General features: G+C 44.5%; 2 long non-coding RNA genes across 2 annotated transcripts in view; one reads left to right on the top strand and one right to left on the bottom strand.

Moving 5' to 3' along the window:
* Positions 1 to 3,656, bottom strand: part of LOC128086559 (uncharacterized) — an 11,143-nt gene extending 7,487 nt beyond the window's left edge. Inside the window, exon 1 of the long non-coding RNA XR_008209418.1 lies at positions 3,546 to 3,656. This is a non-coding gene — a long non-coding RNA (uncharacterized LOC128086559). The remainder of the gene's footprint in view (positions 1 to 3,545) is intronic.
* A 31,307-nt stretch (positions 3,657 to 34,963) lies between these two features.
* On the top strand, positions 34,964 to 46,761 carry LOC128086156 (uncharacterized). Its single transcript, XR_008209265.1, has 4 exons — positions 34,964 to 35,049; positions 43,594 to 43,744; positions 45,565 to 46,294; positions 46,326 to 46,761. It is a non-coding gene; the product is annotated as an uncharacterized LOC128086156 (long non-coding RNA).
* The last annotated feature ends 25,328 nt before the right edge of the window (positions 46,762 to 72,089 follow it).

Raw genomic sequence — 72,089 nt, 5'->3', positions numbered from 1 at the left:
AGTGACATTTCTGGAGTGCAGATATCACTAAAGCTGCCCTGCAGTGTTAACATCAGTGGGACTTGCTTTTCAGTGATCTACCAGTACTATCACTGGAAGAACGTTCTGATCAGTGATTCACCCCTTTCTCTCAGAACTGAAAAGAAATGTTTCCTGCTAGGAGGAAGACAAGTTTGTTTCCATAAGTGGTTGAGCTGGTTTTCTGAAGCTGCCAACAAAACTACCAGGCAAACAGTGGACATGTTTACATGGTGCTGACACTCGCCTACTGGGACCACTGCTGTCTCCACCACCTCACTTCACAGAGGCCATAGACAGCTGTCAGATGATAACAGCTTTGGATAATTAGTGTCCTGAAGGGCTTGAACTGAGGGCTCAAGAATCAAAAGCTGTATTAGAGAATAGCTATTCCCTCCTCACCCCTCGAGACAAGTTGTGTTTGTCAAGCTCAACAATATTATAAAAAGTAGGACTGAGAAAACCAGTATTACAAACTAAATTGCACTTACTATGTCTTGAGCTTACATTTCATTAGAAATCCCTCCTTACACAGGATACAGTCTTTTTAAGTCGTTAACGTCAATCCTGAAGTCCTTTCTCAGTTTTTACTCATACCTTGGATGCTTTCTCATTAACTTCAGTGGATGCCTCTTTGTCTGATTGAAAACTAAAAGGAGGCCTTGAGATTTGAACTAGTGGGAATTTTGCTTGAGTAAGCAGCAAGACATGTGGCCATGATAATAACCTTTTCTTTTTTTCTTTCCCCCCCCCTTTTTCCCTATTGCTTTTCAGACAGCTCTGAAAGAGTAGGAGGAAAGCAGTCAGGACTCCCTGCCTTTTTGGTTTGTTTTTGAGGATTTGCAAAGTGTTTTTCTTTCAAATTTCTAAGCAGAAGGTCATTTCAACTGAAAAGCCATCATTTTTCACTTACTAAATGTCAATTAAAAATGTTAGAGGTTTCTTTTTCCTACTAAAACAACACGAAGAAATCAAGATAATTACCAAAATGCCTAGGTCAGCAAAAATCCAGCCATTTATTGGATTGAAAAGGCCCCAAAGTTTGAACTGAATTTTGTCCTTTTTAATGTAAAAGTCTGGCTGTATCATCCCTCTGGAGACAGTGTGCAAACAGGACACATTGACAAATCTGTCTCTGATCATACAAGATAGTGCTGGATTAGGGGCTACTCTGGCTTGCCAGTCCCAGAGATCAGCATATGTAAAGGATGCTGTCTCTCACCACAAACATGGACTACTTAGATAACAGCAACTTCACTCCTTTCCTGACCTCCTAAAAAGGCTCTTCTTTTCAAGGCAAAAATGAGACCAAAGGCAAAATTGTATTTCAGAACTTTTGGACAGAGCAGAGCAGTTACCCCACCTTCATTAGTGGACAGTGATGGGTTGTACGGGGAAACCTCATTCTCAGAGGAAGCTTTACTTTAATCTATTTTGGAATTGGCTTAGAAATTATTTTAAAAACTAATCATAGAATCATCATAAAATCATTAAGGTTTGAAGCCAAAACTACTGAGATGATCTCGTCCTGTCAAATGTTGCTAAAGGTGACTTGGTCCTAGGCAATCTGCTCTAGGTGTCCTTGCTTGATCATGGAAATTGGGCCAGGTGACCTCCAAGAGGTCCAATTTCAGCCATTCTGTGATTCTGTGACTAAAACCGTGAGCAGATTTCTCTAAAACAAAATCAAGAACACATTGGAGGATGCAGCCTTCAGCTGGAGGGTGACAAAAAGCAGCTGCAGGACAGTAACAGCTTGAACTGCCGTAGACACTTTTGCAATTAGCATCTGAATGCACTTAGCATTTCCTGTCTTCACCTGTGGTTTTAACCTCAAACCTCCTTTGCTCTATTTAGTGCAGCTGTGCTGCTGTTTTATGGCTCCCTGCTCTGCCAGAGAAGTTCAGAAGAAGCCATGGCAGAAATGACTGAGGATGCTGAGTATGCCCATGCCAATCTCTACAAAAATGAGTCTTTTTTTTCATACACCACAATGTAATAATGGACACTGGCCCTTGCTCAGCCTCGTTTAATGACCCATAACTGAGTGAATAATTCATTCAGTGCCTGGAGATCTTGTGCGGAGACTTGTTTTACCACAGGGCCCTGGGGAATGAAAACAGCAATAAAGTTTCAGCTCTTAACCCATCCATTTACAAAGCCCAGTGATATTATTGCTTCCATGATCAATTTAAATGAACGTGTTGGAGTTTTACTAGCAGCCTCCTGTATTTCATGCCCCACTATGTATTTTTTCTTTCAGAGCATTTTTAGCTTATACTCCTTGTGGGTTTGAAGGGAATAGGAAATTCCCAACTGCAAAGTCACACTTTTATTTAAAGCTTTAATTGTTTTAAAGAGGAGCCTTTCTGAAATTTAGCCCCTTTGGATTACTGGCGCTGTTTGTTATCCTGTAAACTCTTTTTAAGCTTTGGGACAGGTTAATGCTATTCAGCATTGGTGTAATTTTTCTTAGGCTGTGCTACCATGTTTATACGAGGATCTTCATTTTGCTTTGGCAGCACAGTTTCTTTTCTGCTTCTGCAAATTACAAAAAAAAAAAAGATAAAAAAAAAAAACCTTCCTAAGCTGGATTGCTTTGCAGCTGTGAAAACCTTTAATAACTTCAGTCGGATTACAACTACATCAAAGGTATTATATATCCCTGAGTAACATATTTACTGGGCTTTTCAACAGCTGTATAATTAGCTCTGAATGACTACTTTTTTCCTCCACATCTTTAAATATCCATCTTTAAAAATTCACAGAAATTCAGAGGATGGTTTTCCCTTTCACAGAAGATGCAGCCTACCAGCTTTTTTTTTTTTCTTTTTCTTTTTTTTTTTTTTCTGAACATTCTATTTTCCCTTTTACAAAAGAAAAAATAAGAAAAATACGTTATCCCTCCATGTCCCTTGGTAACCAGAGGCAAAGTGTCAGCAACCCCCCGGCTCGCCGTGCCCCTCTGATTGATGGGAGTGACTCAGGCAGGGGACATGGGGACAGGGCCCTTTGTGGCATCCTCCAAGGAGGCAGCTTTGAGGCAGCAGCTGTCCCCGGAGCCTCTCACAGCCCCTTGCACAATGGGAGGATGGCAGAAGGTGGGGAAAGCGCTCGTGCCTCCACAAGGAGGAATAAAAGCTCCATATGTCCAAGGCTTCAACAGATGCTCTTGTGGGGCCAGCTCCTTGATCGTTGCTCCCTAAAAAAGCACCTCCATCACCGGTGCTGACAGCCCCTATAGATGGGGATGTGCCCCCACCAGGGTCCCACCATGGCCGTCAATGCTTTTTGAGAGGAGCAGAGCTTGGGGCCAATGGGACAGCACGTGGCCAAAGCCCCTCTTCCACAGTGACCCTACAGACATCCGCTGGGTCCCTCTTTGGAGCTTTTGTCATGTAATTACTTTTATTCTGGGAGCAGGAGGGCAAATAGGCTTTAAAATCCTCCTTAGCTCTGCCTGAGTTTTCTTTTCCTTTTTTTTTTTCCCTATGCTGAATGGCAGAAGGGAGTGCTGCAGTGCCTACCTGACTGGGAGGCTTGTTGGTTTATGCCTGCTGGTTTATGCTGTGCTGGTTCATCCCATGGCAGGATGGCAGAGGAAGGTGAAGGGAAGCTGCTACACAGCCTCTGTGTGATTTCTTCTTTTCATTTATTCTGAAGACCATAGGACTTTGAACTCAGTTTTTTCTTTGAAACAGCCTCCCAAGATGAACTCTGAACCTAGATTTGATGCTCCACACACGGTTTTGGCACAGCCCTGCACTGTGCTGCCTGCGTGGCACCGATGTGCAGTAAAGACCCAGCTGGCTGAGCACTTTCAGGACAAACAGAGAAGACAATTTACTATCTGATTTTATGAGAGCCATTTGCACTTTGCAGGATTTTTTAAGCAGCAAAACCCTTAAGAAGCACGTTCTGAGCCTGGTACCTCGGAGAATTGCGCACACATTTCCTGTCAGCAGCCGGAGAATGGTGTCTCACACCTGCTATGAAGAGATTGAAATATATCCTTAATGGCTTGATTGCTTTGCATTTCCCTGGAGATGGGATGACACACTGTGGCATGGTTTCTTTTCCACAAGGAGCATCCCGAACAGCAGAGCTGATGCTTGCTCGTACTGATGCTCCCTGGGATTTAACCTGTGCTTAAGATCTAGCTATGCTCATAGGGATGCTCCGGGCCTGAGAGGCAGCAGACATGGATCATAGGCAGTTGCAGGCAGGATCCTGAATTAGGGCTGGTTTAAAGGTCAGCTGATGGCTGGGATAAACACCCAGAGGAAAATGTTCCTAAAACAGATGCTTTGTTGCATGTATCATCCTGGGCAGCACTCTGAAAACCTGCAGTGAGAGAAGTTAAAACACATTCCTCAGTTTCCTAGCTCCATGTGGTTTGTCAGAGCATCCCACCACTGCCATATGAGTGCTGCAGTGATGCCAGGAAGATACCTTCCCACCTTGGCCAGGTAGAGCCAGCACATACCAGGGAATGGCGGAACAGGTCTTCCCCTGCATCCGTCCTGCTGTGATGCTCCACCCAAAGGCTGTCCCTGTCAGTGATGAAACTGTCATCACACAGCAAATATTCAGCACCCAAACACCATCCATTTCCAAGAAGATGAGCCCCAGCCTCTTTGATGCATGGGAAGGAGGTGCACTAAGGATGACTAAAGCACTTCTGTAGAGTACCCTTCTATTTCAGCATCTTGAACAGCTGCATGTCACCAGCCATTATCCTGCAGACCTCCGTACCAGCCCACCCCACCATGCACCCAACCTATGGAATGATTTTTAATTTCAGCAGAACACTCTGTGTCTTCTGTTGAATGTGATGGAAGCTGGGAGCTCCCACCCCATGGGAACACAGTGCAGTCCCATATCAGACTGATATGAAAAGGAAACAGCGGTGCTTTTCTGCCTCAGAATGTTTCTGTTTTTCAGGCACCTGAATATAAACTCTGTAAAAAGGGATTATATTAGATATGTAAATATTAATATTTATGAAATAAATCCCAAAGTTTCAACTCTTCTTTGGTTGTGGATATGTTGAAGCTTATTCCATGGAGGATGTTCTTTTGCTAACAGGTAAAAACGGTGGAAAAATCAGGACAGGTGATACCTGTTTTGCATTCCAATTAATGGAGGGAAAGCCCTGGAATTTGAGTAGCAGGTTTTTTTGTAACTTTCAATGAATATTTTCAAAGCTTTCTCAAATAATGTAATTTTCTTTGAACTTCAGTTGCTGGAATATGCCCAGAAATTTCTCACAAAGATAACCAGCTTTTCTTCTCATTGCCACTCCTTCACCTGCAAGATTCTTCAGTTGTGATTCCTCTTTCAGGTTGGGTAAAAAAAGGCTCTTCATCAGAGGGTGGTGGAACATTGAACAGGTTTCCCACCGCAGTGGTCACTGTGCCAAGGTTGCAAGAGTTCAAGAAGCATGTGGGCAACATTCTTAGTCATATGGTGGTCCTGTGTGCAGCCGGGAGTTGCACTCAGTAATCCTCAATGGGTCCCTTCCAACTCAGGATATACTATGACTGTGATTCTCTGTTCACATTCCCTGTGCTTCTGTGTGGATCCTTCACTCCTTGCAAAGGCAGCAGGACCTGGCCATTGCAGTCAGGCTGCTTGCAGAGGTGGCTGGATGTGGTGCAAGACCAACTAACTCAGGCCTTAGTGGACCAAGTGTAAAGATGTATTCTTGTATTCTTGGGTCAGCTTTGGAGGTTTCTTGTATTTTTTGGTGTGAGGAAGAGTAAAGAATGATCCTTGAAAATATCTTTGCAAAATGGAATTGAGATGAAGTGTCCATTTTTAATTTATTTTTTTTTAACCTAGGTCTCTGTGTAGCAGCAGGAGGAAAATCCATCCCACTTCTGTCAAAATCTTCAGGAGAAGATCCTGTCAAACATATGGGGATAAAATAGCACATGCCAATTTTACCCACCCTCCCTGGTCAAATCTAGTTCATTTTGTTGTCCCTGTGGCAAATTTCCAAGTGTCGAAGAACAGAATAACCTCCTCTATGAAGTCAAATGGAAAAAGCCAGCCTGAAAACCAGCTCAGGTTGACCATGGAGAATCATGCCTGCTGTCAGATTTGCCTGACCACACCGCTCTGTGCTCATGCCCATCATTCCTCTGCATCAGAGCTGGGCAGGAAGGAGGCAGCCAATGTAATTCAGGGCCCCATAATGTTTTATTTACAGCCGTAAGTAACTGCATACACACCCTCAGTTTTCCTAAGCTATCCTGTTAGCTGCTGAAGAATGGGATGTTTCCAGGGTGGTTCAAAGCCAGCTGTGTCCCAGCCGAGCACAGCACTTAGCCCCAGGAAAACAGCCCTCCCTCCCTGTATCAAGAGCATTGTGAACTTCAAACACTTCACAGCCCTGAGCTGCCTGTAGCTAATTCTGAGACTGGGAAGCCACATCTGTTTTGAAGAAAGGGTCTGATTTTAAGTGTTTAAACTAATGGTCAGCTACTCTGTTGTGGTTTGGCAGGCAGGGGATAGGAATGAGGCTGTCCCTTCCTGTGCATGAAATCCTACCCCCAGGAAGAGATCCCCTAAATCAAAAGGGCTTTCTTACACAGAAAGCTGCTGGGATGCAATGGCACATCTCTGGAGGGAGGGCTGGCTGCGGTCTCACTGCCACTGCTGCTCATGCTCCTCTGGACCATGCACAGCATGTACATGCAGCATCTGCTGTGCATCTCCCATAGCACATGCACCATAGCCCATCACACTGCTCTGAAGCAATAAAACAGGAGATTCAGTGTTAAGAGAGGCTCCACGATCACAGCCTATGTTAGAATCACTGAGTTACCTGAAGTCTCTTGATTTGTTAGCCCAGAGAAAAGAAGGCTGAAGAGAGGTTGAGTATTAGGGAAAGGTTTATCACCAGAGGGCAGTGGGAATTGAACAGGCTCCCCAGAGCTGTGGGCATGCCCCTGAGCTGCTGGTATTCAAAGAACATTTGGACAGTGCTCTCAGATACAGGGTTTGGATTTTGGGTGGTCCTCTGTGGAGCCAGAAGTTGGAGTCGATCCTTATGAGTCCCTCCCAGCTTGGGGTATTCTGTGATTCCATGATTTCCATCAACCAGTATGTCTGGAGTGAAATGCTCTGGCTTTTGTCTTCTGTGTCAGTTACACTTCAAGCTGTGAGCTTGTGTAGGGTGAGGCAGTGTGGTGGATGCCCCATCTCTGGAGACACCCAAGGTCAGGCTGGACAGGGCTCTGAGCACCTGATGGAGCTGTGGGTGTCCTTGTTCACTGCAGGGAAGGTGGATCAGATGGCCTTTAAGGGTCCCCTCCAACTCAACTTTATGATGATTCTGTGATCATGGAGGTTTCAGTTACTCACAGACTATGGAGTCATACTGTATCTCTCAGTAAGAGATTTGACCTCGTTGTCGTGAAAATACAGTTGCCCATATTCAAAGGGCAGCAATGTGAATCGCATTTCTGCAAGATGTTTGAGAGGAAAGGCATTGAGCTTTGGGTAAAAATAAAAATAAATGATAATGTCATACAGTCGATAAAGAAAAAAAAGAAAGGAAAAGGAGGAAATGGAAACAAATAAAATACTCTACATGGTGGTTTGTAATGGATCTGACAAGTCTTGAGGCTACCTCAGTAGCATAAGCACACATTCCAGGATGCATTATGTTTTATATTGTACATGTTAAAATATTTAGTAACTACATTGCTATAAACATTGTTTTGATCTCAAAGTGCGCTGTGTTTTAAAGCCTGTTGTACTCCAGGAAGAATTACATTCTCCAGCCTCCTTAATAAAAGCCACAATCTATGATGCTCTTGATGTGCACAGGCCCAGACTACACAGTATGATGACATTCTTCAAGAGGCCTTTAATGAATTAATGCCTCTCGAAATGGTTTTAAGCTTACAAAAAGAAGATGTGTGCATGATCCTAAATCATTTGGAGCCATTTTATTCAGTGCCTATTGATTTTAGTGCCAGTAAACCTCACTGCTGCCTGCCTCTGATGACTATTACATTATATCCTCCATAGCACACAGTGGGATTTAACGGCGCCAAAAATGTAATTTCAGCACAAAATTCAGAAGTCATTATGACATCAACTCTTCTTTTCTTCCAAACTGAAGGTACCTGAGGATCAAGCCTCCGAAGGAATTGGAACTGTTTCTCCAAAATGAGTTCAGAGAACTTGCTGCTCTATCTTTGTACTGGCCATTGGAGCTGGAAGGGATTTAAAAATAAGAAATGCCAAAGTTGGTGGTTGTTTTTTTTTTCCTCATGATGTATGCTTTTGTTTTTGTACGGCCAAATTATTTTAATACCAGTAATGACAGATGATGATCGCTGTTCCTGTGCTTGGTACCCATCTGCAGAAAGAAGCCCTCTCTCTTCTCGTCAGTGCTGCCATCTGAAGGGAGGTCACAGGGAAGGTGCTTCAGACAGTGTAAGGGCTGAAATAGCCATGCAGCCTGTGCAGAAGTGCTGATGTTCACTTGTAGTCCTCACACAGAACAATCTATGGGGGGATGTGAACTATTTCTGCCCCAGGTTGTGTGTGTTTCATAGTTTTTCCTTTCTCCTTCCCTTTTTCCCTTTTCCCTTTTCTTGTAGTTTCATTCTTTTCTTCCTTTGCTCAGAGCTCCCAGCAGTAATGTTCCCAACCCACATAGGTATTTAAGCTTTTCTAGAGTCTCACTGATGTATGCCAGCAGGAGAAACCCTGTTCTCTTTGCAGTTCTCAGGGAGCTGCTGCTGAAGATGAGGTATATTCTCATTTCCCTATTTAAGGATGCATCTTTTTCAGCTGTGCCCTTCAGCCTAGCTCTGCAAGCCCAATGCAGCTGGTTAAGCAGGGCACAGATCTGATCCACCTGATCCTGGTCTGATCCACCAAAGAGTACTGCCATGGGACTGGGAGTTCTCCAGCTCTTAAGAACTATGAGACTTCAGTTGTGTCAGTTCTCATGGAAACAATTTTGATCATTTCCAGCAAGTGAAGAGACAGCAAAAAAGAGGAATGCTGGGAAGGAAAACCATGAGCAAAGAAATTCTGCACCTTGGGAACAGTTATGGATACAATATTGTGGAGGTAATGGGTCTACAGCAAAATGGGATGGACTATCATCAAGTCGACCTGGTCCCCTTCTGTAGTGCCCAACCAGGGAGGAGAGCTGGCTGTTTTCACCAGCAGAAGGTCTCTGAAGGGACAGATTGGTCTCTTGGGAAGGGTCTCATCCACACTAGGCATCCCAGGATGGTGTGCAGGGGGGGAGGTTGCCCACCGCCTGCCTCACTGGGCTTCTGCCTTCCGGTTAAGTACTCCTGCAGAGCTGAGACAGAGTGCAAGAGCCTTTCAGCAGGCAATTAAAAGCAGAATGTTTTCTGTAATATATAAACAAGCCCATTAAGCCTGACTTTAATGGGCTTAGATTCTGCGATAAATAATTGAAAAGAAAGCTGAAAGTGAATTTCAAAGATTTCTCCCCTCCCCCCTCCCTCCCCCTCCTTTAAAATGTATTTACAATACTTCAGTACTTTATATAGCTTGAATGTTTAATCAATTGTCATTATAAAGAGTTTGGTTCCTGGAGCTCTGTGATGCTTATGTGCTAAACAAGACACTTGACTGTCAAAGACACAGGGAGAAGCAGATCATGGTTTGAGGCACATTTGAGAGAGATTGTAGTGGATGGGAAGAGCTCACTGTTGAAGTGTGGCTTCTCTCTATAGACAAGTAGGTGAACAGCCAGCTTGAATATCTGCTGTAGCACAGATAGGGCAATGTGATGTTAGAGAGGGCATGGGGGGGGACCTGCAGATTGCTTGCTGGGTCCTGATGTTTTCTTTGTCACTTCCAAGGCAAAATCCTAGCCTCAAACAGGACAGAGGGATGGGATTGCAATTTGAAAGTAACAGTAGGTGGAACAGGTTGTCCAGAGAGGTGGTGGATGCCTCACCCCTGCAGACACCCAAGGTCAGGCTGGATGGGGCTCTGAGCACCTGTCACTGCTTGTTGCAGGGGCATTGGATCAGATGGCCTTTAAGAGTTCCTTCCAACTCCAACAATTCCATGACTCTGTTTTCTGTACAGTACATGTACATGTGATGTGCCTTGCTGCCAGTATTTTTGCTGGGTTGTGTCTGATTAAGGACATCAGCGTGATGCTCTATTCCCTTCTTGATGAGTGCGCATTTATCGAGCTTCCATTAACACGAGGTTTGATGAGCTGAGAATGTCCCTCAGTGCCTTTCAACACACACATTTGTAATATCTGGTACATTAGCTAAGGCTTACCTTGCTTTAGCTTCCCCATCAACTGCAGATTCATGTGCTATGGCTGAATGCAGGACATCTCTGGAGTTTCACAGCATCTGCCCCCAGACCCCTCTTGGTCTCCCTTGCTCCTCCCTAGTGTAGGTTTAGGCCAAGAATGATGCTGACATTTCTTTGCAGAGGAAGCGCAGGAGATCTCTAAACTTCAGAAGCTGAGCATGGATATATGCTTTTTTAATAGAAGATGGTATATGAAAGCTCTCATACATGTTTTAAGGCACTGAAGTGCTCTGGGACCTACAGAAACAGGACTCAGTGGGGAACTTTTCTTTCTTTAAGAATTTTCCCCTTGCATTGCTCTAAATGACTCAGTTTCTGTGCCTCGGTGTTTCCATGGGCTGAGAGGCTGCTTGCTCGCTGCCTTTGCTGGGATGTCAGCAGCAGTGACTGCCCCACAGCTCTGTGGGGATCGAGCTGGCACCAAAAGAGCTAATTGGAAAGAGAAGCTCTGCAGTGCGAGCAGACTGGCACAGTAATATCCCTGCTAAGCAACCCAGAAATAATTGTCCAGATGGCTTTAAAAATAATAACTATATATATATTTAAATGATAAAAACAAAGCAAAGGAGTATGCAAATGATTAGAAACTCACAGCAGAAGGAACAAATCCTGCTCAGAGCAGCTGTGCTGGAAGCAATACAGTGTCATACCGGCTTTGCACCAGCATGCCTGAAATCACAGCTCATTCCAGCAGAATCCCCTAATCACCGTTCCATTAACTCATATAACTGTGTGGGACTAGAGGAGATTTCTCAATAAAAATGATGGATAAGTAAATTGGGAGAAGCACTCTACCACTTAGCAGGTGTGAAATGATTGACAGCCCCTGTGCTGTCGAGGGAGGGCTGTGTGCGCTGACTCCAGCATTGCTGTGTGTCGTGTGTGTCTCCAAGGGTGCATGAGATGGTGATGTCAGAGCAGGGTTAGGGCCTTATTAATAAAGCATTCCCATAAAAGCCACAGTTCCAAGATGCGGTGTCCCACACCGCCCGATGATGATGTCAGGATGCTTCTGGCCAAGAATGGTGTGACCTCCTGCTGCTTTGGGAGCTGAAATGTGTCCAGGAATGCCAGAAGCACCCCATGGAGCTATGTCCAGGATGGGAACAGGAAGGCTGGGGTGAAGGCAGTGCAGCAGAATGAAAAATGGTGTCTTTGAGGATACACTTGTTTGGGAACTTTGGAGAACCATCAGCAATTATGCAGCAGTAGGCTAGATGGAATGGAAAATGCAGTCATTTAATGGGAAAACATTGTGGAACTGCACCTCCATGCTGATTAAAACTCAGCCTGAGTTCATGTCTTCTCCTCAAAGTGGGAGTCAGGGATAAGGCAGAGGTTGTTGCTGTCCCCTTTCCCTCCAGGAGTTGACAAGATGATGTAATGAAGGAGGTTCCTGAGTCCCGTGGGCACAGAGGCACTTGGCTCTGCCCTGACATGCTGCTCCTAACTCCTGCCAGGAGCCTGGTCTGCCAGAAATATCCCAGTGGCCAGCAGGAGCACCTCACCCTGCTATCACATCTTACAACGTCTTTTCAGGCTCCTCTGAGACCAGCCAGGAATTTCTCCTTGTGCTGAAATTCCCACCACAGCTGCCATATCCAGCCAGAAGGCATTTCTGAGCTATTAGAACACGTTCAGCAGCTAATTAGCAAAGAGCCATCAATGACACCACTTGGAGATGAAAGCAGCCTCCCCATTGTCTTGCTGCACCCAGGGAGACAGAAACAGTGGGGAGTCCTGGGTCTCTGCTGAGATGTGACTGGGTACACTGGAGGGGCACGGTTCCTGTCCCCATCCCAGTCCCCTTCTGATTTCCACCTGCCCACCTTAGAACATCACTATTATGTCTGGGGGGATCAATGCAGGGAAACGTCCTAGCCTGAGAACAAAGAAGGAAGGGATCAGGATTAATTTTTCTACGCAGTGCCTGGAGAATTAGGTGTTTGTTGCAGAGATTTATTGAGGGAGAAACAATGCTTTGCCTAATCCTTTGGCAGGAGGTGCTACTCTGGCTAAAGACTGTGTGATAATTAGCATTGGGAAACCCCCTGCCCCTCCTCTGCTCTGCCTCACAGGCATCTCAAGAACTATGGAATCCAGTGCTAAATTGCATCCTGGTGTGGTAAGCAGGTCCAGAGGTAGGATGGGATGGTTGGCTTCTGTTGGCCACCCCTGCAGCATGAGCTGCCCCAGAACACCCTGAGGCCCTCCATGGTGCTGCAGTGCCAGAAGGCTTCCCCGAGCACTTTTTTTCTTGCTGGGATGCTTTTGTTGTGCTTTGCTGCCCAGTGATGCTTGTTTGATTGCTTGAAGCCCAAAGATTGGGTTTGGCACAGGCATCCCCATGGAAATTTTTCTCCTAAAGAGTAGTAGAAGAAAAAGTTTTTCCTGAGTCCATGCACTGAAAAAATGACAAATAACTGCTTGCTTGTGAAACAGGGAGGATCCCAGAGCGGGTGTCCACAGCATCATTGCAGTCGCCTCTGTTGGCAGGGAGGTGATGCTTCAGTCCCAAGCCCATGCTGAGCATCCTGACATATGAGGAAAGTCTGAAAATGGACAGGCAGAAGAACTGAAAGCTCCAGGCAAAGCAGGCTACTGGAAATCACCGCAATCACATCCTATCAACTGCCTGGTCTCCTTGCTCATCTTTTACAGAGAGCAGTTCCCTTACAGATCTGGAGGCAAGTGGCAGCAGTGAAACCCAAGATGTGCTCTGAGGTTGTGAAAGAAGCAATCAGAGTCCTGCTGGAAAAAGCCCCGAGGCTGGCTTCATTGCACAGCTGATGTGCAGCAGCGCACAGCAGCCGTGGCCATATGGTGTGCCACTGCTTCCCCTCTGCAGGTGGCTGGGAACTGGCAGGCAGAAAGGTAGGGAAAGGAAAATGATGTTTACAGAATAATTGTCCAGTGTTGGTGATGAGTGAGATGTACCAATTAGTTACAGGAGCGGAGGTTATACTTGACCTATTCTCCACCACCAGTTGTTTTTTTTCTTTTTTTTTTTTTCCTCTCAGCACTGTGCTTAATGCTTCTTCAGGCTGGATATTAGGAACAGGTTCTTCACCAAGGGGTGGTGGGCATGGAACTGGCTGCCCAGAGCACTGAGTATGGCCCTGAGCTCAAGGTGTGCTGGGATACTGCTTTCAGACATAGAGTTTGGGTTTCGGTGGTGCTACAGAGCCAGGGCTTGTATTCAGCGATACTTGTAGGTCCCTTCCAATACAAAACTCTGACAAAGCTATCTATGCAAGCCAAGTTTTTCACATGTGACTAATGGTTTTGGATGGCACCATTTGGGTCATCTCATGAGACTGAGCCGTGTCACACTTTGCTCACCTGAAAGGCCTTGCCATGATCTCAAGTTTACATTGTTTTACAGACCACACAGCTTGCTTAGGTACAGAACCCTGCACTCTTTATAAGATGTGAGAATCAGCTTGGGAGGATCCAGGAGAAGAGAGGCTTCAGACAAACTCCTTGAGCTCCTAGAATCTACCATCCAAACTTGGCAATATAAGAATGCTGGATCGAAACGTTTTCAGTGCATTTCCCAGTGTTGCTGGCGAAGTTTTCAGATCACTTGATATATTGTTAACAGTAGCTACGAAACTAATTAACTAAGGAAAATGGTATTTAACTGTCAATACACTTTTGGAACTCTGCCCTCTTTGCTGTAAATTTAGACATCCATTCTGCAAAACCTCCTCCTTCCCAGTTGCACAGCTCTTTGACAGCTCCTGTTTGCTTCCTCAGGCCCAAGCTGTGAGAACTGTGTTAAAGCAAAGGCTGGTGCATCTCTGCTCCTGGTCCCAGTTTGGCAGGATACCACATCCCACTGCTGCTGGGCCTGCTCTACCCCGTTGTCATGGTTCTTACAGGGCTTTCTCCCAGGTTGGAGCTTGTCCCTGCTGCATCCTTTGGAGCTTTGTCCCTACTGTGTTTGTGGAGGAGCCCTGAGAGCTGCACGGCTTCCTTGCACGGTGCAGTGCAGGCTCCTGGTACCAAAACAAGGCCTGCTGCTCCACACAATGGCCCCATGCATGCAGTGGTCTTGCAGGGAACAACAGATGACTGTGGCTTAAGAGCAGATGTGCATGATGCTCATGCTGGTTTTCTGAAGGAAATCTTTGGGGGTTGGTGGGGGAGGGGGAGTGGGGTAGGTCTTTTGCAAGAAAATATGATGGATGAGATTAAAAAAAACACAGCACAGGAGAAAACCAGCTGTAGCACCTTCACATGTGGTGGGCTTGGAGGACCTTGCTGATTTGGGGTGGTCTGACGTGTATAATCTCATCCCATGTTTTTGAAATAAGGATGCAGGGCTAAATTGAGGTTACAAATTTGCTCCTGGATTTACAATTTGTCCCTTTACAAGCTCAGCATAAGGAATGGTCTCTACTGTCAACTGGAGAAGGCAGCAAGGTCTTTGATCCCTTCACAGATCGTCAGGGTTGGACAGTGAGGTAGTGCCCTGAACTCCACATAGCTCCTTTGGTTTAGTTATGTGGAAACCACATTATATTATAGAATCATAGAATCATTTGAGTTGGAAGTTAGCCTTAAAGACCCTCTGATCCAACCCCCCTGCAATGCACAGGGACATCCATAACTTCATCATGTGCTCAGAGACCCATCCAGACTGACTTTGGGTGTCTCCAGGGACAGATCATCCACTACCTGTCTGGGCAACAACAATAACAACAACAAAAAGACTCTGCAGATCTAGTTTGTCCTGAATAACACCAACCAAAGTGGGATCTCTGGCCATATAATTTTTTACCACTTAAATGATGTTCTGGCATCTCCCTGCTAGGTCTTTGCTTGAGTTTGGTACAGCTGAGTTTAGGATCAATAGCCCAGCTTTCCTGAACATGCTGCAGAAGACAATATGGAAAAAGCAGCAGCCAAAAAAGCAACAACAGAAGTTGCAGCAGGCAGATTAGTGGCAGCAGCAGGCTCTGATCAAGCTGCTCTCCTTCTGTCACCATTCTGAGTGCTTATTGTGTAATGCTACAAACTGCTGCTGGGTACAGGGCTTTACTAGCAAGAGGGGATAAAGGGCAGTACAAAGTCTCCATAGGAATGTATGAATCCACCTGGCTGCTCTTGCTGGATGCCCTCCCTCTCATTTGCTCACAGTGTGATCAGGCCCACCTGACTCCAGTCCAAGTCACACATCCTGGGGAAATGGTTGAGTTTTCTCTTTGGTGATTTGGTTCTAAGCCTGAGGACAGAAGACAATGAAGCTTTGGTCACCTGCCTGCACCTCCTGCCCGTCTCCACTGTTTCTCAGCGTGTTGGCCAGTATCAACAACATTTATCAGAAGGCTAAAGGTTTTCAAGTTATGAAATTCCTGCAAGTTCTGTAAAAATAGGAGACTGTGTTGAAGGGAGAGGGTTGAGTCCATGCCCAGGCAGCTCCTTCACAAAGCTCCTGGTGCTACCTGTCCTGTGCTCTGCTGCAAAAGTAGAGATAGAGAACATGGCACAGGCCGGTAGTACCACCATGGCATGCCCCAGGTGAAAGTGCATGGAGGAGATGGAGATGGTCAGAAGAGACCCTGGGGAAGGAGTGGGTTCTACACTGAAGATTGCTGTAGAAGGGGATCTGTTGGCATTGTGAGGGAGACTTGCACAAAACTTCGGAGGCGAACCTGTAGAAATCTAGTTCTAATTGCTTTTCTCTGCTGATAGAACCTCTTAATAATGCACCAAGGGTCTCATTTTGCTTGGTCTCCCCATGCAAGCCTGATAAAGAGGAGTGCAGCTGAATGCCCTTTAGCTCCTTGGTTATCTCCAGGCTGATTTCACTCTGATCTGCTGATATAGGATTTTGGGGAGGAGCTGCCATTCCTGTTCAGGGACTATTGTAACCCAAAGCAGCCTTAAGGAAGCTAGAGGGTGCACAGCAAATCCAGGCTATGTCAGCTATGCCAAAGCACTGTGTGCTCTTCCAAGTGCAGAGGAAGAGGAAGGAGACACCTACTGTCCACTCACCATTGGAGCAACCATGGCCAAGAGTGCTGTTTTGTCATTTTAAACAAAAATCTGCATTATGAGAGCTTATGTAGTCTAGCCAGGGTCTAGATCAGGGCTGTGAATACACTGTGAAGCCCTAATTTCAGTATGGATGAGAGCCATGCTGGGCTTGGCCCATGTGCCCACTGCTGCCATTAAGGAATAGTCCTGCAGGTTTTGCAGCGATTCAGATGAGCTGGAAATGGAGAGCAGGTCTGAAAAGGATGAGTTTTTTCTTTCCTTCAACTTTGGAAAACAAAATAGGAGAATAAAATGCTGCAAAACATCAAGTCTGCCACCAAATTGCTTTTTAAAATGTCTCCAACTTCACTAAAGTTGCACATGTTATCATTAGACGTTGCTTTTTCTGTTGCCTGCTTACACCTCTTCAAAGCTGAATGCAAAAATTAATGCTGAACCTCCTTCCCCTCATAATCAAACCTTGTAACGCTGAGAAATTCAGAGCGAAGATTACATGGAACAGTCATTTCATAACAATACAATTATGATGAAATCATTTTAGCATCTGTGGTCTGAGATGAGATTAAATCTATTTTAACGAGACGTTAGATGGGCATTTTTCTCCCATATTTTTTCCTCATGGCGCCATTATATGCAGAGTTAGCTTTTTTTTTTTTTTAGTTGCTTCACATTCTGATTTTTCCTTTACAATAAATCCAAATTCTATGTGGGGAATTAAACTGAGAGCTTCTTCCATTTTTACCATTTGTTTTTGTTCTTAAATTGCTGATGTACTCCCTCAATTTTAGTTTCACTTCCTCAGAATTACCATATTGTTTTTCTTCCACCCCCAATTCCCTCACATTTCCCACACCATTTCAAGACAGGCTCACCAGGCAGCACCATGATGATGTGGCACTGAGAAACGCAGTTTAGTGGGATGGTGGTGATGGGTTGAGGGTTGGACTTGATGATCTGAGTGGTCTTTTCCAGCCCTCATGGTTCCATGATTGTATGATTTTCAGGTTTACTCCATAGCACCACCCATCTGTAGGCTGTCTGTTCTGCAGGACCTGGATGTAATATTCACAAATTATTGACTCTCATGTACATTAGAAGCTTTGATTACTTTTCTATATATATATGTGTGTGTATATACATATTTCCTTTGGAGCCTAATTTTGATGGTAAAATCTGGGCTGATCTCAGATTTCAAAGCAAACCCAAAGCCCTTTGGGGACTGATATAATTTGAAAAGGCATGGGCTGTTTCCATCTCGGCTGGGGAGTTTTTTCTTCTCTGCTTCAGTTACCACAGCTTCTTCCCAAAGGCACCTTCTTCCTTTGAAGGGAAATTGTCCACTTGTGGATCACCTTCCATGGTGTTGGTGAGTTATCCAGCCAGCTTCACCCGCAGCCAGACAGCTGCTTGCTCATCTCTCTTTTGCTTTGAAGAATCAGGTGGACAGATGGTTGTGATCTTCTCAGAGAGCAAATCAGTTCCTTTGTCAGTGCAATCGGCTGTGAGGGCAGCCAGAGGCTTTAATTTGGGTACCTCTGCAAGAGATGGCTTCAGAGACACCCATCATCTGTTAGACCTACCAAGATGAGAGTGTTACTAAGGCACCACATTTGTTGAAACCTTCCTCCCCATAGAAAAACAAAACAAACAAACAAAAAAAAAAGTGGAGAAAAAAAAGAACTTCATCCATTAATCCAAGGGGAGGAGCAGGAGATGGAACTGGTGTTACAGATCACAGAAGGCAGAGTGAACATGGTGGAAAAATAGATGTCATATTTTTTGTCTTCAGAGCTGGAAGGTCTAATCAAGCACGTATTGAGGAAAGGGAAAATCCTGAACTCCATCTGGTGCAGAAAAGAGTTATGCTGCATCTCTTGGAGCCCTTGAATTAAATACATGTTAAGAGGAACTGATAAAGATAAAACAGTAATGGAAACTCATCTTAGAAAGAGCAGGTAGGTCCCAACTGTCAACAATAATCTGAACCTATAACAAGTGCTCTTGTTTGAAAATGAATCCAACTGAAAATGAAAGATTAAACAAGTACAACAACGTAAGAATAAATTACACATAAATCTCTCTGGTATTCAGGATCAAAGGGAGATTAAAGAACAAGTTATGGAAATGCAAGAGAGGCAAAGAGAACCTATTAAGTGATATCATTTAGTAAGTCTCTGAGTAATAGAGAGTTCACATCTAAGTTTAGAGGAAAAGGAATAAACCTGTAGCTGCTAAGAAGGACGACAAATTATATGTGGCATTAATGAAAACATGACAAAGATTTTTATAGGCCAAACCTATCAAATAATATGACCCAGAAGCAGAGCTCTGGAGGTGCTGGTATGAGAAAACCGCTTTCAGTTGAATTTCAAGGGGTAAGGAAGAGGAACGAGTTCTTCCACCGCTGCCTGCCATGCTGGTACACCTGCTACATGAATCAGGATTAAGGGCACCCAAGCAAGGGTGGAGGCTGCTCCTCGGACAAAGGGATCCTGGAAGCCATGAAGCCCACCTGCCACCTCCAGCACAGGGCTGTTCAGGTCACAGCCTGTTCTCCACTGAAGATGCTTAGCAGGGTCTGATCTTCCCTTGGGAAATTGATAAAACCAAAGTTAAATACCTCTCTGTCTGTGCAAAACCATATATGTGCTTATGCAGGTGAGCTCATTTTCACTGTAGTGTTCACTCACTGTAAGATGGTATGTACATCAGAACTTTTGTTCTCATATTTCATGACCTTCTGGCTCTTATGAACTACATAAACCAGAATGGGAAAAAACGTAAAATTGTTTAGAGGGAACAAGTATCTCAGTTCACCTGGAGAGTCTCAGCAAAAGCAACCCTTGAACCCATCAGCCCAGAGCCTGTGTCTCAACTGAGCTCTGCTGTGTTCTCTGACAGAGTGACTGCATGGCAGTAAGTAGTAGCTACTTCTCAGCCTCCTAGGATAATAAATTGCTTTTATCTGTCACAGCTGATCCTGGCCCAGGAGGAGCTTTCACAGGGAGATGTGTAAGAAGGGAGAGTGTGACAGGATAGAAAACAACACAGTGATGCTCTGTCACAGAGATTGTATGAATTCATACTCCCCTTCCAGGTGGGAATGCATGGAAATTTCTGGCACCTGGTAATAAGCTGTGACGTTTTCCCATGGAGAAACACAGCCTGACTCTCTTTGGGTAAATAGGAAGCCATATTCAGAATGCAAGGCAAGAAGCTTCTGGATCATCCGGGACGGTTGAGGAGCTTCATCTTACCCCAGTGGCACACGAAGGCTGAAATCCCAGCAACTGACTCTATAGAGCCAATGTGTGTATGGATACTCCATCTTAACCACCACCTCAGTGAGAGGAGATTGGAGTCTGCCCAATGGTCTCCCACGAATGAAGCAATGAAAGTGCTTGTATCCTTAACGGTGGTGGCAAGTGCAACCATTTTCCTGCAGCCTGCACTCTTCTTTCAAGATTTGGTGACGTGGCGCTGAGTGACATGGCTCAGTGGGCGTGGTGCAGATGGGGTGACAGTTGGACTAGATATCTTGGTGGTCTCTTCCAACCTTAATGATTCTATGATTTATCCTTTCTCAGTGAGAATTAGGTAAGAATGTTTAGGGAAGGGAGAAAATTTAACAAGCTGTTTCCAGTATTTTCCTGCAGTGAAACCAGTTGGAAATTGACTGAGAACAAGGTGGGGAACGTATTTGCATGTGCAAAAGATGATATAGGAACAGCTGATATTATATCAAAAAGAAGACACTATAAGGTAGTTAGAAGGAAGTTTTGGCCTTCATTTGGCTTCCCAACCCAAACTAATATTTGTCTTTGATAGCTTTGAAAGTTCCTTCTTGCTCACACCTCAGATGGGTGTATATTTGCTAAGTGTATTGCCTGCAGGCAGTTTGATTTATGTTCAAATGTTTGTGGTACACGAGGTGCACACAAATCTATTTACATATACGTATATATACACTTAGTCTCATGGCATAAAAAGCAGAGACTTTCAGTATACATTACACAGAGCAGCTCAAAGCTGTGCCTGGCAGCAAAAAGCCTTGTGGAGGTCCTGACCTAGTCATTGTATGAGTTTCTCTGTATAAGCACTTATCCATGCAGCAAACACCAGTACATAGGTGCACATCAGATGCTCCTCCAACACATCTGACTTGGAGGAGTGGATCAGGAATTCGACAAGGTCCAGGTGTGGAAGCATGGGCAAAGTGTGAGCATCTTATATAGGGGAAGAGGAGATGCTGTCCCAGCACAGAGTTATTGCTGTGCCATCACTGATACTGGGACCTGGCTGTAATGGGTCCTCTCTGCTTGCTCTCAGAGAGGAAAGCAGCCACTATAATGGACCTAGAATTTGCCTCCTGCGACACACTCCCTTCCAGGGGCCATCTCTTTGTCCTTGCTTGGAGCCACATTGTTCTGCCTGCTATATAGTCAAGCTGCATAAATAAAATATCTCCTGCATCTTTCATCATTAACCGAGTTCTCATAGCGCTTTTCATTTTTAGACACTTCACCTTTTCAAAATCACTGATTAAATATTAATAAATTAATCTCTCACACATTCATGTGACGCATTCTAGACATTTTCATGATGATTGTCCTATGTTCTGCTTTTTTATTTGAATAGCAAATAAATCAAGTAGATGTATCACTCAGTACAATTAGCTGGCAGTTATGAATGGTGCCAGAAATCAAGGCTGGCAAGCTGATTTCTGCTACACGTGTTCAACTTGTGCTTAAACACAGAAGATAAAAAATGAACTAGTGTCATGAATGATTTAAAAAATGTTTGTGTTCTTCAGAAGATTGTTTACTTGTTTGCTTTTAGGATTAATGAGTCCATTTTAATGGAAGTTATTAAAACCATCATTGATCATCAAGGCCCTGTGGCCATAGCAGCATCTCTGGGGAAAGTGAGAACCTGTGTGACACTGCCCTGGAGCAAGGGACTGTGCCACCCCACCAGCACAGCAGTGAATTTGGGAGCAGAGTTGCTGAGTAAGAGAGCTAGTTCAGACCTGGTCATTGTTGGTGCATGGTACTTGTAATACTCAGGATGGAAAGCTGTATTATCCAGAGTCATTTCAGGAACTGGACTCGATGGTCCTTGTGGATTCCTTCCAGCCTGGATATGCTGTGATTCTATGCTTTCCAGGAGAAATGGAGAAAGTGTACTTCCAGCCCATTGACTCTGCTCCCTGGACTGGTGGCTAAGGTCTGGCTGCTGAGAAGGTGAGGACATTTGCTGGCCCCAGGACCGAGCACACCTTACGAGCAGCCAGTGCTCTGCACTCAGGAGACTGCCTTCAGTAATGATGGGTGTCTGATATAATTAATGTAAATTAATTGATGCCTTGATGACTAAAGAGTGTGTCATTAATTATGAAGTTACCTTGTTTTGAGAGCCAGGGTGTTTTCCAGGGATCCAAAGCAGTTGAAGAATCACAGAATTGTTAAGGTTGGAAAAGACAACTAAGATTGTCTAGTCTAACCATCAACCCATCAAACCCCGTCCACACTGATGGAGTCTTAGACTGCCCAGGAACACTTGCTCAAGGGAAAAGGTCCTGTCAAGAACAGCTAGCACATGTGAATAGGAAATAACAGGGTGAACATTGCTTTTTTCATAGGCTCAGCATCTCTGGCTGCTCACAGGAGCATCTGGGCTGACTGCAAGCCTCTCATTGAGATGAGCCATCACATTCCATTCAAGTTCAGTGAAAATCAGGAACGTCTGAGGTGTGATACAACTGATCTTCTGACATCTGCTCTGTAGTGAGACAAATCAGACTCTGCTCTTGGCAAACTACTCCAAGTGAGGTGAGGCAAATCCCAACCTAAGTGGCAGTGCCTACACCCTGACATCAGTCTTCCAGCCCTACTGCCTCTCCTAGAGACTGCAGAAAGGTGACTTCTGGAGGTGGTGGCTGAAAATGAAGAGGCAGCAGAGATCGGATGCAGGTGGGGAGACAAGAGGTGGGGCTGAACAGTGCTGGTAAATCTGCATACAGGTGTTTCTAGTGTCACCCACAGTAATTCTAGGTGTTTCTCTAGCACCCATGGCCACCTTTAATTACCTTCTGGCTGACGATTGCTTTGCTGCAGAAGTGACCCTTCCATCCCCACTCAAAACAACAATTCTGCACCAGTAAAGCTGTTATTATGTCCCTCCAGAACTGCGATGTGCAGAGCAAAGCCAAAAGGGAAAGCAGGAGGATGTCTGCCAAGCAATGATGTTACAAATAGCTGCTCCACTGGCAGCTCCACTGCCAGAAGGCTTATCGCTTCTCTCCCATGTGCTCAATGCTTCTAGAAAAGGCAATGTTGAAGTAGATTTTGATGTTCTGCTCCTGAGAATCTAGTGGCTGCCATGGTTTAGGAGAACATTAACAGGAAGTGTCTTGAAACCAAACCATATCATAGAGAAAAGATGAGATCTGTGCTTGCCTTGTGCTTCTTCCTCCTTTTTCCTACTTCAGTTCAATATTTTGACTCTTGGTAATTATTAGAGCCAAATGCTGTTTCCTCACAAAGGGTCTGAATCTGTTTAGCAAATATTAATGTTTAGCAAAATATTAATTAATTAACCCTGCGCTACAGAAGTAACATGAAACATTATCAACCCCTTGGGGTAAATGCTGTTGAGCAGCAGTACTACTGGAGCAGGGGCAGGGCTGGAGACAACACAGCTGGAAGGAAAAAAAAAAAAAAAAAAAAAAAAAAGTCATTATAATACAATTCAGCTGCTCACAGCAGATGTTGGATCCGCCCACAGCTTTAAGGGGAGGCAGAGCTAGAAATGAGCATAACGTTGGCTGCAGAAAATTAACGTGGAGAGCAATGGCCCAGAGCTAAGCCTCTGTGTTGAGATAAATGGAGCAAGGGGTGGTATCCTGCACCCTGTGTCATCCACCCTACAACCCCTGCATCTGGGTGTACAGGTAGGATGTACCTGACTTTGGCAGCGGACTGTTAAGGGAGGGAGTCTAAAAGTATTTGGTGAATTCAGATCACTGTACTTTGTTTGCATTTTCCTGCCTCAAAATCACCTTGCTAGGCTCTGACAGTAATTGTCACACCCAGCCCTGGAGAAACTGGAGGAGGAGTAGGAACTTTTCTTCCATTGCAGTTTGATCTGCAGTGCCCTGCAGGCTTCCACAGTTCCATTTTGCTTCTGGAGGTTACCCAGCCTTAGGCATGAGACAAACTGAGCTGCCCTGGAGAGGCTGTGGGTGTGTGGAGTGCTGAAGTTTAAAGCTTGACTGAGCAAAGGACGTCAGGTCAATTCTTGTGTGAGGAGGAGATGAGGGAAAGGACGCAGACACAAACTAATTACAGGCATTAGGTCTTTCTGCATTGGAAACACCAGCACTTTTAGAGCTCAGCTCTTTTGAAACTGCAGGATGGGACTTCTAGATCATTATTATACATCCTCTTGCTTATAAGGACAATTAAGTTGCCCAATAGCTGTTGCCACAGCAACTTTCCATTTCATTTGGCCTCCTCAGATTTTTCCTCCTAAAGCACAGCAGTTCTGAATTCCCCATATAGCAGTATATATAAACATATGTATGCATATTTATGTACACACAGGGTAGCTACAAAAGGGAAGGAAGCTAGGAGCTCGCAAGGAGACGTGGAAAATTCTACACAAAGATTGCAATAACACCAGTTAAGGCTACAGAAGATGCTCTGGCGAATTTCAGCCAATCCTATACTCTCAGATCCAGCCAGCTATGTACTGGGTTACATTAGCTTGAGTGTGGCCACCAGTTCAGAAGAAATTAGCATTTTCCTTTACTTGGCGTGACTGAGGCCATACAATGTTCAGTTTGAGGTTTCCATGCTCAAGGGGGGTATAGAGAAGCTGAAGAGGGTGCTGTGGAGGTGGTCTTGGGCCTTATTTTATGGACAAGAGGAGGCCACAGCCATGAAGGAGCCAAGCTGTTCTCAAATGTGAGGCAGAGTTTTTGACTGTGGCTGGGGTTGTTTAGGTTGAACAGATGGAGAAATTGCTTGGAAGGAGGGTGCTGCAGCACTGGAGCAGCCTGCTCCAGCCTCCATCCTTGAAGGTATCACAGCTCAGGCTGCCTGACCCAGCTGCAGGTGGAAGGTTGGGCTGGAGACCTTCAGAGGTCCTTCTGGCCAACATCAATGTGAATGCACAGAGTGCTCCTGCAACCATGTCACACTGGTTGTGCTTTCCCTGTCTTGTTGATGGCAGCCGTTAGGAAAAAAATAAATGCACCTCTGTTTCTCTTACCATAATCTCACGTAGATAGGGACGTCTCTGGGACACACACAGGTGTAGCATAGTGGGGATCCATGTGCAAATGTAACAGATTACTCTTGCTAAGGAGCATGTGTGAGTCTTCCAGTGCACAAGCAACTCAGCAAAAAACTGAAGTAAGACTTTGACAGGATCTGCTATGACCACCCAACAGCTGTGGTTTTAGGTGTGGTTTCCCTGCAGTGGGGCACTTGCAGCCTTTTCCTCATCAGTGTAAGTCCTTTTCAGCCAATCAATTTTCTGTTTAACTACCAAATAATGGATCTCTGTTAACTCTTTAGTGAAGCTGGAACCTCAAATACATTTGAAACAAGAGCCTAACTGATGTGGGCAGGTATGTAAGTGTGAGGATGTGTGTGTCGTGGAAGGGAAGGGAGAAGGCTGACCAGAATCAAACAAAAATAGAATCCTAATCTCTTTTCTTTGTACAGCAAATTGGAGCAGATAGTTTCCAAATGAAATCTGAGCTGATGCCAGCTGCCTGCAAACTGGACCTGATTTAAAAATAAAATCTCCCTGCCTGCAAGTCACCCTGTATCTTCTTGAGCACAAACTCCTTTCACTCAGAATTGGAACCAGGAATGAGCTAGTGTCTGTTCACTGTGCCCTAAGAAGCTGATATTAGAAGTCAGTGGTGTGAACTGAATGCAGTTGGTGCCAAGTGCTGACTGGTAAAGGGCTGCAATCCCAATCTGCTGCCTTCAAGAAAAATCCCCTCCCTTCTCTGGAGGAGTGCTCTCCTGCAAAGAGAAGTTAAAGGAGGATCAAAGGTCTGATAGTGGTTTTAATCTAAGAGGTCGGGTTTTTAACTAAAAGAGGGTGAATTTAGGTTAGATGTTAAGAAAAAAATCTTTAGTCAGAGGGCAGTGAGGCCCTGGCACTGCTGCCCAGAGTGCTGTGGGTGCCCCATCACTGGATGGGGCTCTGGTCAGCCTGAGCTGATTGGGTGAAACCAGCCCGTGGCAGGGGTTGGGGCTGGGTGGGCTTTAAGGTCCCTTCCCACCCAAACCTTTTCATGACTATGATTCTATGAGTAAGGACCAACTTTTAAGCATCTTAAGAAGTCCATTTTTGCCACTGGAAAATCCCAAGCAGTGAAACAAGTTAGATGAGCAGTGGAAATGTTAAAGCAACTTTACAGGGACAGTGGAAGAAAGAAGTAACTCGTGATGCACAACCGTAATGAATAAACACTTTGCACACTGCTGTGATGGGATTCAGCTGACCAAGGCATTTATGTGGGGAAGGAATCATGGCCTCATTGCAATCAATAGACACGCTGCCACAGATTCAAATGGAGCTCTGGTTTCGTGATGTTTACATTGCAGCATAAGCTAAGATGCCTGTGAGCTGTCAAAACCCTTTAGAGCCGTTTGTCCCAACAACCCTGCAGTATCATCCCCTAATACTCTATTATGCAAGGAGACTCCTTTTATTTTTATTAGATTTAATTCACCAGATGGCTGCTTCCCCCCTCCTCTATGCTTTGATGTAGAAAATGTGAGCAAATGATTTTGCTGACTACAGATCAAGGCGCAGATCAGCGCTATTTGCCGAGCACAGCACATGAAAGGTGCAGCAGGGACTACTGGGCAGATCTGATGTGTTTGTAAACAGTGACAAAACCTTTACAGGCACATCCAAGGTGAGGTGAGATGTGCTGGGCTGCAGGTACAACTGCTTCCAGAGCTGGATGAAGAAGGGAAGGGGATGAACTTCTATGTATTGAGGAGAGATTAGAGCTGCTAGAGACACTGAAAGCAAATTAATGAGAGAGCAGAGAGGCTTCAAAAAGGAAGGAGTCAAAATAGTGTGAACGGGTGGCTCTGTTTTAGGAAGATGCTGATGGGCACAGATGGGCAGGCGTGCTCAGAAGTGACCCAGGACCCAGGTTGTGGTACCAGTTTCATGGCTTGCTTTTCATGAAGTAAGGCTGTTTATTGCAAATTTCAACAGAAACAACAACAAAAAGTGTGTAATGGAGCCTGAAAGTTTCAGAGCCAGAAAGAATGTCATTAAGAAATTAAAATTCAAACTCCCTGCAGCCTGCAAACACAGCCTTGCTGCCTGAGAACAGTACTTCTCATAGAAAACCTGTCCTTTCCTGCAAAGTGATGTTGAAGTTGGAAAAGTAAAACCAACCAAAACTCATCTTCAAGCACGTTGTAACTGGAGAAAAAAAAAACACAACAAAGCCCCAGTTAAATGCAAACATACAGCACAACTTTCTCCAGAACTGTGATACACGGGGAATGGGCTGTGCTCCAGTAATTATGTTGCAGCCCCATTTGGAAGAAACTTTACAGGCATGAAAGACAACAGAAAGGGCTTTACCAGCTCGAGGTGAGACCTCATCTCACCCAGATGCCCACAAAAGGTATAGAACAGCTGTCAGAGAGCAGTGCCTCCCCAGAGCTGCTCTCCCTGCCTGCAGCAGTGGGTGGTTGGAGGACCTTTTGGGATGGTGCATGATGCCAGAAGCATTGCAGCACCTGTAGCCCAAGGTGTATATCCACCTGATGCCACACACAGGCATAAATGCTCTCCTCAAGGATGGGTCTGTATAATTATAGCATACAATATGAAGTTAAAAATATATCCATTTTTAAACCAACAGCTTAGTTTCATGCAATGCTGAAGCATGTACGAGTATTTTCCAGAGCAGAACGCAATGGCATCCTGCTGATCTTCACGCATCTGCCTCGTGTGTGGACTCTCTAGTGTCTAATAAGATACAAGTCATGACTGACCTCATTGCAGCCTCCCAGTACTTGAAGGGAGCTTATAAGCAGGAAGGGGAGAGACTTTTCTACACTGTCTGATATTGATGGGGCAAGAGGGAATGGCTTTAAACCAAAAGAGGGGAGATTTAGGTTAGACGCCATGAAGAAATTCTTTACTCAGAGAGTGGTGAGGCTCTGGCACTGCTGCCCAGAGAGTTGTGGGTGCCCCATCCCTGGAAGTGCCCAAACCAGACTGGATGGGGTTCTGGACAGCCTGAGCTGGTGGGAGACAATTGGATGGACTTCAAGGTTCCTTCCAGTCCAAACCATTCTATGAAGATCTTCCAGCTGTTGGGATGTTTGTCTACGCATTTCCCCATGTCTAATTAAGATCACTGCTCACTCTCCCCCTTGGTGCTGATGCTAACAGATTATCTCTTGCAGTGGCTGCTCCTTTTTCCATGAGAAATGAAGCGTTGTACTGCTGGGACCTCTGCTTCTCTGGGAGATCTGAATAAAATGGGTCAGTGGGCTTCAGGATTTATTAAGACGTGGGGACTGGTTGGTGGGCACATAGGAAAGCCACTTACTTGCTGCACACATTCACCTTGCTCCTGTTAGAAACCAGGCAGAAGGGACCTAGATGCAATGCAAGTCTGGGAGAGGACCTGGAGCCAATGACACAGCAGAGCATCTTTCTCCTCAAAAAGCAGCTGTCTGCACTCTATTGTTATATGCAACTACTTCACTGAACAGAAAGAAGGCCTTGGCTTTAAATAGGGTGAGATCATCCCCAGTCATATCTACCTTGTGCTCTGGGACTGTATGCAGTGGTTTTTTTTCCATGAATTCTCCACAGTTTGGATTTCTGATCTAATAGTTTCAAGTTCCTATAGAAGAGATGGTGTAAAACACTTCTACACTGCTCTGGAACTTGCCCCTTTAAAACACCCCAAGTTCATTCCTTCAGTGACACCAGTAAATCTGGAAGGGAGTTGCTGGCTTTGCTCTCACAGGCAGAGCAGCACATTTGCACAAACAGAGTTAAACTGCTTGGTTTCCATTAGTAACATGAACAGTAAAAATAGAGGACAGGTGTTTCTTAGGAGGTGTGAAAGATTAACAGGATTTTCTGGAATTGTGGATGACGCTATCACTGTAGGATATCTACATTTTTTTCACCATAAAGAATACGGGAAGATTTTCATAACATTCACTGGTGCTTCGTGAAATTCAGACAGGCTTGTGCCTGCTGTTCCTGCCATCCCTGCAGGCAAAAAGGGATTGCAGCAGATAACCCCATCCTTTGCAACTGCATATCCTGGTTCTTTTAGAGATGTCCTTGCAAACCCTCAGGAGCAATTAGCCAGGACCTATTCAGAGGGGATTATACAAGGGGTAGAGGACCACTATGGCAACATCCATTCACTGGTGGAACAAATAAGAAGTCTGGGATTGCTGTGTGGAGTCGGCTCAGCAATTCAGGTGCAGTCATTTTTAGTCATTCCTAAGAAATGGAGATGTTCTGCTGACAAAACATGGTGATGAGAGCAAAGAAGCCCAGGATCCATTCCTCACCACTCACTTCCAGCCTCCCCATGTAGGATGTCTTGCAAGGTCTTCCGTCTGGCTTCCTCTGAGTGTCTTCTCTCAGTATCTCAAACAACAGGTTTACCACAGTGGTGGAGGTAATGGCTGGGAAGGGGAGGTCAGAGTGGCCTCAGCCCATGTGGCATTAACCTTTCTCCTTCCCTTGCTGAACACCTTTTGCCAAAAGGGCTGTGCCTGTGCGCACCATGGGCTCCGCAGAAATGCATTTTCCAGCTTCAGCAAATGCCATTCAATATAACACCAGTATCAAATGAACAAATGCTGTGGATGAAGCTACTGGATCACATACTCATCTACAAGTCTGAAATACCTTGCTGAGCCAGCTGAAAACAGTGAACAGTGCTGCCTAAGAAAGCTGGCCAGGCGTTTCCCCCTCCTCCCTTGCGTTATTTACCTCCTGCTTATGTCAAATGGTGTATTAGGGCTGTAGTGTAATATACAGCATTTGAACTTTTCTTTGTAGTGAACAATGTCAACAGACTGCTTTTCCTGATGAAAAGATCCTGAGCCCATAAATACCACCCTGGCGTGCTGTATGTTGCTCCCATTATATAAATCTCCCCACAGCGCTCACCTCTGATCCTGTATCACAGTGAGATAAATGCAGTGCTTAAGGCCTGATTTATTTCAGTCAAAGGACAAATAGGTTGATATCAAAAGGGGCTTCATAACAATTAACATGACAGGCAAGGAGGATTAGCTGTTGTGATTTTAAGCGTGGCGGTGTGGCATAAGCAGGCAGGTGCTGTTATTTGGGCAGCATCCCTCCCCCACATCCCTCCCCATTAAAGAGATAGTTATTGTACTGCTGTGAAAAGAGCAGCTGCTATGCCTGCATTTCCCTATCAGCCACTGTTTCTAGTGTTGGTATGAATTGGGGACACATTGTTGGGCCTTAATTAGCCCTGAGTCCTACCACCACGGCACAGCTCTGCTCTGACACACACCCCAGGATGCTTACGTTGAATGTGCATTAATCTCCTTCCTGACTGCTGGGAGACAATCTCTGCAAGAATAAAAAAAAAAGGAAAGGTACTTTAATAGTATTTGCAAAATGCTCGGCGTTATGCTAAGTGGTCAAATTAAATATAACCTTCTCTCTTGACTCTAATGACTGAGCAGCTCTCTGAGTCTCATTACAGTGCTGCTGTTACAGACTCTACAGTTTGGACAGACAAAAACCTACTTTCAAAGAGATGAAATACAGTTTCCAAAACTGGGTTCACTGTTCAAGAAGAGGAAGACTGGAAAGGTAGGATTTGTGCACTTTGGGCTGATACTCGCAGCAGGTTGCCATCTAACTTAAGCAGGACTGATCCCATGTTGTTCCTGTGGTCTTGCTGCTATTACAAAGGGTTAACACAAAACACAAAAAAATCCCTGAGAATGTAGACTAGGCAGATCATCAAAGCAGTAGGGACATTTCCTGGCAGTATGGGAGCATTTTCTAGCACCTTCCCTGCTCATGCTCCTCTTCCTCTCTTTGTACAGTCTGTCAAGAAGAGCAAGTCTGGTTTTCCCATGCAGTTCCAAGTCTGCTACTTTTTTGCTACAGAATCATAGAATGATAATAGTTGGAAAAGACTTCTGAGATGATATAGTCCAACTGCCCACCTACCACCAATAATGCTCATAAAACCATGTCCCTAAGCACTACATCTACTCTTTCCATAAATGTCTCCAGGGTCGGTGACCCCACCACCTCCTTGGGCAGCCTATGCCAATGCATCACCGCTCTCACCACTCTTTCTGAGGATAAATTATTCTTGATAGGCAACCTAAACCTCCTCTGGTGCAACTTGAGGCTGTTCCCTCTTGTTCTTCCACTAGTTACCTGGGAGAAGTACCCTGGTAGCTCTGCTAAACCTTACACATCTGGCTCAAGTCAGGATAGGGCAGGAAGATTTTTGTAAAGCAATCTATGCCCAGATGAATATCTTAGGGTATTTTCTGCATCCTGACTGTATAAACATCCTTCAGTCTCCTAAATACACTGTGCCTATTCAAAAAACCCAACCAACACTATTTTCTCAGCCTTCACCTCATACTGCCCTCATACTGACAGTGTAAAACATCTGAGGAAAATGAACTCAGTGGCAAGCTCTGAAGAGTTAATCTCCCTGTGAGCTGCCTGCCAGCTGCTAGGAAGATCTTTGCAGCACAGCGATGTTTTCACCTGCTGTTTCTGTAGCCTATAGCAAAGATGTGAGCAGGAGTATTTTTGTCTGGAATTTTGACCAGATCTGAACCTCCTAGAGTGAGGGCTCTGAGTGCTCAGAGGGTATGGGGAGACCGCAAGTAAAAGCTTGGCAGGGAGTGCTGCAGGATTTCTCAGTTTGAGAAATGTAAGGAAGTTTCAGATGGACTTGAACTTTACCCAAAATCATAACATTTGCTGCTGTTTCTTTCAATCTCCTTTCTCCTCATTCCACACAATCATGAGTAGAGAAATTCAGGTTTATTATCCCCAAAGTTGTCTGCAAGCAGATCTAACGCTGTGCTGTTATTGACTGAGTCATGCACATGGGAAGTGAATTTGGGTCAGAGTTAGCAAGTATCAGTTATCGACATTCTGTGAGACTTTGGCTTGAAGATCACAGAATCACAGAATGGTTTGGGTTGGAGGAGACTTACAGATCATGTAGTCCAACCCCGTGCCAGGAGCAGGGACCCCTTCCACTAGACCTGGTTGCTCAATGCTACGAAGGTTGCATTTTACCCCTTCTTTCAGTGAGATCAGTCCTAAATCAGTGTTTTTTCTACCCAGACTATACCTGCAAAGGCTGTAACAGCAGAACCAGTGTCTGGTGAATGTTATAACACAGCCTTTGCAGCCCTGTAACAGCAGCTGGCACCAGATCATAGCGCTTGATTTAAACCCCACTCCTTGTTCAACAGACCAAAAATTAAAATAATACTGAGAGATGACTCAAACCTGTTTTTTTTTTTTGTTTTTTTTTTAGCTCCTTTATCTGAAAGAGCAGAATGTATTTTTTTAGACTAAATGACTTGTCTTTCAAAGAGATGAAAACAATAAGAAGCTGTACCAGGTCCCCCAGGAGCAGATGAGAACACTGACTTGCTTTGTAACATTTGTCATGTGCACTGAAACATCCACTGAGGTCTTGCCGAGCAGGAGATTATTTTCCCATCCTGCAAATATATTTTTTTTAAGATTAAAAAAAAAATCCCTACTTAAAGAGGGTAAAAACATCAAAAGCTAAACACATTGAGAAATGAAAATCTGAAAAAGGCAGTCCGAGTCTCAGAAATACTTCCCTTTGATTCAAAGCATCCCTAGTTTGAAAGAATCTCGCTCTCACTAGTGTAATTAATTTTCTGGGCAGAAAAAGCAAGCAGGATTTTTTGTTTTCAGTAAGTTGCAGCTAATTCAAACCCCCTTTCTCTATAGGGGGAAAAAAAAAAGGAGGAGAGAATATAAAAGTTTGAAAAAGCATCAAAACTGACCATTTCCCAGAAAGCCAGTTTTCATTTCTAGGGATCAGCACTTTCGAACAAAACAAGGCACTACACAAGTTTGCTGAGCAGCCCTATTCAGGCAAGAGTGGAGGCCAGCAGGAACACTGCCTTAATGTCATGATGCAGTTGCAGAGAACAAAATGATTCTCTTTCCTCAGCATGTGTATGCATAGCAGAGAAATCCTGAAAGGGGGGAATTACTATGGTAATGACTACATAGCTGCTGCATGCTTATGCAGATTGATGACCAGTGAGCCAAATCCTGCGGTCCTTAAGTCAGTGAGGCTCTGCCTGCTCATGAACCTCTTAAAAACTGCAATCCCACTCCAAAGACATGAAAATATTCCAGAGGAAAACAGGAATAAGGCCCATTCTTCTTACACACAGGGATGCTGTTTTTAACAAGTCAGGACTGATTTCTCCAGCTATGCAGTGGGTACAGGGAAATGACCCCTGGCCCCTGGAAATGGCCATAGCTTAGACTGGACTGAATAATACTCATCCAAGTGTTGGGATCAGTAGGGTTAAACCAGTGCAGTAGAAGGGAGCAGAAAAATGTCATCTTGCCCCTTCCCATTACCAGTAGTGTCTAGGCAAGCTGACAGGGAAGATAAAGTTCACTCTTCCCTCCACTTAACTGGTGCTGGGGAGGGATTCACGCCCTGGAGAAAAGGAGACATGGCATCAGTCGTGGCTTCTTGGCTTAAATGAAAGGAAATTTCGACAAGCATAAAAATGTTATTTTCTCATGAAAAGCCGCTGCTTTGCTCTGCGAATGAGGATGCTTCTTGAGAAAGAAAAAGAATGGGGAAAAGAAAAAGAGCCGTCTCGGTCTGGTGCCGGTTTATAATAATTCACACTATTGCCCATTTCTCACTGCATAATGATCTCCAGCACAGGAAAAGATGAACTCTTATTTCTGGTTTCACATTTTAAATATCAAAATAATTGGGCTGAGTAAAGGTCAGCTCTCCCTCACTGCTGTTAGCCACGCTCCTTCCCTCAGCTCCCATGAAAGCTTTTAGCACCTCCTAAGGGCTTGTGGCATTGTGGGGCCACAGCTGAGGGAAGGGATCGATGCATGCAGACATTGCTCAGAGCACAGTGAAGAAATGCTATGCCCTGGTGGGTTGAAATCATGGTATCTCTTGCAGGGATAGAGTACATAGGGAAATATCTCCTTCATGAGACTCTGCCCCAGAGGGTGGTGGGCATGGAACAGGCTGCCCAGGGCAGTGGGCATGGCCCAAAGCTCCCAGAGTTCATGGAGCATTGGGACACCGCTGTCAGACACAGGGTTTGGGTGGTGCTGTGTGCAGCCAGGAGCTGGACTTGGATCCTTGTGGGTCACTTCCAGCTCAGAATATTCTATGATCCTCAGATTCTACAATTCACAGCTCCAATCCTTGCACTGCATAGGGCTAAACTCAGGGCTCAGCAAAGCACCTGTATATAGATCAACCTCAGGAAGAATCTTCAGTGCCTACGCTTTTTCAGCATTTACAGTGCATGTGCATGCATGTTTTTTGTATGCACAAACGTGGAGCATGCACATGCTTTCTGTGCTAGTTGATTTTCTTGGTGGTAAACAGCAAACCTATGTCACCTGAGAGGGCTGAGGAGAGATTAGCTGTAGGAACTGAGATTTTTTGCTTCCTGAGTGGCACATGTGTTGTCAGGTTGCTGTGTCTTTATTTCTAAGTGAGTCATATTATACAAATCAATTCCTAATTCAATTAATCATGAAAAACATGCAAAAGAACATCTCCAGGAGCTGATTTAGAGTATGTTATGTACGGGTGATTGAGCAAAGAAAGTTAATCTGGGTCAGAAGACTTTGATTTTTAATTCCTAATGTCACAGATTTCCATTCTTTTGAACTCAAATCTGACTTACATTTTATTTTTCTGAGGGTGTAGCTTTATAGCTCCATTGACATTGGCATGTGTGGTCATGCATACTGAGTCTGTTCTCTTATGCCTGACGAACAAGAGCTTTTATGGATGCAGAGATCAATACAAGCTTAAGATCTATAAAGGACTGCCTGGCAGTATTCATACGCAGGACACCTCCAATTGCATTTATCTACAAAGTTGTTTACAGGAGGTGAGATTATGATTTTATTGCATTATGTTTTTCTGCTTCTCCATTCTCTGGGGAAAGAAAAAAAAAAAAAAAAAAAACACAGATGAAAAATTCCATGGAAAATAGTATCCTTGTGCAAAAGAGATGTAATAGGAGTATAAAGTGACTCAGGTCCAGTTTGGAGAAAAACTCACAAATTCATTCTGGAGTCCCAGCCAGGACCTCTCTAGGATATCAGAACCTCTTTGTGTGAGAACGGTTGAGTCATAGCCTGAACCACTGATTGAGCATCTGGGGAAAAGACTTGGTCAGTCCTGGAAGCACAGGTGAAGTCAGTTTACCTGTGTGACCAGAAGGGGTGGAGCCAGGCTGCACCTCTTAGACCTCATTTAAGGGCTGACTACCATTGCAGAAGGTTCTTTTTCTGGCAATTCCTCCTTGGTGAGGCTTTTCCCTGTGAACCTGGAATCTATTGATGTGGGTGAGCAATCTTCTTCCCTTCTTTTATAGTACCTTTTTATTGTGCTGGTCTTTCTGTTGTCGCACCTCTGTTGTGACACCTTTCTTACCATGTTGATCTGTCCAATTGCTACGCTCTTCCATGTTGATTGTGATATTGAAGACTTTAGTTGAAGTTGAAGTTGACAGTATACACATACATCCAAAATAGGATGGTGAGCTTTCTCTGAAAAGGATAGAAATGTGATGTTTCTCTTTTGTTGTTAGCCCAAGGTAAGAGATGTTGCTATAAACTGCACGCGTGTGTGAATGCGCAAAGGTAGAACGAAAGGTGCAAGAGGTTTCCAGTTATCACTGAAACTATGTGTAATTTTAGTCTCTGCCTTGGACATACAGCAATGCCTGGTGTAGGGGGGAGCCCTAGAAAGAGTGAAACTGATGCCTTGTCCCTCCTGTATCAGTTGCTAATTTCTGAGGTACATCAGCTCAGCCCAGATGAGATCACCTCGGTCAGGTATTAAGTGTTTCATCCCCAGACATCAGCTGTCGGCACGGTGCATCCATGCCTTGACAAGCTGTTTGATCTTACAGAGCACAGTAATGTGGGGTATGGAAGGCAGCTGCAAGACTTTTTTGCCTTTTAGGACCATGCACCCTTTAGTTTGTCTCAAATAAAAAGCACAGAATCATGGAATTAGAGAATAATTCAAGTTGGAGGTGACCTCAGGAGGTTTCTAGTCCAATCTCCTGCTCAAAGCACGCTCAGCTGTGAGACAAAACATTTCTTACCTGTGTCTGAGTAGCTAAGAAAATATTAAATCCCAAACCTAGGGCAGGGCTTCAAACCTGGCTAGGCTTTTTTTCAGGAATTTTTTGATGAGTTGCACAGAGATGTGGCTATCCTGGGAAGAAAGTTATTAATTCCAAATGAGGAGAAATTCCTAAAGGACACAGGCTGCCTTTGTGACTTTGAAGAAGGTCAGCAGCAGAAGAGCTGTGCATGGAGGGGGTTTTCAGTTTCAGAATGAGATTTTCTTCCAGCATAATCGAATATACGCTTAATGCAGGGAGAAGGAAATAAATGTCTTAGGGAGGCAAGTGCAGCATTATCAACACTTCATAGAGCAGAACTACTCTGGGTACATAAGCAGGTAATGCAGGTAATAGTGATGGATTCTCTTATCGCTCACCCAGGTAGAAATGGCTGGGCTCCAATGCTGCTGAGAGCCATGGAAGCACTTAGGCAGATAATCAGAACACAAAGCACAAAGATGACCCCACAAGAAGCGCATTAGCTGCTAACAAGCCTTGCCATGCTTTACAGCCATGCAGCATCCTCAGCAGGAATTTTACAGGCAAAATGTTTTCTCCAGTACTCAACCCCTGCCACCCAAGTGAAGAGAGAAGGTCTGGATCGAATTCCCTTTCCCACTGGTTAAACAGCACTGCTCTCGTTACATCTTGGATCAGGCAGTGCTTCCTTGTAGCATATCTTCCTAGGGCAGCAAGTATCCTGATCCTCTGAACCCACTGGCAGCCTCAAAAGTTTTGGTCAAAGACTAGATAATGCTTACTGGTCAAACTGAGGTTGCTAAAGACAGAACTTGAAGAGACATTAAGAAGCCACTGAGTCCATCTCCCTGTTCCAAGCCATTGGAAGTACATCATTTTCTGGTTAAAGCATTAGCAAGCTTTTTGAGTCCATAAAATTGATTGGTAAGACAATTAACCTAGCTGCCTCTAGAGAGCCTATAAACCAGGATGATGCGAGAAGACAAGCCTCAAGCTGTAGAGGAATTTTCATCTTTTGCTTTTCTATCACTGCAATGGGCTGAATGGATCGCCGTGTTCAGAGTTTCTCCCAGCCCAGTGCAAAAGCTGTAGTGGCTGTTTGTCTGAAGTACCTTACAGGAGTTTTGAAGAGATGAGCATGTTTCTCTGTCAACCACCTTCTACTTCCAGCAGCAGTGAATTCATTTCAGGTGATTTATTTTGCAGTTATCTCTCCTTTTCGTTCGCTGATGTGACAAGGATGGTTCTTTCTAGATACCTGGGAAGGTGAAACTATTTCACCACCTGAAAAAATGTCTACAATATCTCCTCAGTGGAATTGGTGATCTCACCCAATGCCCAGTTAAGTTGGTAGCATCTTTTTGGCATGTCAGATCTACTCTGCAATTTGGCCCATGATTGTAATTTACAGCTGCGTCCCCAGCTGGCAAATCTGATGTTTCTTCTCAGAATCCTTTCCCAACAGTGGTAGAAGATATGTTGCGTTTACACACTTTCCACTTATAGGGCTTCAATTCTTTCAGATACAAAGTTCCTGTGATCACTTTGGATTTTCCCAAATCCCACCTGTTTTACTTTAATGAATGGATTAGGAGATGGGGCCTAACATCCAGCTTTATATAGCTGGAGCTTGCTCTTCTGCAGTGGGTTAAAGTCCTCAGGTCTCCCCTTCCTCTCCTCCCATTCTCCCCTGGCTGCTCTGTGGTGTGCAGGGCTTTCCATCCTCATGTCTCTAACTGGCCAAAGGGGAATAATGAAGCAGTGATTGTTATTTGGGCTCCATTGTATTTTGTTAGCTTGCGTGCTGGTATGCTCTGTGCATTGATTCTGCAGGATGGCTAAATGTTAATATCCAGATGTTGAATAGGTGTGGCACTTTCCTCTCAGGCTGCAGTGTGACCATGCTTTGCTCTCATTCTGCTGATGACCAAAAATCAAATCTCTGCCATTTTCCCAGCTGCTTTCTCACATCTCAGCACTCCTTATAGTGGCAAATATCTCCTTCAGCTTCCTGGAGAGGAGGATAATTCTCCCACAATAGGCATTGATCTCTCATTAGACTCCATCCTGTTAGTTAAAAGCCGTTTTTACTCAGGCAATCCAGAACTCATTTCCAACCTTAAAAGGTTACACTGTTGGATACTCACCCAGGGTATAATTTTTAACTGCTCTGTTTACTGAATCTACAAAAGCAGTTATTGGAAGTGTTTGTATACAGTAATTTCTACATAGGCTCCCACGAGCAGGAATGCATGATCCAGGCGGTGCAACTGTGGTCAAGCTTTCTTCTATTCGAAGGATACAATATTATCCTATTTCACAGGAATTTTTCCATGCCACAGCGGCCAAAGGTAACTTGGTTAGAATTGCACAGGGCAGAGCAGGGCAAGGTTTTGTCCCATGTGCGTGGTCCTTGCTCTGCAAGTGATTGCCCTGAATTCAATCAGAACTCCAACTCAAGTCTGCATGTGTTTCTTACAGATGTACTGCTGTTTAACTGTAGATTATTGAGCGTATAGAAGAAGTTAATAGGGACACTGCTAGGGGCTGTATGGTGCATGAAGTCAAGTTGGAACTGCACATCTGGCAACACGGTGGTTTAAACAGGCACAGCCTGTGCTGGCTCTTCCCCCCCTCCTGCCCTGTGCTGTCTGCACTCTGTGCAGCCATGCTCAGACCCAGGGCCAGGAAATGCTGGGCCTTCAAATTAGCTCAGCAAAAGGGAGAAATGTCATCTCAGACTTGGTCAGGGCTCTGTCTGAGTGAGTGAGAGCTGGGCCACATCCTGCACCATCACCAAGAAGCCCTGAGCCAGGGGCAAAGTAGATTTTGGCTGGAAGCTTTTACATAGGCCCAATGTCAGTGTGCAAGTTTGACTCATCAGTCTCAGTGCTCCGTGATCATTGATAGTAACTAGGAATCTTTTCCTCCTATCTTAATCAAGTGACAAAGAACTTTCTGAAAACTCTTTTCTTACCGTGTTTTATCCTATCCTTCTAATTTATTGTGTTTTTTTAACAATACCAGCTTCTTCACTTTAAGGATTTGTCTTCTGAACATGAAATGCCTCTTATCCTGAACATCTCTGGATGGTGTCCATGATTAATTTCCAGCTAACGATTGTTGCAATAGCTGTCCCTGACTCCCTTCACCATTTACAGCATTTCTCCTTCAAGTTAATAATAGGCAGCAAAAGGCAAGGAGGTACTCACAGACTGGCTCTATAACACAGTTGTGCATGGCAGGCACACTTGATATAATGCATATCATAGCATCTCATGGCAGCTCTGGTCTCTCCCTTTTCCCTAGGGAACCATAAGTTCTTTAATGTTTACCCAATAGAATGGCTCAGGATACATTCTCCAGAGACAAAGTGTGAATTTTGCAATTTTGATTGACATGTGACACTCCCTCATAAGGAGGGAACAACCTTCCTTGCAAAGAATATCACCAGCAGAGTTCCCAAAATAGACAATACTGGGACCTCTGAGACCTCCACTTTCCTTTTATATCCTCAAGCACCGTGGGCAGCCTCTGCCCAGTTAGCTGAGCACTACCAGGCTAAAAATATCCCTTCTCAACAGAAGCTCTCACTGCAGATGCTGCAAGAAAGTGACAGCTACATTTGTTGATTCTCCATGGGAAATCTCCTTGGCAAGGTCTTGCTAAAGACTGAGGATTCCATGCAATGTTCATCTCCAGGGATGACAGGGAGGGAGCAAGTAGGCAGAGAGGGCTGCCCACCGCTGTGTTGTGGGAGCTTTCAGTTTGTCCTCTCAGTCCAGCAGCTGAAGCAGGGAGGTGGAAAATGAAGAGGAGAAAATATTCCTTAGGCTATTAGAAGTGCAAGCAGGGAATTAATGGGTGCCCATGAGATTATCTACAATTCTGCCATCTCTATGAACAGTTTTGTTGCTGACTGAGCAAGGAGAACTTTGAATCAGAGACTATGCTATGGTGCAGGCAACAAAGATCTTCAAGGAGTCAAAGTATGACCTGAACAGGAAAGACTTTTCTTCTCCCAGGCTTGACAAAGTGTCACAGACATAACACTGATATTCACCAGTAGGTAGAAATCCGTGTAAATGCTGCTTCTCTTCTGACCTGATGAGGAGAAGAAAACGGAGAGATCTTCAATATGGAAGTTGGAATGAAGAAGAGTGGACAAGTGGAATGTAGAGGACCTTGACAGTATAGGTGCAATTAGCATCAAGCAGTGGGTTTACTGGTTTCTTAATCACAGTCCCTGCTTACTCTTGGAAGCCCAGAAATACACTGGAAATCGCAGAGTCAATGCTAATATTTTTTTCTAAGAAAACTGTCCAGAATAATGAGGGATAATGTTAATGTCTTTATTGTAGTTTTGAAATGATCTCTATAGCGAGATAACTTCACTTCATGCAATAGTTTCAAAACTTAACATATTCTTTTCAGCTTAGTTTGTAAGACCGCTCTTTGCAGTGAAAGCCCTTTAGCCACACAATCTTCTCACTCTTCTCTTTCCTTCTTCCTCTCTTCCCTTACTTGCTCTGCTCATCCCTTTTACTGCATCACACTGACAATCCTGAGAGGCTGTTTTGCAGAGGGAGAGAACTGGAAACAGATGTACAAGATCATGCAGGCAGTTCAGAACTTGGATAGAAGTGGATCCAGACCTGGGCTCCCATTCCAGTGTCCTTGGCTATAATTTTTCCATCTGTTTAAGCCTCTCTAAATCCACATTGATACAGAAAGGAATGGTTTGTATTCCCCTCTTTCAAGCAGTATCTTGCTTTCTGCCAGCACTAGCATTCAGTGGGGCAGGCAAGTGTGCCAGGATGCTGCTTTGGCTGAAAACAAATCCTTTGCAGCTAATCACATTAAACGTATCTTTCAAAACCAATCCAACTGAATCCAGCAGCCTCAAAGTAGGCAATTAATGGACAGCCTGAGTGCTAAGATGAGAGTTTGTGATGTACTTTCGAGATATGGATCATTTGAAGTTAGCCATAGTTATTAGGAGATCCTGCACTTAGAGGAGTAGTTGCAGTGTATGTTAACCTCTTCATGTGAGTTTTAGGTCAGGAGCTTAGCAGGAGTGAAAGAACAGAATGGATTGCAATGTGTAATTGCTGCTGAAGTCTGTGTTGTCCTGGAGGTACTCAGGGCATTAACAAACCTGCTTCTTCAACTTAGCTGGAGGAAGGCCAGTGGGAGTTTCCACCCAGCCGCTCCAATCTCTACTCCTGACTGCAGTGCAATGCAGATATACCCTGAGTTATGTGCCTTGCTCTGATTCTTACTTATCTGCTTAGATGTCATTAGTGCGGATTTGGACTCATCAGCAGGAAAGCTTTGTCCTTGTTTCTATCGTTTTGTTCTGTTCTTATCTCATGGCTGATCTGTGACACATCCTAATGAAGATCTGAATAAATCCAAAGAATCTTACAGGAAATAATAAATCTGATGAATCTGAGGTTGTCTGTCAGTGCCAGGGCTGAGCTTCAGGAGGGATGTACTGGGACAGCCATGGGGCTGTGCCCTATGCAAGGGGCCTGTTCCTCAACAGGGTTGATTTTATGTTGCTCCAGAAGGCTCTGCTGGTGTCTGATTTTGGTGCGTTTGGTCCAAAGCTAGTAGCACATTTCCCCAAAGGAGCTAGAGTGCTCTCTACTAAAAAAAAAATACTGATATTAAATATCACAGGAACTGATGCTGCCTCCTAATTAACTTGCGTCTTTTTCCAGCTCTTTCTCTTGCTTCCTCTTCCTTGACACCTTCACCTGCTGATACAGAGAGTCTCTGCGTGCAGGAGGAAAACAAACCTGCCAGTACCACGTGAGTCCCCTCAGGATTTCCCACTTTGTCAAAAGCTGCTGAGTTGCAGGTGGGAACAGCGTGTTAGCAACGACTGCATGGCCGCTCCGCTCATCCCTGCTGATGACTTTGAAAGCAGTGTTTCCACATGAAAAAAGAAACAAATGCAAACCGCATGACTGGGGAAGCAAGGATGTCAGACAGGGAAACAGAGCTCCTCCTATAGCTGTCTGCAGGAGCCTGCTTCTCTTCTCTTCTGCTTCTTCCTTGGACTTGCTAGGTTGGAGTCTGGATAGGGTCTGGGTGTGGATGCTGCCTGCCCTGTTCCTCTACCCATGTGTTTTAGCATGGCACATCCTGCAGCTGCTATCCCACCTCACCAAAGGCTTTTCCATTACAAAGAGTGAACAGGAGGGATTTGTCTGGCTTTGAACATGTGCTGGAGTGGAGTGGCTTTCTCTGTTGGCTGTCAGCAGGCACTTCACCCCATCACCACCTGAACCTCTCCAGGTGACAGCAACAAGGGATCTGGTTTGACTTGAGTGAGCAGGTGGAAGGTGTCCCTCTAGGGGACCCCAAGCAGGGAGAAAGATGTCACCATAGAGGAACAGGCATCATGCTGCCTTGTTTTCAAGACACTAGCATAACAAGAAAGAAGGAACAAGAGACTGGATGAGCTTTTGTGAGTCATATTGCCAGTATGAGCATCTCTTATACCAAAATATTCATTCAAAAATAGCTGAGACATTCTATGTCTGCTTATTTGGGATCCTGCTCTTGGATTTAGTCAATACTAACATCTTTCTTATCTCTGTGGTTGGTCAATGGTGCCTTTACTGGAAAATGGAGGGAGAAATCTGGGAGCTCTCGTATCAAACAATATTTCTTGACAGCGCACTAAAAGGGTTAAATCGGTATTTCAGCAATGGGCTCAGAGCTGAGAGCCCTGACAGGGATGTGAAGACAATCTTTGGTCATTGAATGGTTCCTATTGCTCTTATATGACTGAAGAGGCACAATCATAAAATCCAACAGTGAGCACTGAAGGTAGATGTAAGATAAATGCTTTCCTGACCAGAGTATTGGTTAGAGAAAAGGGGCCATGATTTCTTTTCCTTTTCTTACGGAATAGAGCAGGCTGAAGTGATGAACATTCGCTCTACCAGTACAGCTGATTTGATGTCTTCCAACCCACAGGTAGCTGTGGTTTCATTTAGATTTGCAATCTCTACTCCAGGACTTTACCCTAGGGGTTGTAACGTTAGCACAAACATGTTGCATGAAAAGTCTTGGCAGAACAGAGACTCCAGGCTATCACTGGCATCCATGGCCATAATAACCTTAGGCGAGTAATGCAGAAAAGCCAACAGCTAAGCTGTCTTATCCTTGAACTGCTACAGAGTTCCAATAATTGTTATACCAAATTCTCCTCCAGAGAGAAAGCAAAGTGAGAGAGAGAAGGAAGTAATTTGTATTATGTCCAGACTGGCACAGGAGCACAGATATTGTACAGTGCACTATTAACTGTGGGATTCTATTTTTTACCATATAACATTGATTAACCACCAGATAACCAGATATTGTTAGTTTGATAAATGCCACCACAGCTTGAAATAACTGGCTGGAAAGTTCAAAATGGGGTATTTGTCAGGAAAAGAAGACAAAATACAACTCAGGCTATTTTATTCATACCTGGGAATAGATGGGCCTGAAGGTTTGCAGCAGGTTGAGCTAAATGACAAAGAAAAGAGATGGGAGAGGAGAGCTACACTACACAGCGTGTCTGATGGCATTAGGCCAGTTCAACCTAGCCCAGTGCTGATTTTATTTTGGTACCAAAATGATAGGTTTTATTCCTAACAAAGGTTGCTGCATTTGCATGGAAAGCTCGGAGTCATGCAAGCTGCCTCAGCCAGAGCTGTGCTCCTGTGCTGCTGGGTGTGGAGGCGGTGGGGTTATGGAGATTCATCTTCTTCAGTTGTTTCAGGAGGAAAAGATGCAGACGTAGAATCTCCTAGTGGCTGGTCTATGAGTGGGATGATACTGCAGGCACAAGAACATTGCTTTAGGGCTGAGAATGTGCTCTTCCATGCGGAGAGAATCAGCTTGACCCTTCTTAGAAGAAAATTGTAAGCTGCATCAGGAGTCCCATCAAGACCATATTGATTCTATAATAAACATTGTCTTGGAAAGACATAAGAATGAGAAAGTAGTCCTGCGAAGAGGGTCCCCTGGGTGAGGAGTCTCTGCCATCTGTGAGCAGTCTCAGTTCATCAGTGCTGCAGTCTAGGAGAGTATACGTGCTGCCTCCTGGGATATGTGGGCAGAAATCAGCCCACTAATTGATACAGTCTGTGAGCTCAACATTGGAAGTGCTAATGTGTCTAGACTGCTGCCGTCCTTGGGCTCAGAGCAGTGGCAGGAGATGCAGAACAGTCACTCGATCATCACAGAGCTGAGGAAATGGAGAAGATGATAGAGGTAGCTGTTATATTTCTTTTGGAAGACTGGAAAGGTTAAGGAGCTCTGTGTAGTTGTTAGTCCATGCAGGTGTACAGGACACACATTGGAAGAGGTGATATCAGGAGATAATTGGGCTCTGGAGAAGGAGCGGTGACTAAATGAATGTAGATCATCTGTGCAGATCCCTCCAAAGTCTCCCTACTAATGTGTGCTGTCTCAGAAATAGGAAACCCAGCAGGTCTGTTCTCAGGGAATTTGGAGTCACCATCCTTGGAGATGTTCAAGAAACATGGAGATGTGGCACTGAGAGACATGGCTTAGAAGGCATGGTGGGGATAGTTTGAGGGTTGGACTAGATGATCTCAGTGGTCTCTTCCAACCTTAGTGATTCTATGATTCTGTGTGAGCAGTGATAAAGCCAGAACCCACATGAGAGCAAAGCCTCAGCTCTCAGCAGTGTCATCTGTTTAAAGACAGCAGAATATGTAATATGTATATTACATATTGTAATATGTATATTTTGTACATATTATATATATTGTGTATGTATTTTTAATATATATATAATTGTATTCATTAAAAACCAGCCCAACCTAGGCAGATAGCTCTACCAGAAGGATGGCATTGATCTTGTTTTCCCTGTTTCTCATAAAACAGTTCCATTGCTTGTATAGAAATAGCTGTCAGTTTCATATAAAGCTGGACAAATAATCACTTTTCCATCAGTGTGATGGAAAGCATGTATGCTTTCTTTCTCATGGAACATCTCAGTGCCCTGAGCAGACCTCCTTATTAATGCTGATATTAGCCATATGGGACGAGTGGCCTCTACATACCAGCTGAAAATCATATCATTACTCTACAGCCCTTCATCGAGGCAGATGAGCCAGGTTTGAGCTGATAAACTGAGCTATGTAATTATTGTCTGCAGAAACTGATGAAGGGCTTTTTTGCTTCTCTTGCCCCAAAATGTCCATGTGTGGTTTCTCTTTGAGCAGGCAGCTGGTGTGTTGGTCACTCTAGTTCATGAGGGCTTTTCCTGACTCCTGACAGCACTGTGGGGCCAGCATTTCTATAAGAGCACAAGAGAGCTCCCGATATGTGCGTCAGTACTGTGACACATATGTGAACTTTGAATTTATTGTCTATCTTTTTTTTTTCCTTTGCAACTCAGACAACAGTTTGAAAGCCATTACCTACTTCATCATTTAAATATCCTCCAAACACAAGAACAAAGTGCTTGACTTTTGTTGAATTAAAGTTGTTTCACATATCCAAATGTACTGAACATTTGCTTTGTATTATTCCCACTCTCCTCAGACATTCCTCTTTACAGGTCCAATTTTAGCAGCTCTGACCTTGGGAACCTTTCCTCAACTACAAGTGTCAGTATCCAGTCTGTCTTAAAAACACAGTAAGATCTCATCTGTCTTCCATGCCAAGAGTCATAAAGTGCATTGATGCTTTCTGTTATTCCTCCTACCAGGCAACCACGCATTGTCTGCATTTATGTTATGAAGAAGGAGGATGACGTGACAAAAAGCTCGTGAACGCTTTCTGCAGGCTGGATGGGAAGTGCAGCTGAGGATTTTGCGCAAGCATCAGTAGTGCAGAGCTGTCTGTCTCTCTTTTGGAGACAAAAGTGAGGATTAAAATATTTTTTGTTGTTTTTCTTGGGAAGAAAAGTAAATCTTTTTTAACTCTCTGCCAACCCTCCAAATCAGGAAGCTTTAAGAGGCTCCAAAAAGAAGTAAAGGCAAGTTTGGAGATGTTTAACAGCTACTGTTAGCAATTGTAAGCTGCCAAGGATTGATATTCCTTCCACCAGACAGGTTGGGTATAATGAAAACACAGGGTAATAAGATAGGAAACTGTTAACCAGACAGTACAAACTGTTAGCTAAATCAATAAATTACAGACTTGGGAACTTTTGTAGGCTGAATTATTGCTGAATTACTCCTCTGGAGAACCACCTCCAATTTTAAAGTTCATTTACTTTAACAAGATATTGGGAAGGAGTCTGCAAGGAGAATGGAGATATAGTTCACATATAACAGAAGGAAGTTAAAAGTGAGAAAAAGCCTTGGGGGCACTGGAAGTGCTGAGCAGTTTATACCTTTCCTGTGCAATCCCCAGTGTGAGTGCAGAAGTCACAACTTGCAAAAGTAATTTCTGGTTTTGGGATGCTCATAGAAAATATCCTATGAGATCTCCTTGTCAGAAAGCATCGCATAAAGCTTCTGAAAGTTAGGCTGCCACAAGAAGGATCACAGTGAACATTCAGTATCATTGTCATGTCCATGACCTTGGCCTTGCTGTTGCCACTGAGTGTGGGAGCACTTCAAATTTCCCACCTGCACTCCAGCTGGAGGATTATAAAATGAAAAGAGCTGTAGTGGATAAACAGTTCTTTTCTGCCAACTTGATTTTAATTACACTGCATGTCATAAACTTTAGAAAATGTGTTTAGATTAAAAAAAAAAAAAAAAAGTGTGGTGTGGAGGAGCATGATGGGGAGAAATAGATGCTTGAGCTTAATAAGGGACAAAAGAAAGTTGCTTCAAGTGATGAACAGATGTGAAAATGCCAGTAATGCACAGTTGTGGAACAAAGGGGTCATCCAGATGAAGAATATCCTCTTGCTGCAGTAGCTTATTCCTGTAATCCTTATGTGAAGTTTTGATTACAGATTAATACAATACTAGTGAGGCCTTCATTGCTTGTGGTGCTGATGTAAGATAAAGTGACTCATTTATAAGTACAGCAAATCTGTGGCCAAGAATGTTTCCTTACTTAGAGAGCGGTGAGGCCCTGGCACTGCTATCCAGGGAACTTTGAGTCCCTCATTCCTGGAGGTGCTCAGGTCCAGGCTGGATGGAGCCCTGGGCAGCCTGAGCTGGTGGTGGGCTGCCAGCCCGTGGTGGGGGGTTGAAACTCAATGATCTTTAAGGTCCCTTCCAACCTACACCATTCTATGATTCATGATTCTATGATGCTCTGTGATTTCCCGTATTTCCAAGAAGTGGCTTTTGGCTTCAGCTCATCCAAAGGCCTGTAAAATGGAGGTGAGGGTGGAAAGAATTGTTTACATTCAGCTGGAATGAGGTGGAAGGATGCAAATGGGAAATAATGCAACTTCCCGCCCTCTATATGTCAGAATAAAATCTATTCCCTGTTGGAGCAGAGGTTTCCAGACCACAGCCAACACAGATGAAGTTTTTGTATGAATGAAACTCCTTCATCATGTCTGCTTGAAAGTGGTAAGAAATTGCTGCAGGTCATGGTGACACGCTCTCCTGAACGCCAGCAACACAGAACCCAACCTTAAGATTAGTAAAATTGATATTCAAATAGAAATATTTTGCAAAAACCTTATTTTTTCCACCGTTTTTTTTCCTCAGTCTTCTGTACATATCTATATCCTTAAAGACCACAATGGGCAATGGTCCCAAAGCCAAATAATTTGCAATCAGGATATACAGGCTCAGTCCCTGAAGCAAGAGATGAAGAGCAGTCTAAATCAGGGAGTGTCACCAGTGCTCTTTCCAGCCTCTTAGTCTCACAGTGTTTTACAGCACCCACACTGTGCTGAGGAAAAGCTGAATCAAGATTCCCATCTGTATGCTCATCTTCCCATATCTGAGTATTTCCACCTCCTCTTGACTCTCATCATGTGGCAGCACAACTTTGACGTAGGGCTGGGACAGTGACTGACAGTATCAGAAATTTCTATGATCAGCGACCTTTTGTGGCTTCTCTTCCACTGCAACAAGTGAATCTGGCTGCATTATTTGATGTCAAATACTAGATGCTGAGGAATTTTGACCGCTTACTTACTAGGTCCACATCCTCTCCCCTTCATGGCCAGGTTGGAAGGGGCACACAGGGATAGGAGGTTGATGTGATAAAGTTCTTCCTCACTCTAACATTAAGAGACAGCTTGTGAAAGCTACACGCATCTTTCTGGTGGTGTCAAAACAATAGTGTGAACTGGTATTTGAAGACGAGTCCAACCAACGTGAATATTGTCTGAATCTGGTTCAGACCTCTCCAGCCAGGTGCCTCCAGATGTCAGGAGTGACTGGCTTTATGTGAGAGGTAGGAGACAACTACAAGCTGGAGTAATTATGAAATTCCATAAGGCAAAGCTTCTTGTTTGAAAGGGCATCAAAAGAAAAAGATAAAAAATTCAGAACCATGTGGAAAAAAAGGCAAACAGCTACTTGAAGCAGATCTGGCTCTAGGGGAGCAGCTGGGCTGAGCCCCAGTCCTGTACAGACTAAGGATTTTGTCCCAAATCCTTTTGCCTCGCAGCCAGCTGCCTGCCACCCCCAGTGCTCTCCAAATGGCTCTGTTTGTTTGCTATCATCCACACACCTTTTTGCATATGTTGTTGTCGTGGGTGTTTTGCTCTTTTTCAGCGCTGTGTGGCAGTTTTCTGCTCTAGGCTGAAGAGCATCTTAATGTGAATGTGAAGCCAGAAGTTTTGACATGCCATGAATGCTGACTGAAAGAAAGCTGAATCAATAAGAACAAAATGTGGAACAGAAGAGCTTCATCACACACACAGAAACCACTTTTCATCCCCTCTAGTAACTGTGGTTTCTCTCTGGTCTCTCTTAGGAGTATGAGGCATTAAGCATATCAGAACAGCTATCAAATCTCAGCTAGCACAGGAATTTTCTCAAAAAGTGGCTGAGGGTAGTTGTCAATGAATTAACGACAGGGAGACAGGTATGCAGTGATAATCTCCCAGCCACCAGAGATCAATGAACTACATCCCTTGCTAGCTTGTGACCAGCCACCTACCTTCAACAGATCATAGAAATCATAGAATCATAGAATCACCAAGGTTGGAAAAGACCTAAAAGATCACCCAGTCCAACCGTTCACCTATTCCCAATAGCTCCCACTAAACCATGTCCCTCAACACAACATCCAGCCTTTCCTTGAACACCCCCAGGGTCGGTGACTCCACCACCTCCCTGGGCAGTCCATTCCAGTGCCTGACCATCCTTTCTGAGAAGTAATACTTCCTCATGTCCAGCCTGAATCTCCCTTGCTGTAGCTTGAAGCCATTCCCCCTGGTCCTATCACTAATGACACGAGAGAAGAGGCTGACCCCCAGCTCACTACAACCTCCCTTCAGGAAGTTATAGAGAGCAATGAGGTCTCCCCTGAGCCTCCTCTTCTCCAGGCTGAACCTGGAGATGCCCAATCCGTGCTTTTGGTGACCTACCCAGAAGAGGAAAGGTCCTCAGAGAGCCCAAGGGCAACATCCTCATCCTCATTAGTGCTGGATCCCTGCCAAAGGAGTACTATTAACTGGTTGAACATCATCATAATCTATCATAGTACACATAGGAAAGGGTCATTAAGTTGCTGCCAGCTCTCCAGGGGCCATGTCTACCTACTGACTTCTACCACTGAAGTGGAAACTCTCCTGGGTAGTGAAAATGTTTACAGGATGTTTATAAAGGACATAGCACATGATAATACACAGGCACTGCGGCTTCTGTTTTCAAGCCCTGGACTGAAGGGATCTAAGCCATCTCCAGTAGCTACACTGATTTCCCTGGGACATGCTTTTGGGTAGCTGGGCATTTGCTTCACAAGACTTGCCTGAGTAGCAGGACTATCAGGATGCTCTTCCACAGATGCTCTGACTGTGGGTCTCTACATCTTCCTATTTCACAGGAATGCATCCCATTGACAGGTAGCCATGCCCCAGCTCCTTTCTTGAGCTGCTGCAGCTCAGAAATCTGTACCAGAACCTGAAAGGAGATAGGAAGCTCTGCATATCCTCCAGTCCAGGCTGTTACTGCAGCAGTGGCAGCATGCAGTGTGTGCCCTGATATCAATGTGATGAATGTTGTGCTGACTTCAACATTGTGTGTGCCTGTGTACTGAATATTGTCTGCTGGAAAGTAAATAACAGCAGATGAGCAAATGGGGCTGTGAAGACATTTCAATGTCCATAATGTTTCCATCCACAAAATGCAGCAGTTATGCATCATTTTAATGGTAGGAATAGATAAGCAGTCAGCTATCCATATCTGAGAAATCAAAAAGGAAAGCAACATTAGAGGAAATAGATAGGCAGTGGGTGTTCAAGGGCAATGAGTCATCCTTGCCACAAATAAGGCTTAGAATGAGGAATGCTAATAATTAGGAAACATATTTCAAAAGTTCAGTTCTTTCCTCCTTTCCCAAATTATCTTACATGCCCTGGGGATATTTCGGAATGACAATGCTTGTATTAGGAGGCAGACATGAGGAAAATCACTATGGGAAGAAATGACCAAATAATACAGAAGAATAAAATTAAGCTGTAGAACTTCTTTTTCCTGAAACTCAGATTGCTCCCACAGGTGAAATTGGCATGATGGAGATCAACCTGTAAGAATAAACATAATTGAGGCAATGCCAGTGTCCACTGACTTCTGTGCTTACAGGAGACATCACCAGCTCCTCTTTATCCCCTTCTCCATTATGCTCATCCTCTTGAGCTTGCTCTGCTCTGGTATCAGTGGATGAAGTGTATCCAGTGGGTGAAGCTACGAGGAAATCATGTGCCTCCCATTTTGGTACTCTCTTTCCCAGCAGTGGGACCACTCAAAGCTCATTTCATCTGCTTTGCTGGAGCTGCCTGGAGTGGGATGCAAAATGGATTTCAACCTTGCATCAGACTACTTTTAACCCTAGCTAAAATCCTGGACTGTCTGAACTTGAAATTTCCAAGATCAGGATAAAGAATGTGCATTGCACTTCAACTCTTGGTGTTTAGGGATGCTCCACCCCTGAAGGTGTCAAGGCCAGGCTAGATGGGGCCCTGGGCAGCCTGATCAGAGGGGGGGCTTTAAGATCCCTTCCAACCTAAGCCATTTTATGATTCTATGATTTTATTCCAGCTTCCTGGAGGCTTGAAGCAGGATAAATGACAGTCTCTGTCTTCAGTTATTAGGATTTCAAGGGAAGAAGTCTCTTTGGACCTTCAGCATTTCTTGAGCGTGACACAGTTAACAAGTATTCCTAAAAGCTCTGAATCACAGTCAGATGTCTGGACCTGTGCTGGCTAGAGGCTAATCAGTTTCTGAACTGGAATAAACCCTAAACCAGCAAACACAAGTCCTAGTGAAACAGCAGGGCTGCAGTATCATCCCCCTTCATTTCCCTTCTTCCCTTGGCTGCAGAGCTCTCATTGCAGCAGCCCGACTTCAAACACCGACAAATGTCACTGCTGACACTGCTATGGAGGGTGCACACCATCATTATAATCTGTATGCATTTAGCCATCCCAGCATGATAAGAGAATGATTAGGAGAATAGTTAGAGAGTAAATTAAAAACTCCCAGCAGTTTTCTGTGTGAACTACTAACTTACAGGCACATTTTTTTCACAGCATTACTGAAAAATGCCATTAGTTATACCTGTGACTACATGTTAGATTTAAACCCCTGGTGAGAATTTTTATTAACACACAAATATGTTAGGGCTCTTATGCTGCTTAAAATGTAATTAACCATCTTCTGAAGATTAAGAGTACATAATCATAAAAGAACTGCACTCTTGTGCATTTAATTCTTCTAATCTGCTTTATGTTGATGTTAGTGTGGAAGAATAATTGCTAGTTTGCCTTAATAGTTTGGATTTGTGTTATAGAAAGAAATTGTTAATGAATGTATTTCTAAATTTCAGATTTGGTGGGTTTGCATTGATGGAAGATGATAAAGTGCAAACTGAGAATAGGAAAAACTTGCTGCTTTTATCCTGCTGCTGCTGCAAATGTCCAGCAGTGGAAAAGCCGTATTTCAGCTTCAAAAAAGAGAACAGGATCAGCATATCCAGTGAATGACAAAGGTGTGAGCAATAAACTCCAAGTAACCTCTTTAAGCACCAATTTAAACACATAAGGTGTCAACCACGCCATATGGGGATCCAGCAAGACTTTTCAAGAAGACTGTGGAAGATGAGCACTCATTACAGGTGAGAGAGGAAGACTTCTGATTTGCTGGGTTGTAGGGTGGCAAATGAGCTTGTGAAATGCACTTTAAAAAAAATCGATGCTCTTATGTTTTCTTTAGAACATACTATTGGAATTGGCCATCCTTCAGGACTGCCACAGTCTTAATACAATGGCCATCACGTTTAACTGAAAAGAAGTTAAAACCCTCAGGAATGCAGACTGCCGCTCTTTAGGGGTATTTCCTTTCTAGCAACATGATCAATAAACCATTAGGTAACTCTGATGACTGTGCAGAAATCAGCTTTTTTTCCTCCTCCTCTCTCCGAGCATTGCTTCCTGAATGCTAAGAAGAAGTTAAGGAAGAACAGTGAATGCTGCGGGTTGAAGGCATCTGTGACTGGTCACAGCTGCATGAATTCACAGTGCAGTGTGGGCAGTCAGTTCACAGGGGAGCACGTGGTGCAGGAACACCCATGGAAAACTGGACAGAAATGCCCACAATGCTCCTGCTGTGATGAAGGGGATGGAGACTGGCTGTTGCTCCTTGAAGACCACCAGAGAAGGGAGTTTCTTCCTAGCTTGAAGTGTGTAAGAGCTCTGTGAAGCACTGGGAGAAAACCAGCCTGCAACACCAACTTCAGTAGTTGGAAAATAATTGGAAAAGAATTCCCCATGTATTTTTTCTTCTACAACTCATGAATTGCAGTGAAGTCCCTCAATACACAGCTCTCTGTGGGGTCATAGTGCCTTCTGGCAGGCAGCTGTGTCCAGCTGGGACTCAGTTCTAGGGGGCATTGGTGACAGCGTGACCGCAGGGAGCAGCGATATGCAGCCGAGAAGGGCTCTCAGCTGCTTTCTGCTTGTTTTCATTACTTCCAAATGAATGCATAGCCTTTATTGAAAGTTGCTTGTTTTCAGTGCAGCTTCTTTTTGAGGCAGGTGTGACAGATAGCATTGCTCTCGGCCTCTCTCCATGCTCAGCTCTCCAGGCCTCCGGCTGCAGCTTCTCAAGTCAAAAACCACAAAGACAACATAGATGTTCCCATGGGCTTTCTGTATCCAGGGAGGGTCAGCAGGGGGTTAGGGAAAGGCTGTGCCCAGAGGGCAGTGGACACAGAACAGGCTGCCCAGAGCAGTAGGTACAGCCTCAGTGCTGGAGCTCAGGGAGCGCTGGGACACTGCTCTCAGGCATGCGGTACGTGGGGCTGAAGGGCACTGCCAGCTCAGAGCAGGCTGCAGCCCTGTGCCCGTTGTGGCTTGACTCAAAGTATTCCAGAGAGGCATAAATACAGGTTAAGCATTAAAATCCTACTGAAACCACACAGAAGTTGAGTGCTTGGTTCTCTCAGGATTTTCTGGGCAGGTGGAATACATATATCTAAGCCAATGAGAAGGACACCAGGCTCCCGGCCCCAGCTCTACTTAAGGACTGTTAGTGCAAATGACCTTGTATAAAGTGGCATTGAGAACCTGATTAATTCTGCTTGCCATTCAAGCTTGCATTAAATAAGACATGTAACTTCAGACAGAAAGCCAACCATTCTTCTGTTCTAACAGCCTGCTGTCAACACAGGACAATAAAATATGAATATTTTAGATTCATAGTGCAGACAAATAGGAAATAGGAGCTGTATTGTGCTTCACATGCATGGCTAGCTCAATAATGCTAATGTGATTATCTCATTGAACTTTTGTGCCATCGCTTAAGGGCAGCTTTGTCTTGCTTAGCTGGGATGTACATATTTGTTTCTTCCATGCATAGCTCCATAGTCTTTTTTAAGCTTGTGGAAATGGGAAAATCCAATTTTCTTCCTCAGCCACAAGGTAGCATCATTCCTTGACATTGCTTGGACCAGTGTGTCTTAGGAGAAATTTTTACAGGTTCCTACCAAAATATTTTAATGTCTGCAGCTTGATTCCCAGATAGAAACATGGGAAAATCACACCAGCATTTAAAATATGAATTATAGTGTGGTTCACTCTCTGTGACAGAGAGACAAGGAGGATAATCAGAACATGAAATATTCTGATTCAGGCCTCTTCCTAAGAAGAAATTAGTGGATTAGTGGGGTTTGGTCTAAATGGGCTGCCATTTGGTTATTCAGCTGTGAGATTCATTACCTGGGTAGCCTGGCTTTGCCAGCCCTGACAGCACAACAATAGCATGCACCTGATGTGGGGTGGCAAAAAAGCTGGGTAAATTCAACTCTGATGAAAACATCTTGCCAACACAGCAATAGCATGTACCTGATGTGGAGCAGCAAAAAAAGCTGGGTAAATTCAACTCTGATGAAAACATCTTGCCACACTGACCCAAAAGTGTGAATCTGAATATTCAGTTCTCTTTTTAATCTATAAATTCTTTTACTTTTTCTGTGCTGGATTTGTTTTATATTTCCTTTTTAAGTTAGCACTTTGTATGGGACTGGATGATACGAAGACCAGTTTTGATGGAAAGCAGATAGAGCCTTGAAGACTTTCACCATTGCATTATAGCTCTAGCTCCCTCCACCTCTTACTGATATCCCTCCATTTACATGAGTACTGGACAGGACTTAGGAATCAGCCCTGGCTTGGCCAGTTTTATTGGGTTTACATGGCAATGTTTTGGTAGCAGGAGGCTGCAGGTGTGGCTTGTGTGAATAAGCCAAAATCTGCCCCATGTTAGATCAAAGCCAATTCCAACCAGCCCTAAAAGTGAATGACTGCTGCCCAGAGCTAAGCCAATCAGTGATGCTGGTGGCACCTCAGCGATAACACACTTGAGAAAGGGTAAAATACATTCTGCAGCAGTTGTGAGAGAGAGGAATGAGAAAATGTGCAAGAAAACTCTGCAGAGGCCAAGAAGGAGGGGGAAGAGGTGCTCTAGGCACTGGATCACATTTCCTGACAGCCCATGAAGAGGACCATGGTGATGGAAGCAAACCATGGAAGAACCCATGCCACAACAGGTGGATATCCTGAAGGACCCTGAACTTTGGAAGAGCGAACTTTAAGCTGTTCAGTGGACTGTTGGCCGAGATCCCCTGGGGTGCTGTCTTGAAAAACAAAGATGTTGAGGAGAGCTGGCTACTCTTCAAGGATGCCTTCCTGAGAGCACAAGAGCTCTCTGTCCCTCTGAATAAGAAAGTGGGCAGAGGAGGTAGGAAGCTGGCGTGGCTCGGTAAGGACCTGCTGGGCATGCTGAGGGCAAAGAAAGGTGCGTACAAGCTCTGGAAACAAGTGCCACCTGGAAAGAATACAGAGATGCCCTCTGGACTTGCAGACATGGGATCAGGAAAGCCAAGACACAGGTGGAACTGAACTTGGTGAGGGATGTGAAAAACAATAGGAAGACTTTCTACAGGTACTTTGGCCAGAAGAAACAGGTCAAAGCGAGTGTACCTCATTTGGGAAATGTAAAAGGAGAACTGGCTTCAACAGACAAAGAGAAGGCTGAGGTACTGAATAACTTCTCTGCCTCAGTCTTCACTGGTGGCTAGAATTCCAGTACTTCTCAAGTCCCTGAGCCCTGCATCCCTAAACCTCTAGATGGGGACCTGGTAAATCCCCCCCCACTGTGAGGACAAAGCAGATCCAAGACTGCCTCATGAGACTGAATGTGTACAAGTCTATGGGCTGGTAGGCGTGCATCCCAGGGTTCTAAAGGAGCTGGCTGAGGTGGTGTCTGAGCCACTCTCCATCATATTTGAAAAGTCATGGCTGTCAGTTGAGGTTCTGGATGACTGGAGGAAGAGTCACATCACTCCCATTTACAAGAAAGGGAGCAAGGAGGACCCCGGGAACTACAGGTCGGTGAGTCTCACCTCTGTGCCTGGGAAGATCGTGGAACAGATCATCCTGGATGACATGCTTGATCACATGAGGAGTGAGCGTGTGATCTGAGACAGCCAAGCACAGCTTCACCAGGGGAAGGTCATGCTTGACCAATCTGGCGGCCTTCTATGATGGAGTGACGGCATTGGTGGGCAAGGGAAAAGCAACCGATGCCATTTACCTGGACTTGAGCAAGGCCTTTGACATGGTCCCCCACCAGATCCTTATCTCCAAATTGGAGGGATGTGGATTTGATGGATGGACCACTCAGTGGACAAGAAATTGGTTGAGGGGCCACAGACAGAGGGTGGTCATCAATGGCTCCATGTCCAGGTGGAGGCCGGTAATGAGCAGTGTCCCCCAGGGGTCTGTCTTGGGACCGGTGCTCTTTAGCATCTTTATCAATGACATCAATGATGGAATCAAGTACACCCTCAGCAAGTTTGTTGACGACACCAAGCTGAGTGGTACGGTTGACACGGTAGAAGGAAGGGATGTCATTCAGAGGGACCTCAAGAGGCTAGAAAGGTGGGCCCGGGTGAACCTGATGAGGTTCAGCATGGCAAAGTGCAAAGTTTTGCGCCTGGGCCAGAGGAATCCCAGGCATCCATGCACACTGGAAGGAGCGGTCCTTGAGAGCAGCCCTGTGGAGAAGGACCTGGGGGTTCTGATAGATGAAAAGCTTAACATGAGCCAACAGTGTGCTCTTGCGGCTCAGAAAGCAAATGGTATCCTGGGCTCCATCAGAAGAGGGGTGGCCAGCAGGAACAGGGAGGTGGTGTCCCCCTCTACTCTGCTCTTGTGAGGCCCCATCTGGAGTACAGAGTCCAGGTCTGGAGTACGCAGTACAAGAAAGACTGGGAGCTGTTGGAGAGGGTCCAGAGGAGAGCCACTAGGATGATCAGGGGACTGGAGCACCTCCCCTATGAGGACAGGCTGAGGGAGCTGGGCTTGTTCAGCCCAGAGAAAAGAAGGCTGCAGGGTGACTTCATTGCAGCCTTTCAGTACCTAAAGGGAGTCTACAAACAGGAGAGGAATCAACTCTTTGAAAGAGTTGATAACTGCAGGACAAGGGGAAATGGTTCCAAGTTGAGGGAGGGAAGATTTAGGCTGGATGTCAGGGGGAAGTTCTTTATAGAGAGAGTGGTGAGGTGCTGGAACAGCTGCCCAGAGAGGTTGTGGATGCCCCGTCCCTGGAGGTGTTCAAGGCCAGGTTGGATGGGGCCTTGGGCTAGTATTAAATGTGGAGGCTGGTGGCCCTGCATGTGGCAGGGGGTTGGAGATTCAGGATCCTTGAGGATCCCAGGCCATTCCGTGATTCTGTGATTCTGTGGAAGCTGAAGCCAGCCAACAGAGGAACAGGCTGGAGCTGTAGCCATGGAGAAGGGACCATGCTGGAGCAGTCTCCTGTTTATGGATGGTACCTTGCACAGAGGACCTGCACTGTAGCAATTCTTGAAGGACTGCTTCCCATGGGAAGGACCCGATGCTGGAGCAGGGAAAGAGTGTGAGGAGGAAGTAGTGACAGATGTGGACTATTGGAACCGACAGCAATACCCATTCTCCATCCTCTGTGCTTCTCCTTCACCCTGGTATGGTCATGTCTCAAGGTAAATAATGGCTGTGCATCCAGCCTCTGTTCTTTCTTCCCTTAATAGTATTTACAGGCAGATTTAACAATTCCTCATTGACTGAAAGGGTTCAATATGCTAGTGAAACTTAAAAATTCAAATGACCATTAATGATTTTAGTGAACTTTGTCATAAAATGTAACTATAAAGCATGCCCAGTAAAAAAAAAAAAAAAAAGACCTTTCAGAACTAGAAGTTTTTTACTTTTTATTTTTTATTTTTTATAATCTTTAAAAATTCTTATGAAATGTATGATGAAACTTAGAGACATTCTCTCAGTGTGTATTAGCATAGATGTAGAGATGTAGAAATTATAAAGACCATTGTAGCTCAGGGGTTTAGTGCAGGTAATAACACAAAAAGAATGGGCACAGTATCCTTTTGGTAGAATTGGTATGATAACAGCTCAAGTCCCATCTGAGCAGGGATCAAATCAAGATGTACAGTTCTGTATATAAGTGAACCCAAAGCTATGTTAGATGCTTAGCATGCGAAGAAGCGTTCAGGCTATGTTAGAGAGTCTTAAGAAGTATTTGGCAGCTTGCTGGGGAGGGGGGAAGGGATGCAGAACAGATGTTCTGAAGATCCCTCTGGTCTTAACATCTGCTCCATAGTTCTTGCAACTGGGAGGGTCTGGATTTGATGACCAGTTTCACATTCCTAAAATGGCCATAATCTCTGCCCTGAAGCCCTCTGAGCCAAAGCAAGGGGTGATAAATGTATACTTACATTGACTTCTGGCCAATGATTTGAACTTGCTGAAGTCTATGGGACTTTGACACATGATGGGAGATAATCAGGTGCTTAACTGGTTTCCTCATTAGTGATGAATTTGTCATTTACTTTAGAGGCCATAACACAACCACTGAGAGCGTAGCAAATTCTTCATGTTAAATTGGCCTCTATGGAGCTCTATGGACGTGAGTGAGTGTGTGTAGATGTGTTCAGAGGGCAGAAGGTTGTTCTTTTTCTCTCTGGTTTTATTCTTTTCTTCTCTACTTTCTATAGTACCCTCTTCATATTTTATTTGTTGTTCTCTCCCCTCTTCCTCACAACTTTTGTTCCATGTTCTTTTTCACAGCATTTTAGCTAAACCATCTTTAAAATCATTACAGTCTCTATGTTTAAAGACTGACCCCACCTCAAGGAAATCTAAAGTCTCAGATTCCTTATAAATGTGGATGGGGGGAGGGGGGAATGCAACTTTCTCATTTCCCTAGCACCTTTTGATTCTCTCCGCTAGTCTTCCACTCTAATGGCTTTTGTTTTTAATATTATTATAATTTTGGAGATACTTCCAAAAGTTACTTCCACTTTACACATCAGATTCTCTGCACTATGAAACCTAAGTGCATAGCCATGCTTTTCCTAGAGAGGCCATATTTGTCAAGGACTTCGCAAGCCCAAATATGATATAATATTGAGTCTAAAACTTTTGGGATGCATCAGACATCCTCTCCATACACAGATCAACTACACATAAAATGAACAATAGGTCAAAATTTTCAGTAGGTGTATGGTAGTTGCTTATGCAGTGTAGCAGACAGTGAAATGTTTGGAAGCTAGCACTCTTCTCACCCATGAGAAGCCTTAGTCTCATGTGTAATAGCCAAGAACTCTGCCTGGATGGAAGAGAGGACACTTCCAGCAAAACCTACTTGGCCCAAGAGATAGCTCAACGTTTCCAGATATGTCTGTGTGATAGTTTGATGTACATGGCAAGAAAGGGCTTAGAGCAGAGAAGATATTCTCAAGGTATACTGTGTGCTGAGAATAAACAACCATATGGAGAAAAGCCCCAAAGGATTTCTCTCTTTTTATCCCCTGAAGCTGGAATACTGACAAAGGAAACCCAGCAGATTTGGGCATTCCTGCACACTTTTGAGGTTCCAAAATAATGCACATATCTCTCTGCTTCTGTTTGCTGACTCCTTGACATCAAGCAAGGCATTAAAATGTATGCTGGCAAGGATACAGGCAAAGATATAGGCATCTGAGAATTCTATCATAGAATCATAGAGTTCTAAAATGCTTTGGGTTGGAAGGGACCTTTAAGGTCATCTAGATCCAACCTCCCTGCTATAGCCAGGGACCCCTGTCTCTAGAGCTAGAGAGGTTTCTCACAGCCACATCCAGCATGGCCAGGGATTGGGCAGCCACAACATCACTGATCACATATGGCTCTTGACAAATGCTTTAGACTGCTTGACACTGCAGGCAGCAAGATCCTGCAGGGAAGGGTGGGGCATCATATTATTTTCCAATGGAAAGCTATGTTTTTTGGATGATTTATGCCTGAAACAATGCCAATCTATGTAAGTATGTAACATAGTTTGGATGTTAGAGCATGTGGGTGTTTATTGGCAGTGCAGGTTCACACAGAATCCCAGTATAGCTGTACATCAGAGTACTATTGCCTTTATCTGACAGCCCAAGGAAACAGCAATTAGGATCAGATGGGGCCAGCCAATGATTTGTCATAGTCTAGCTTTATGATTATGCTAGTTATGCTGTCTTTTTCTTTGCAAACCACATGTTAAAATCACCTGTAGGCTAGCTCCTATGCAACTGTAATTCAGGAAATAATTAGAAGCAAGAAATGATAGCAAATACATCTAATGAAACAACAGCTGGATTAATAGACCAGTGTATTTGGAGCTCTTCTGAGCAGCCAGGAATTACCTGCTAGGGACATGTTCCCATTCATTGCAACACACTGCTGGCAGTTCATGGCATGCAGTGTGCTAGATTCCTAAGACTCAATTTCTTCTTTTCTCTCTAACTGGAAAATCAAATCCTTCCCTGGACTCTGGCTGCAGCCACTGCAAAGAGTAAACATACCACTGCCTTTCCAGCAGTGTCCCTTTCTAATGAGAACCAGCCCAAGCTATTACACTAAGGCACAGTGATGACAGCGACCTTTATGGCTTTGGCAGGACCACTAGAACTCAAGGTATTTTATCCAGAAATACCTCTCTTGTAGCAAGAAGTAGGAAAGTACAGGAGTGGAGAAACCAGTCATTTCTCAGTTTAAATGCTGTATTTTACAGCAGCCTAGAGGAATGTTTTGATCCTGATGCAACACTTAACTGACCTGAAACAGAAGCAGCTGTTTCTCTACTGTCTGAGTGCCTCAGCCTAGCAAAATGCAGAAGTGTGAAGTGAAGGTCTATGCTGAGATATGTATAATTACAGATTTTGTGCATGTTAGGCACTCTCTATTTTACACCGTTCAATAGGCCTTGTCTGCAGCATAAAGTGGTATGGAAAACTACTGGCTTAGAAATGCATCTGCTAAGACAGAGCTCAAGGTCTGCAACACAGGCATGCGTGGTCTCACTCTGCTTCAGAAAGTAAGATCAGAGGTAATTCTCCTCTCCAGAACAGGGACCACAGAGCTCTGTGATGGGGGAGGCAGAGTCAGGACAGGATCCAGATGTGCTGCAGAGGGGAACAGCTGTAGTGTGGTCTGATGGGCTGTGCACACTGCTCTGGGTATCGGCCAGGGAGCAAGGGGAACTGCTTTGCCCTCACCTCTTCCTTCCCCCCCCCTACAAAGCAGCATCTGGGAACTCCCCAGGCTGAGAGGCTCTAAATGGAAAATGGGATGGGTATTTGAAGTCTGCTTCACAGTGTCACAGCTTTCTCATTGACCTGAACCAAAGAAATCAAGAACAAAAACAGACCCAGTGGACTGCAGGATTTGTACTGCACTGCTCACCAATCAGGACTGTCAATGATGACAGGTGAAAACAGATAATAAATCCAATTGGCAAAGCTTGAGGCTGTTAACGCTGGCCCAAACCATTTGAGATTGGCATCCTAAAAGCTTTTCTTCATACTGATTCCTAATGGCTAATGTACCAGAGGCTCTCCCTCTCCAATCTCCTTGGTGTGCATCAGGCTGGCTTTCAATTTCCCTGTGTCCTCTGCACAGGAAAGAGAAAAGAAACTAAACAAGGACATACAGTCCTCTCACTTGAGTATGCAAACAGGGGAGCTTGGAGACCATCTAGCTGGAGATGGGGCAGCTTTCTGGAACTGGGGTGGAACAGCAAGGAAGAGAGTCCTAAGACGCTGTGATTTATATCATGTATTTATCACACATCACTATATATTAGCATACGTACACACACATCCACAGCAGATGTGTTAACTCATCTATTCTTGGCTGCTCAGCAAGCTTCCAGCCATCGCTCTTGGCCATGGCAGATCAGTTACTTTTGCCCTTCGTATGATCCTGCATCAAGGAGAAACTAAAGCAATCTTGACTTTTTGCCACTAAATCTCATGTGCACACTTAATAGGACAGTAACGTGATGCCATGTTCCATTTCTAGGGCCCTCTGCTCACAGTTGTTAGAACAATTATGCAGACATTCTTTTTTTTTTTCTTTTTTTTTTTTTCCCACTGATGAACTGAGCTCTCAAACAACATTCCAGCTGGGAACATACAATTAATTGTCAAATGAAACTAAAGACCACTTCCATATGTCTTCTGATGCATGCCATACATACAGGTGTTTTTGCCTCAGATCCACATGCCTTCTGTCTGGTGCTGAGAGGGAGAGAAAGCTCAGCCTGATGTCCATCCTCCAAACTCGTGAACACGGTCAGTCAGCGATGAAGGTAACCGAAGTACTCTGTGCTACTAAAACCCTCACCAGATCTGTGAAACAAAGGAAATGAATGGCTTCTTTATTAAAATAATGAATAATAATGGAATAATAAATATCTGTGATCAAAATCCCCAGTATCACAGCCCCATCTAATGGACTGGCTGAAAGATATTGGAAGGAACTACAGAACAGAGTTTATGTGTTCTCTTGCAATATAAGTTATCGTGATAAACAGGACCCCATGGTATATTAAACTCTTAATTATGGGGACAAGAGGCATTTTCTCTGAAAATTAAAAAGGTTGCAAAATGGCTGCAGCCTCTGGGAGGCAATTCGTAGAAGCAAAATGCAGCTCGGTGTTAGTGACTCCTTTATCTCCGGCCTTCAGTATCCTCTTGGCATGGATTAGCCTGGAGAGGGGAGTCTCCATATTTCTTCGTCATGTTATCATTATGCCAGTGACTCTGGAAAGCCATAATCCTGCAGAGCAGCACAGGCCCAAGGGAAAACACAAGCAAATCACTGAGAGAAGAGAGATATCAGTTAATTCAGGCTTCATTTTCCATTGTTCATCTGAATCTTTTTTTAATTTAGGAAAATATGGCAGGCGAATGTGTGGCTTGCAGAGAAATAGCTTGGCCTGCACAGTCTCAGTAACACATCTACGTGAGCCTGCTTGAAACATTATTGTGCTGGCACCATCGTGACTATAAGGCTTGTTACCCAACTTTCAGGTCTCTTGGCTGGACTAGGCTGCACAAAACACAGTTACATGCAGCTGGGTGCTGGAAGGAGGGGTTCCATGAGGAGCCCCAGAGCTTCTGGAGGAAATAAGAGAGACTTGTTCTAGTGCCTCCTCACCCTACACCAGATTTGGTGTACGAAACTCTGGATGCCCAGAGAGCTGTGGGTGCCCCATCTCTGAAGGTGCCCAAAGCCAGGTTGAATGGGGCCCTGGGCAGCCTGAGCTGGTGGAGTTGGGAACCAGCCCAGAGCAGGGACTGGGACTGGATGGGCTTTAAGGTCTCTTTCAATCCAAGTCATTCTGTGATTCTACGATTCTGTGTATAGAGTAACTAATGGTTTCTAGACATCTGCAAAGGTATTTTGGATCCTAGAAATTTTCTGAGATAATGTTGCTAGGAATATTTCACGCCTCTTAGAGCAGTTCTTTGCTCCTCCTACAGTGTCAATTAAAAAAGTACGTCTTGCCAGATGACTCAAAGCCCTAAGACCCCAACACATTCACTAGTGCTCATTAACATGCTCCCGAAAACTGGAACAATTAAGCAGCAAAAGACCTTTGTAGGTGTTGTCGTCAGGAATGCCCACTTCTGTTTTCTTCCGAAGGTTTCCCAGCACTTTGCTCAGCTCATTAAGTAGAGAGCTTGAGATCTATCTAACTTTTCCCTTGCGAGACTGAGTGCTCAGACACAAGCAAGGTCTTTTTGTACTGAATCAATAAATCAGCATCTTAAATCGTAAACCAATAAATCAGTATCTTAAAGGATTTCTGAGCTGAGTATCTGTCTGTAATATTTACCTGAGGGCTTGATGTGGACTTTGTGCATGCTGGCGTGAGCCCCGTGAAGCCTGGCCAGGAAACCAACTCCATCACATCAGGAACATTTGCTCTCCCTAAGTTAAGAGATGCTCAGATAAATCATAGAACCATAGAATCTTTTGAGGTGGAAGGGTCCCTTAGAAGCCATCTGTTCCAGCCCCTCTGCAATGAATAAGGATATCTAGAGGTTGATGAGATGTTCAGAACCCCATCCAGCCCGACCTTGAGTATCTCCAGGGACAGGGCACTCACCAGCTCTCTGATCAATCTGTGCCAATGCCTGACCATCCTTATTTGTACAAAACTTCTTCCTTATATCCAATCTAAATCTTTATTAACTTGAAACCATTTCCCCTTGTTCTATCACAACAGATCCTGCTAAAGAGTCTGTCCCCTTGGGCAGGATTGTTTTGAGGGAGACATCATCCCAAACAGATTAAGTGCTGCACATGTTTTTCTACTGACCACTGCTGCCCACCTCCCCAGAGGCTGGAAGGATGAGGCACAAATGCTCATCTTTTGGAATTTCAACAATTTGAGAGCCACAAAAGTTGATCAGCTGCCAAATTCCCATTTGAACAATCAGCTTCTTTTCTGGACCCACACTACATCCACAAGGAAACACTTCAGGATTAATTAGGGAAACATCTGCTTGGGTTAGTGGCTTTGCTGGAGTTTGACTTCTCGGGTACGTACAGATTCACCCCTGGGGTGTGCAGTCACAGCAATGCAGTGTGAAGGTCCAGCCCTGCCATGACCACGCTTTGTGTCACCTCTTCCAGAGCCATCACAACACAGTAGAAGAAAAGACAGGTGTTCAAGCCTGTTCCCATAGCCGAGCAGCGCATCCCTCCTAATTGCCAGCACAGACCCAGCTAATTAGAAGGTCATTAGGGAGGAAGAGGCTGAAGCAATCAAGATTTCTGTCTATCTGGAGCCCTGCTCCTAGCCTTGCTCACAGCACCGAGAGCATGCCCCGCTCCGAAAGGCTTTGCAGATAACAGAGGCATCTAGTGGCAGCGCCGGGAACTTCAGTAAACAGCGCCATTCTCTGGAAAATGTATTTGCCTTTTCCCTCTCTTGGCTCTAGGAGTAAAAATACCTTATTCCATAATACCCGAAGGGGGAGGGAGAGGGACAAGTCCTTTATGCTCTTGGGAACAGCGCTTGACCCAGCTGAGACGCTCTGCTGCCACTGCAACCAGATTTTAGTGCTGTTGCATTGCAGGGGAAATGCTGCACCTTTCCATGCTGACCCAGGCATGACAGGCAGCTTCTGAAGGCAGCAGATACCTGCAAAGATTCCCAAATCTGGCTGCTCCCTGCCTGTGGCCCCACTACATTAACTACACATTGTGGGCACTGTCACTATGTGCCTTATCTGCACTGCCCATGTTGGAAAAGCAGTGCTTGCACACAGCACTTTTCAACTGACTCACATCCCAGGGCTTGTAAATGTGGCCATCAAGTACCTGATTGCCCCTGGCAGTGACAACTCTCAGTCTTGGCTCCTTGGCTGAGTTGCCAGCAGCATCACCAGCTTCACATGATCTGAATTTCCTTGCCTGCTAATGCACGGATGGATCTGGCATGTTGTGAAGGAGCTATCACACAGGTGAGCCCCGTGTTTTCCTATTGAATAGAGGGCAGACCAGCCTCCTGGCCATCAGGCATCTAACAAAAACAAAATTCGTCCCATTATTAAGCAAAAGGAATAAGGGAGAAAGCACAAAGCAAAAAATCTGAGTGCTGAATGCTCATAGCACTGTAGCTGTTATGCAATTCTTTATAGAAAATCAAAGACAAATGATAATACTTGAAAAGCACATTATTATTTTATAGGCTTAGTCCTGAAGTGAGAGGAGAGAGAAAAACATGCTCAGCTGCTTTTCTGTTTTGTGGCCACACTGATGTGCCTACAGGATATAAGATTTTGCAAGACTTGTGCTGTCTGACTGCAGGTAAATCCTGAAGCCTGCATTCACCAGACAGCCCTTTTCCTCACACATGTGCAGATGATATATAAATATATTTTGTTAAATTCACCAAGTTTGCTCTCAGCTGTGAAAGGTGGGGTCTGCAAAGCAGTTTCTGCTGTCCAGGTGAATCACAAAATCGTTTGAGTTGGAAGGGACTTCTAAAAGGCCACTAGTCCAACTCCTCTGCAATGAACAGGGAGACCTACAGCTTGTCCTTCTTCTGCAAGATTTACAGAGGCTGCACAGTGAATCTATGGTGTTCCATTCCTTGAGATGTCCAAGGTCAGGTTGTATGAGGCCCTGGGCAGCCTGATCTGATTGGGAGCAGTCAGCCCATGGCAGGGGGTTGGAACTGGGTGGACTTTAAGGGCCCTTTCAACCCAAGCTATTCCATAATATTCCATGATGAATGTATGTGCTTGAAAACTGGTTATCTTTTCTATTGTGGAGTTCATGCACATCTGAGTTGAATTTGAAGAAGCTGACTTACTCCCTCCCTGTAAGAGAAGAAGCTGGAGAAGGTTGGTGCCAGCCCAGAAAAGGTGAGATGGGCTGTGCTGTCATAGAAGGCCATGAAACCTGCTGAGGGGACACCAGGGCCTTGCTGCCGAGTGTGCAAGTGCACCATGGGTGACAAAAGCATGTGGTGATTGCATTTGTCTCCATTGGTTATTCTGACCTCATTTTAACCTTGGCAGTGATTGACCCGATGCAATGAAGGGAATAAGTTCAGCAGCTGAAATTTCAGCACTGAAGATTAGGAGTTACAATGAGCAGGGATTGATTCTTGTTCCTCTTTTTCCTTTTTGATCTGTACAGCAGTAAGTATATGCTGTGGCCCTTTCTAATGTAAGAACTCTCTACAATGCCTCAAAACTGATGGGCAAAGCCCCGTGTCCTTGCATCCAGCCCCACTCCCCTCCACATGGCCAGGACAGCATCTCTCCTCTCAGCCCTCGAGCTCAGCCAGGAGTCTGACATGTAGGCACAGCAGTGACCTACTACATGTCACTCCCAGCAGGAAACTTCAGGACCATGCTTTTGTCTTGTCCATCAGCTACCAACATGCCCACCACCATGGTGCAGGGGATTGCTCATTGCTCTGCCATTTTTAAAGCTGCAGGAACCCACCTGCATGCCTGAGCTCAGCGATATGCGGATACTTTAAACAGTTTGATCTATTACATATCCTCTGGCTAAACAAAAAGGTCTTTTTTAGCCACTTTTAATTTCTTTTCCATGCTGCTGAGAGTCATGGTGATGAACGACCCTACATGAACCCTATAGGAGCCAGCGGTTCTTTAGCGGGCTGCTTCCAAGGCAATACAATTCATTGGCATCCAATCTGCTTTCTGCCGCAGGAGCTGCAGGCACTTTGTGTTTGTTCCTCATCGATCACTGCAGGCAACAAACAGAAACACCTCTTCCCACTGGATTTGGTCAGAAGCTGCCATGTAATGTGGTGGGAGGGAGACAGAGCCTGGAAAAGGGCAGCTTGTGCTCTGCTCTGAGGCACCTCCATTTGTTTCACGTTTCCTGCCCTTCTGATGATGCAGCCAAGGCTGTGGCAATGCACAATCTATTACGGTCATTGCCACCTCCCTCCTAGGAAGCTGATCCTAATTTGTCAGTGTGACAGGAGAAGCAAAGGCTGCATGAGAACCTGCATGAAACAGCAGTCTGCAGAGACTAAAGGTCTCACCATGCTTAGAAAGAAGAGGTACGTTATCTGTAAAAGAAGCCCAAAGAGAGGACTAAGGGAAAGCTCACAGACCTGTGTGTCCCAGCAGCCACCTCCAGAACTGGTTGTTTGATTTTTTTGGAACTAATGGAACTGAAAAAGAGGAAAGGCTTCTGGCTTTCAGCAAGGAAAGGATTTTTACAGCCACAAATGATCAACACACTTCACTGTGCAGCTTTCAGAGAGAAAGTAAGGTCCTGAAGTTCAGCTGATTGCCTGAGATGTTGGAGCTTTTCAAAGTTTGAGTGCTTGAAGTGATCTTCCTGACTTCTCCCATGACAGAGAACAAAGGAGCTCCCTCAGTCTCTTCTCAGCAAGACGATGCTTTCGGTTACATTGACAGCTTATTTTGCAGAAAGATACCTTTCCCACTTGGAATGAAGAGCTGAGTTTGGTCCCTGGCACCCGCACAGGCTGCAGGTGGCTCATCAGCTGCCTCCAAATGGGTCTGAATGGTGGAATTCTGGAAGGCTCAGGATGGGACAATATGTCCCATCTGTTTGTGCCTCACTTTCCCTTCCTCTCAATGGTGATAAGGACCCACAGATGCTCCATCCATAGCACACTCAGACTGTGGACTCCTGTGGATGAAGATGATATCTTGCTGAGGAAATATGGAAAGATCTCCTAACTCTGAGCCTTCAGACTTTCCAGGAGCTTCATTGCATCCCCATTCTCATGTGGCAAATGGACCTTGTGGGTAATTTGCTAACCTGCTGCCCTATATCCAACACAGTAACTGTTGGTATTCTTCTTGTGGCAATGAATCATTGCCCAATTGTAAACATATCCAGAATTACTAGCATGGGACGCATCACTGAAACAGGATACAGACAGATGGTTATGAGAAGACAGGAAGTCCTTTCACTCCAGTCCTCCAGACAAAGCTAAATTAGTAGCATGGTTTGCAGCCTTGGTCCAGAAATCTTCTCCAGGGTTGAGCACTGTTGCAGTAGGGTGCTATTCTGCTCAGATAGATAGGATTGCAATTAGAATTTTGCTCATATTATTACAAAATCCCACCCTTTACATCCTTCCAATTCCTTTCCTTGGCTGCAGGGAGTTCATTCTGCGCTGCCTTTGCTGCATTTCATCAGCCTAGGCATATAAACTACTGGCATATAAATTCCTGCAAAGATTGAAACACTTAAGTCTTATATAAATGCATGTAACTGATGATTACTCTTTTTCTTTTTTTTTTTTAACTTGGAAATTTATCAGGAGGATTGAATTATTGTTCATTCATGGTGGCACTGCAATGAGTTATATTCATTTCTGAAGTTTTGATAGCGATCAGAAACATCTCCATCAGTGTTGAGAGGGATATTTTACAAACAATTAATAACATTTACTGAAGTTCTCTGTGTGAAGTAGAAAAGTATGATAACTTCATTTTAATGAAGAAGTGAACCCAGCAATCCATCTTGCTCTCTTCAGTGTGCTTTCAGCACGGAACTCACCAGAGCCATGAAGTTAAGAGGCTGTGGTGTTAATTTCTGGATTATTGTCCCTTTTACATACAGTTGGCATCATTTTACCACCACCTGGGCATATGTTTCAGAAAATAAATGTTCCAAAGAAGATGTATCAAGGTTTGTAAGTCATTTGGACTCTAAAACACATACATGGTTACACTATAGTGGATGGGAAATCAAACTGGACTAAGATTGCAAGGTTGTTTGTCATGTAAGATGTCCTAGATTCAGAGAGTCATTCTTGAAATACCTCTAAAACCTTTCCATTAAGGATAAGTGCTTGCCATGTTCCAAATTGAGTGAACTATTGTTTCTGTGATTGCCTACAGAAAGGGCGGCCCTGCACCTACTCTGGCTTGTTGCAGGGAGCAGCATTACCAAGTGCCTTAACAAAGCTTGACCAAGCCTGAGTTTTGCAGAGGTATTTGTACATCAATAAGAGCGAAAACAGAAAGAGAATAAACAGTAACAAAGACAGGAAGATTTAGGTTGTATGTCAGGGGGAAGTTCTTTACTATGAGAGTAGTGAGGTGCTGGAAGCTGGAACTGACTGTCCAGAGAGGTGATGATGTCCCATCTCTGGAGGTATTCAAGGCCAGGTTGGATGGGGCCCTGGGCAGCCTGGTCTGGTATTAAATGTGGAAGTTGGTGGCCCTGCCTGTGGCAGGGTGGTTGAAACGTCATGATCCTTGAGGGTCCTTTCCAACCCAGGCTGTTCTGTGATTCTGAAACAATTCAGTCTGGAAGAATTTTGCCCAGAGCTATATTTGTAGCTGAGTGACCTAGGACTGTGTGCAGAACTTATCCAGAGGAAAACAAAAGCAGTCTTATTACTCTGCTGATAAAAACGTCTGTTTCTATGTACACAGATCTTAGAAACTCTTCTAGTCCAAAATTAGCTTTGGCTTCATGTCATCATTTACAACACCCAGCTCTGACAGCAGGCAAATCACTGCCCTGTAACAGCAGAGGGTGCTTCTATAATTTCATTCAAGTGACTAAATGCAGAGGAAATGCTAAGTTGTGGCTTGAAGCAGTGATGGATCACCTGGTGAAAAGGCAGGGCTAGCCCAGGAAAACTCAGGTGCATGCAATGAACCTGAGTGACCAGAAAGGGTGGAGCCAGGACCCATGCCTTCCTAGACCTCATTAAAGAGTTGGCAGTGGAGGTGAAGGTATCTTGGTAGAGATTATTGCGCATTTGAGGCCTTCTGGAGGTAAGAAGTTTTTCTTCCTTTGTTTCTGTATCTGCAGCTCCTCTGCTTGGGCTTATCCTTACTTGCTGCAGCATGGGACTCTTCTAACTTGCTGTCATTGCTGTGTTTTCCATCACATGATAGCATTACACTAAAGTAGTGGTTTTCTGAGAATGTCTTAAGAATCATAGAATCGTTTAAGTTGGAAGGGACCTCTAAAGGTCATCTAGTCTAACTCCCCTGCAATGAACAGAGACATATACAGCTTGAATCATACTGGCTGATCCAGGCATCCGTTGAAATAATCCCATCAAGAATGCAGACTATCATGCCAGGAAGACTCCTTAATTTCCATACGGTCCCTGCAGCAATAGGGAAAATACTAAATATTCCTCTTTCACTCAAGCTCATTTTCCTCTGATGTTTTTAAAATGGAGTCCTGCAAATATCTTGAACTCTGAGTTTTACCAGGAAGCTGTTAATCGTAAGGCAAAGATGCCCTCTCTGATGGATGTTTCTGTTATTACAATTGAAGCTTTGTCTCTTGAAATTAAGAAACAGTAATTAAAGTATTTAGTGCCATGGGCTGATAGAATTGTTTTGACACTAGTTCTTAAAAAAAACACACTGAAGTTCCACATCTTTCCCAGCACTGTTATACAAGGACTGCTGGAAAATAATTGAGAATTGTGAACTATTTCAGGGTATGGTTTATTGTATGATTGGATTTGGGGGGACTTTTAAGGATGAAAAAACCATCTGGCACCTTTTTAAAAAAACTTTATGAAGAGAATAGAGATGAAAGAACATTAACAAGATGTGATAAATCAGCCATCATGAAAGAAGAAAATGTGCTGCAGTAGATTTTTGCTTGTCAATATGAAATATTCAGTTTGCCTAGGAAGAGGGGTAAGGAGAGGACTAATGGGGCAATTGAAAAGGGTCAGATTGAGGATGATCGTTACAAAGGACAGAACTTTGCCCTACCTTTTCCTTGTAGGGGAAGATATTATTGCAATATAATCTAATCTTTCCTGTGTGTATTTAGACCCACACAAACAGATACGTGTGTATGTAGGAATAATGAAGAAGTAGATGAGCCAGAACAAAAAGATGGCTAGGGGCCAGGACTGCTGGATATGTGTTTCAGTGGGAACAAAAGTACACTTCTGAGGCACTGGTACAGGCTGACCAGGTCCGTGGACACAGCCTTGAGATGTCAGAGATCAGGATGCATTGGGAAGCTGTTCTCAGACATAGGATTCAGACTTTGTGTGGTCCTGTGTAGAGCCAGGGGTTAGACTCAATGATCCGTGTGGGTCTCTTCCAACTCAGGGTAGGCTGTGATTCTTCCTCTCCAAAAATAGCAGGAATGGAGCTGTTAAACTGTAGCATCCTTGTCTGGGGCTACTGCTGAGTGAACAGGTATAGACTAGCATTCTAACATAGCATACATTCTTAAAGCTGGATCCCAGTTCAGAAAGAGCAAGAAAGAAAAGAGCAAACGGCTTTGAATATGCCATAGAATCAAAGAAATAATCAGCATGGTCCTGTGTTAGAGACAGCATTGGAGATGGGGCTTGGCAAAATGATAGCTGTGAAATTACCAGGCTCTGGGTCTGTGAGCCTGAGAGGAGGTGACAGCGATGTGTAAAGATACTACTGGGGTGTTAGATAATGTGGCACATGGAGGAGCTGTCATTTCAGGAGAAGCTGTCTGTTAGGCTGAAAGCTTTGGATGAGGCTTTTAAAAATCATATTACATCCACAAGCTCTGAACTAAAATGAGGACAATTTGCACAAAAGTCAGGTCCCTTGTACAATTTAGTGATGTTTGGCAAGATGTTTGGGTGTGCTCAGCACGTTGGAGCAATGGAGAAGAGCTGGAGCACTAGCCTCTGCTTGTGGGGATGTAAAAGCCTGAGCAACCCCTAGCCCCAGTGCTTTGGTTCCTGAAGCAACATGTAGGTTTTTGTTTTTTCAATAAGAGACCTAATTCTTATTTATGAGCTCCCACCTTCAGAG

The sequence above is a fragment of the Tympanuchus pallidicinctus genome, unplaced genomic scaffold, assembly GCF_026119805.1.
Source record: "Tympanuchus pallidicinctus isolate F22 unplaced genomic scaffold, pur_lepc_1.0 scaffold3, whole genome shotgun sequence".
Lineage (NCBI taxonomy): Eukaryota > Metazoa > Chordata > Aves > Galliformes > Phasianidae > Tympanuchus > Tympanuchus pallidicinctus.
This window is presented reverse-complemented; position numbering and strand designations above follow the sequence as displayed.